Source organism: Apium graveolens, chromosome 4 (assembly GCF_009905375.1).
Source record: "Apium graveolens cultivar Ventura chromosome 4, ASM990537v1, whole genome shotgun sequence".
In the NCBI taxonomy this organism is placed as follows: Eukaryota; Viridiplantae; Streptophyta; class Magnoliopsida; order Apiales; family Apiaceae; genus Apium; species Apium graveolens.
This window is the reverse complement of record NC_133650.1, coordinates 18,132,187-18,204,275: the sequence shown is the minus strand read 5'-3', so window position 1 is coordinate 18,204,275 and position 72,089 is coordinate 18,132,187. Positions and strand designations below refer to the sequence as shown.

The 72,089-nt window shown below is 37.1% G+C and overlaps 2 protein-coding genes across 2 annotated transcripts; one reads left to right on the top strand and one right to left on the bottom strand.

Moving 5' to 3' along the window:
• Positions 1–18,199: 18,199 nt before the first annotated feature.
• LOC141717857 (uncharacterized) lies at positions 18,200–21,753 on the bottom strand. The gene is made up of 4 exons (XM_074520072.1): positions 21,501–21,753; positions 19,882–20,505; positions 19,263–19,438; positions 18,200–19,043 (listed from the first exon to the last, which is right to left on the bottom strand). Exons 1-4 carry the CDS (start codon positions 21,512–21,514, stop codon positions 18,445–18,447), a joined length of 1,413 nt encoding a protein of 470 aa, XP_074376173.1. The 5' UTR covers positions 21,515–21,753; the 3' UTR covers positions 18,200–18,444.
• A 21,866-nt stretch (positions 21,754–43,619) lies between these two features.
• On the top strand, positions 43,620–54,820 carry LOC141718380 (uncharacterized). The gene is made up of 3 exons (XM_074520762.1): positions 43,620–43,671; positions 53,808–54,190; positions 54,272–54,820. Exons 1-3 carry the CDS (start codon positions 43,620–43,622, stop codon positions 54,818–54,820), a joined length of 984 nt encoding a protein of 327 aa, XP_074376863.1.
• The last annotated feature ends 17,269 nt before the right edge of the window (positions 54,821–72,089 follow it).

Sequence of the window (72,089 nt, the reverse complement as noted above, 5' to 3'; positions counted from 1 at the left end):
CACCCCCCCCCCTATGTGTTATTCATTTCCTAACAAGTGGTATCAGAGCAAAATCTGAAAGTAAATAGATTTAAGATCTTGGAAGAATGAATACACAGAAAATCAATAGCATCAAAATTCCTACCTTTGACAAAGCTAACTACATTCTTTGGAAAAAGAAAATGATGATGTTCATCAGGATGGCCAATCCACTCTACATTCAGATCCTCAAGAATGGACCATTCATTCCTATGGTTAGAGTTGAGGAATCTACAGATGGAGACATGGTTATCCCAGCTCATTTTGCTCCAAAAGATCCTTCTGAGTATTCTGACCCTGAAAAGGAGAAAGTCTCCATGGATAGTAGCTTGCAATTAATATTGATTGATTCACTTGACAATGTGATGTACAACAACATTGTCAACTGTGACACTACCAAGTAAATATGGGAAAAGATTGAGATACTCTGTGAAGGAACTGAAGAAGTTAGGTCAAACCAAAGAAGAATACTGATTTCACGGTATGAGGGTTTTATGGAAAAGCCAAAGGAAAGTATTACTGATGTGTTTGAAAGATTTAAGAAGCTGATAAATGACTTGCAGCTTCATGAAAGATATTATGAAGCTGAAGAAGTGAACCTGAATTTCTTGCTTACTCTCCCTGGTCATTTGGAACAGAAGATCTCAGCAATCAGGGAAGGGAGAGACATGAGCAGAATAACTCTGGAAGTTCTATTTGGAATTCTCAAAATATATGAAGTAGAGATGATTCAAAGGCAATCATTGAGATATGGTCAGGGACATGTTGTGGATGGTTCAAGTGCCTTAATTGTAAATGAAAGCCAAACATCCAATGGTGAACCAAGATCTCAAACTCCAATTGCCTCAACAAGTGAGCAAAGAACAAATGTTTCACAGGAGCAACTCATTCTAGAAGTGGAAAAGGATGAGTTCTATACTCTTGAAGAACTGGATGATCTAGATCAGTCAATGGCCTAATTAGCTAGGAAATTCTCTAATATTAGAGTAAAGAAGCCAAGATACTTCAAGAATAAAGGACAGTCCTTCAACAAAGACAACAGCTGGAAGGAAAAAGGGAAGTACAATTTTGACAGCAAGAATGGCTACAAAACTGGATCTGTTGATAGATCTAATGTAAGATGCTTCAATTGTGATGAACAAGGCCACTTTACTACAGAATGCAGGAAACCCAAGAAAGCAAAGAAAGACAAGGCTTATCTTGAACTTGAAGCAAAGTATGAAGTTCTTCTAAGGAAAAAACAAAGTAAAGCTTATATTGCAGAGGGTAAAAGTTGGGATGACTCTGAAAATGATGAAGATGAAGAATTTGGAAATTATGCACTCATGACCCAGAAGTAAGGAGAATCATCCTCATCTAAATCACAGACACCAACTCTTACCACTATTGATTTAAATATGAATCAATACAAGGAAACTGTTGAAAAGATGAGCAGAGAAATGTTTCACATTCACACAAGCATGGTTGCTGCTAATGAAGAAGTTAGCAGATTAACAAAGATAAATGAGAAGCTTGAAAGTGAGAAGCAAGAAACTGAATTATTGTTCGTGGAGCTTGAAGCTTTAAAAGAAGAAAATGCTTATCTAAAGAACAAGCTCAAGTGTGCAAATGAAATTGAAGCAGTGCTCAGGGAGAAGCTGGAAAAGAATGAAGTGAAGATAAAATCTTTCAAGAATGCATCTGAATTAGTCGGACAGTATCATGAGAAGAATAATCCATGTGCAAACATTGATATTGGGCTTGACTATGATGCCATGAATGAGAAAAAGAAGACAGTAGGTGACAAAGGGAAAGCAAAGAAAACTGAGAATGCTCCAACCTTTTGAAAGAGGTTAATGCACCTATATTCAAAGCAAGTGAAGTCAACTTCAATGAAGAAAAATTGATTATCAAGCAAGAAGTTGCTGATGAAGATAAAAAGAAGAAAACTGAAGAATCAGTTTAGTCTTCCAATATTGAAGAGAAGCTCATGAACAAACTAAGTCCAAAGACTCCTGTTAAAGAAACCAAAACTGAAGATGCAAGAAAGAAAAGGAGAAATAGAAATGGGAAAATAGGGATAAACAAAAGCAATAATTTTGCTTATGTTGCAAATGCTCCTAGAAAGAAGTGTGAAAAATGTGGCTCTACAAATCATCTAACTCACCTTTGTAAAAAGGTTGTTAGCAAGCCAACTGAAGGAACTTGCAAATACAATGAGGCAAATTCAAATGATCCCTATTCATTCTGTGACAAGTTTGATTGCATTCTTTGCAACTTGAAAGTAATGAAGAGTTGTCAAAAACTGAGAGTGGACCTTAAAAAAACAAGAAACAAGTCCACATCAGAAGGAAAACGTGCACAACAGTCACTGAATTCTCTCTCTTCTAAAACAACTCATTTTACTTCTGCTGAACAAGTTACTATGAAGAAACTACCCAACATTGTTTGGGTTTCCAAACACACTTAAGACTCATTGTGTGCATGGCATAGTGTAGAGAGTCATCTGGAGCATAGACAGTAGATGTTCCAGGCATATGACAGGTGATAAGGCCCTTATATCACAGTTTGAGGAGAAAGCTGGCCCATTGGTGACCTTTGGAGACAACACCAAAGGATTCACAATGGGATATGGCAAGTTTGTTTCTGAAAATATTGTCATTGATGATTTAGCACTAGTAGCTGGTCTTGAGGTGAATCTTCTCAGTGTTAGTTAATTTGCAGATAGAGGCTTCAAAGTCTTATTTAATAAAGAAGAATGCACTTTTTTTTGCAAGAGAACTGGTGAAGTTGCTCTGAAAGGAGCAAGGAAAGGAAACTTGTTTGTTGAAGATTTTGACTCAATAAATAAGAATGGTGTTTGTTGCTTCTATACCAAGGTATTAGAAGAAATAAACAAGCTCTGGCATAAGAATCTGTCTCACTTGATTTTCAAGGAAATTCACACTTTTTAAAAAAAGAGTTGGTAAGAGACATGCCTAAGATGGAGCTTGCTCAAGTTGAAGTTTGTGAAGTCTGTTAGAATAAGAAAATTAAGAAACTACTCAACAAGAGAATCATGAAAATGGAAGCTCATGTCATACACCTGAGTTTAATCGCACAACCTCAGGGGGAGAAAGAGAATCCTCAGATACTGGAAGGAAGCTCAACTTGGGATTATGGTATCCCAGAGGAATCAGTTTTGAAGCTGTTGGTTACATAAATGCATATTTTGCTGGATGAAGGGTTGAAAGTAAGAGTACCAGTGGAAGCTGTAAATTTTTCTTATATTGATATAGCTAGAGCTCATTTTCGCACCAACAGAAAAATAATTAGCTGACATTTTTACTAAGCCTTTGGATGAAGCAACCTTCACTAGACTTGTAGGTGAAATTGGAATGCTTAATTCTTCATCCTAAGGCAAGAACTCAGCTAATGTTTTGCAGCAGATTAATCTCCAGTAAATCAATAGTAATTTGATTTTATTGGAAGTTAACTGAAATATGAATTATAAATATTTTAGAAATCTCTGCATATTTGTATTTCAAATTCAAATTCAACTTGGAATTTTTCAAATTCTAAGTAAACTGCTCAGTTGTTAATTTACATTCTTAATATGTAAAATTAACACAATGCATAATTACATAAACCAAAGTATATAGAGAACTGATTTCTCGATAAGTATAAATTGACTTCTCGATAAGTCATTTTAGGACTTCTCGAGTGAGTCCTCGATAAGTCAAGTTAATGACTTCTCGAGTTGTAACACCCCCAGATCCGGGGTCGGGGATCCGGGTCGTCAAGGTCTTTCTTTTCATAAATATCACTTAACTTAATTAAAAATAAATAACCTCATGCCATGACCCCACAATAACACACACCACAACACGTTATAGTCTCAGAGATGAAATTGAAATAAGTACAAGTCCTTGAATTCATAAATTAAAAGTTATTACAACCCAAAATGATTACTTGATAAGTTTACAGTTAGTTGCCATTATCCAACACAAGTTATAATTATACATAATTGATTCACATAAGTAGAATGCCTAGCCTACAGATAGATCTACCTCTGCAGCTATGGCAGCTATGACATCAACGGGAAGACGCGGGACGCTTCCCACGCTCTTGCGCTGGGTCTGCTTGAGTCTGACCATCCTTCCTAACTGTTGTTGTGTGATGAAAAAATGAAGCAAGAGTGAGCATTACAGCTCGCAAGATAATATATAGTTTAATTAATAATGCAAGTATCTGAATAGATAACTTACTAAAAATCTTTATCAAGTGTAAGATAGTTACTTACTGGATATAAGCTTAAAGGAAGATGATGTTACCAAATACATCAATATACTTATATAATTTTAGAAAACTACTTGAACTACCACTGTTCAAAGTATGATAATTTTTCAAGGGTTCATCACATTGATGAGATTACAACATAAGATTTGAATAGATTCAATCTTTGAAATATTGATTAAAAGAAATGAAGTTACGAGGTACTTCATTAAGTCCCGATATATATATACCTATATATATCTCTCATACATTCCCTAAAAACCTCTGTCATGAAAAGTATAAACAGAGTTGTAATATCCAATGAATTTGGAAAGAAGAGAATTTTGGCATAAACCCGATATCTTGCTGATCAGGCAAAGATACCAATAAGTAACATTTTCTACTGTAGATGGATGAATTCCTCGCCGGTCATCACCATGGCCGCATTAGGACCTCGCGCTAGACCGTTACCCGGCCACTCACGCATGGATGGACTGTCACCCAGCCTCTTACACCTTCATAGACCGTACCCCGGCCTGTCGCTTATGCTGACTCAATTAGATGGACTTACTTCTCGAACATTGGGCAAGTAAACAAATTGTTTTCTCAAAACAACAACCTCATTGCGAATATAAAATACACCACAAAGCCAAATCCCTTAGATTTTTGAGTGAGTATTCAAGTCCCCTTCGAAAGGAAGATCTTAAATTTGAAAACGAGTTTTGGGATCCGCTCTAACTTTTAAAATCATCTTGAAGACTCGAAAACATTTTAAAGAATGTTTAGAGTAATGATGATTTAATAAAATAAATCAGTCCCGATATATTAGAAAATATCTGAATATTATTATTTAAATAATATTCCCATAACGATATTTATAAAAATAATTGAAGTAGAAGTTTTAAAACTCATACTTGAAAGGAATAATAAATAACAAGAGATATACTTATACGAAAGTACGATTTTTATTTAAATAATTAAAAATAAGTTTGATTATTATTCAAAACCATCGAATATACCTTATTCGATTAATAGTTATAGAAAACTATATAATATATACTCGGGAACCTCGCCTCCCGGTTTTAGGAATATGTTCAACTCTGGGTCCCCTATACTAAGGGTATACGCAAATACTGCATATCTCTGGCATAGGTATTATGCAGTTTATAAACAATTAAATCGATAACAAGATATCAAGATTACGAAACAGGCATGCATATATATATCATATCAACATGCTCCAATATATCACAAGACTTTTCTAATAATAATCATGCACTTATCACAAGATAATGCATATATATATATATATATATCACAACAACAGTTATACGGGTAGAAAACTTGCCTGAGCGACTGAGGGTGGTAAAATGCCTGGGGCGAGTCTGGTAACCTATAAACAATATATAAGTTGGAATTAAACCACGGTCGCTTAAGAAACTAGACTTTAACCAATTGGACCCTAACGTTCGCTTTTGCGCTTCACGATTCACATAAGTCGCTCGAGTACCCTCGGCTCCACCATTTTTATAAAATTAACCGTTTAACTTTTTAAGGCAACTCTTTCGTGAATACTCTACCAACTGACCAATTAATCTTACATAATTGTTTCATACTCCAATTAGTCATTTAAGGACCTTAACCAAGGTTTCAAAGTAAGGCGACGGGTAATGGTTCGCTCGTGAAATGCCATTACTTAAAACGGTCATTTCTTCTAAACCGTACATCGGATCTAAGCGAACCACATACAAAAACGAAGATTATGACATGATCTAGCTAAACATGGCAAAGTTACAGATTGGTAAGTGAGCTTTCTGTCCCGAACACTAAGTACAACAGTTAAATAAAAATGGGCATTACGACGGCTATGTTTACGAGTTTTCCCAAATTTTAAAATTACTCCAATCAATCACCAAACAACCCACAATCACCAATACATCAAAACCTCAACTTAATAATGCTATAACAACCAATATTCTCCAGATTTTTCAACTCATCCAATCATAAAAAAGACCCATTAACCAATATTAAAGATTTATTAGCTATAAACAAGATTCAATCACCAAATCCCTCCAAACTCAAATCAAGCTACTAATAGTCATAAGTCAAGCTTCTCATCCACAAAAAAAACCATTAAACTTAGTAATAATCAAAGTAAAGTCTAGGGTTTGAAGTTTATACCTTCTTGAAGCTTCCTAACACACCACAAGAGCTTTGAATGCCTAAAAGAACCTTGATCCTTGCTTGTATAACCTTAAACTTTCATAAAAATCAAGAAAACTAAAGTTATTTCTTGAAAGTTACTATTCATCATCATCTTTGATGAATTGTTGAAGCTATCTAGGAAAGGATTTTGGAGATTAAACTCCTAGGATCACTATATCTAATTACCAAGAAGCTAAGGAAATTACCTTGTGAATTCTAATGGAGAGGAACTTGGACCTTGCTTTTTCTTTCTTCCTTTTTTCTTACATGGCCGAGAGTTTGATGAAGAAGAAGAAGTGGGGAGAGCTGTTTTGCTTGGTTGTTTGATGAATAATTAAGTTTACCAAGCTAAATATCTAGCTTCCTATATGCTAAACATGTGGTGTTTAGTTGGCCACCAAGGCAACTACAAGCTACAATTGTGTGGCTTATAATTGATGCTACCACTCACTTTTATTAATTATAATTTCATGCCTCTAGTCCTCTTACTTTTCATTTTTAACCTTTTACAAAAGATGCTCTCAAATTATTCATTCGTCGCTCAATCTTGTTGATCGTTTGAGGGATCATATCCGGGATCTTATTACTTGGGCTTCCCTAACCCTTTCTTTATATTTTATATTCCTTTAATGATCATCTCTCATAATCCTTGAATTGAAATCCTTTTAATAACGTTACCTTATACTTAATTCTCTCGGTATCCAGTGGATTTTCGGGAAAAATCAAAGTGTTCGAAATTGAATTCTGACGATCTTTACATACACTCATATACTCTATGAAGTACTAATAAGATCTCCGAATATCAAAAAAAGAACTCCTACATAGGGTGGCATGGAAATTTCCTTAATCAGCATAATCAGCAAAATCACTATTCATAAAGATTACAAAAAGTTCAACAAGAAATTTGGGGTTATTACACGAGTGACTTCTCGATAGGCTTAAAAATGACTTATCGATAAGTCCTTGTAGAGTTCTCTAGTAGTGTTTATTCACAGAGTTATCTACAAGTACAATTTTTGACTTATCAATAACTCAAAACTGAGATAATTTAAATTAATAAATTATTTCGGGAAAATACTTTTGAAAATTTATTCTAATTTTATTTTAAATTTATTCAAATAAAAGTTAGAATTAATTCAGTCCACCTTTTTGGACAAACTGGGTATTTATTTGACATCTCGATAAGTCAATTTTGAGTTCTCTAACAGAGTAATTTAAAATGACTTCTCGATTTGTACTTCTTTTCGTAAAATGACTTCTCGATAGACAAACTCCAAACGTCTCTTTTTGAGTTCTCGACAAGTCATTTACTTTTACTATAAACACCCAGACTTCTCGATACATACACATACTTATAACTTCGAGATCTAAATTGACCTAGCCTTTCTAACAAAAACCCATTTCTCTCTCGTTTCTACTCCTTTCTCAAAAATTATTCTTACCCATTCTCTCTTACTAAACTACAATGGCACAAAGCACTATTAGAGCAACTATCCCAGAGAAAGGAACAAACTTTTTGGCTTTTACTGATGCTAACCAAGCCCCTGACAGTTTCAAGGGGTTTGTGAAATTTCTGTCTGAATCATACATTGCAGGAGCCTTGACTGCTACTCCAGTGTTATACCTGGATGTGTTACATGCCTTTTGGACTACAGCTGTGGTGAGGACTGGGATGCATGATGATGTTGTATCATTGGTAGTGACTTGCTCAGTTGGAGGTCAACAAATTGAGTTTAATGAGCAGGATGTGAACCGAGCTTTGGGACTGCCTACTGCAAATCTGGTGGAAGTGCCAACTCTTGATGAGCTGATTGAGTTTCTGGACTTCATCAACTATGGTGGAAGAACCAATTTATCAAGTCTAAACAGAACTAATCTAAGGAAGGAGTGGTCATTCATCTTTGACTCAGTAGTGAGAGCTTTTACATGCAGAAAGACATGATATGACAAAATTTTAAGTGTGGTGCAAAAGTTGGTGTATTCAATTGCCCATAATAAACAATTGAATGTTAGTCCGCTGATCCTGGAAGAACTTGCAACCAGGCTAACCATGCCCCTGTCAGCTAGAGGTAAGGAAATTTTCTTCCCTAGATTTATTATGTCCACTTTAAATAATAAAGTAGCAGACATTCACCTACTGAATGGTATAGATAGTACTAAACTAGGCAATTGTAAGCAAGTGTCCAAAATAATATTTGACTCACTTACTACAAAGAATAAGGTCAATGTAAGTCTGAAAATCACTCCATTTATGTTGGAGAGGTTTATGACTTATCTTTATTATATGTCTGACATGAGATCTAATGCACAATCTAGTACAGCTATGATTCCTGAACCTGTGGAAGTACAAACACAGGATCACTAATAGGGATCTTCCCAAGTTGCAATCAGTCTTTCACAACCTTTAGAAGCTAGGGAACCAACTACCTCATCTTCTCAAAAGGGTGAGATCAATTAAAAGAAGAGAAAGGGGATAAATCTAGTTGTGATAACTGAGAGTGGTGAGGAGAGAGCTGAAAGAGAAACACCTCTTGTCAAAAGATTTAAAAGGAGTAAACTGAAAGAGATATGTCCTAAGTCCAATCATGTATGAGGATTTAGGAATAACTTTTTATGTAATCTGTTTTGATTTCATTGATAATAATAAAAGACTTGTTTTGTTTTTATTACGGGCTCTATCTATTTAAGTGTTTAAATAAGATATACCATAGTTTAGAGTAAAGCTTTTATGGATTATGATGAGATAATAATAGTGAGACCTAAAAGATGATAACTCTAAACTTAAATAGTTCCTGGTCATAGGATTACTAACTGGTAATTAATAATCCGCAAAGATCGGTACATACTATGCTTGCTTCATTATGAAGGATGTCTGTTCTCATAGATATTTGTGTGGTGACACTATAGCTAGTATGTAGGTGCTTATTATAGAATAAGTTCACTGAACATGACTCGCACAGCTGAACAACTGATGAAGTTCACTCACGTGTCAGCAGTTGTTCACTAAGTGATAGTTGTACAAGTATCCTTAGACTTGAGGTCATCATAGTCATCATGTGTACACTGAACTATGTTTTGGTTTAGTTCTTAGTCTCCAGGGACAATTATTAGGGCTCTACTGGGTATAGGAATTTGTACACGAAGATAGTGTATGATCAATAAAGGATCTACCCCTTCCAGTGAAGGAAGAGAATGTTCAAGGCTGATCCACTTATGCTAGTTCAGGAATCTCTGGCCAGAGTGAATGAAATTAGAAAGGAGTTTCTAATTTACATAGAACTGAGCATAGTAAATGGGAAAGCAAATGATTAAATTAGATAGGCTTGACACAAGATCCATGCCTTGTATTTAATCAGGACATTGCAGGGTAGAAGGAGTTAATTGTACGGTAACTATTCACTGAATAGGTTCTTGGTATTCTAAGCAGTGAATTCATATTATCCGGATAGTCGCGATATTCTGAGAAGTATCCCTCACGATGTAGAATAAATATGATTAATTAATTAATCATATTTAATAAATTAGAGAATTTATATAAATAATGATAAAATAGTTTTATTATTATTTATTTCTACTACCGGCTTAATATTGAACCTACAGGGTCACACCATAAAAGAGAATGATTTAATAGTGGAGGAATTAATTAATAATGGCTAATAATTATTTATTTATGAAATAAATAATTAATTGGCAAATTTAATAATTGATTAAATGAGATTTAATTGATTATAAATTAATTAAGAAAAGTTCTTAATATTATTAATTAAGAATTTAATTTTTTGGAAATTAAATCAAGAGAGAGAATTATTTCTAAAGTGTTTAGAAAAAAGATTAATAATTAAAAGGTGTTTTAATTATTAATGTGAATAATAAAGGGTTAATAATAATAATATTTTATGGGAAAATTTCAGCTGAAAATTTTGCCTATAAATATACTATTATAAACCCTATTTTTATTCAAACCCAAAATTTTTAGAAAAATCCAATTCTCTCCACCTCCTCCTCCTCCTTAGCATCGTTTTCTTGGTGGATACCGGTGGAGTGCTTCACGTTTGAGGAGCAGCTGCTAAGGATCTCCGATCGTTGCTTTTGGATCGCTATTAAAGGTTAGTAATCGATTCATATGTTTTAATCACGATTTATATGCTTTTATTTGGATTTTATATGTGTAAAAGTGTTTTGCCATGCTTCCGCTGTGATTAAAATCCAACATTGGTATCAGAGCATAGGTTGTATGCATATAGATCTGTGGTAAAAATTTCAGAATTTTATGTGCTTGTATGAATTAATTATGATTTTTACAAGTTATATTATGGATTAATTATGACTGATGAGAAATTGTTTCTCAGAATAATTTTGAATGTTGATCTGGGTTCTACCAGTGTTGTAGATCGTCTGGGTATTTTTCTTATATTTTTATGATGTATAGATTATTTATTATGAATTTTTGAAGTTGTTGTAATTAAATTCGTAATTAAATAATCATATATATATAAATTGTTAGTATGTATATATATATACATCTGCTGTTGTTTGTTGATGGCACGGAAAGAAGACAAAGAACAGGACGGCAGCACGTTGTTCGAAGAAGTGTAAGGCGTCAACGTTCGAAGCAGAAGGGAGGACCGCGCGTCTGGCGCGCGCGCGTGGGGTACACGCGCTCGTGTGCCACGCGCGGCGCGTGTCTGACACGCGCTGGTCAAGCAGTGCTGACGTCATGCTGACGTCAGCGTAGGTTTTTTGGCGCGTGGGCGGCGGTGTGACACGCGCCTGACAGCGCGTGTGCGCGTGACGGCGCGTGGGTTACCTTTTCGGGGCGCGTGAGGGCGCGTGCGAGCTCAGAATTGGGCATTTTTGGTGCCGTTGGATTCGTCTTTTCGAGACGCTTCTAATGGTATATTATATGATATTTTATGAAATTGTTTCGAACTGTTTATAGCTAACAGAAGTGTTTTAAAGCTGTTTTTTGACTGTTTTAATAGCTTTTAAATGCTTCATGTGATACATAGAGATGTATAATGCTTAGACCAATATGCTGGATGATGTAACATGCCTACCTTGACGTTTATTCATGTTTATATATGTGATATATGCTTAGTTTATCATGCGATGATAGATTTAGGTGAACTTAAATAATATAAGGTGTTTGTTAGACAATCTAGTATAGTGAAATTGTTTAATAACCTTAATAATAATATTATGAATACAATCATGAGATTCTTGTGTTTATGAAACACGTAATTGAATATGAATTTTCAATATGAGAGAAAGGATGATTCTGTCAACAATAGATTTCTATCTGTAAGAAAGGGTTATTAAGTGACGCCTCTTGACAATGCTCCACCCGATCTGGGAATCATCTGATTATTGATTATTGATTTGAAATATTTAATTTAAAAGGAAGAATCTCTTTATAATATGATTATGATTGTAACGTAATATAATCCCTCTAAAATTAAATAATATCAAGTAGTAATTGGCCAATGATACAACGGGCTTGTGTCGGTCATAGCCTTCCAACATGATAGAAAGTAGTTCTTATTTTTAAATCATTGTCGGTTTGTGCTACAGCCGAGGGCTTTGATTTCGAAATAAGAAATACCTGTCTATTACATAGAGATGTGTACATTGAATTAGAATCTAAAGGTCGGTACGTGCCACAGCCGTGGGCCGTTGGAGACTGATTCAATTGTACGGAATGTTGGGTTAGACTTGACTTAGAATATTGAGTTTGTCGTGCCACAGCCGTGACTCAAGTATTCAAGAGGCTAAAGTTTGATTAGGGAATAACATAAGATGTAATTGACAAGAGTTGTCTGCCTATTGAACATTACATGGCGGTTCGTGCCACAGCCGAGGTTGTGTGATGGAATGTAGGATCCTATTCCCACTAGCATTATGAATGCTTAATTTTTCACGTAGGGGGTTGAATAAATTAGATAAACTAGTGGGAGCCACTTATGAATAAAGACCCGATTCATATAGTGTTTTAGAAATGAAATTGAATATTTGCTAAGTGTTGTTATGTGTTTATCATTTACAGATTTACGATATACATTATGTCTTCTGCACCATCACTCAGGAGCATACTAGATGCTCACAAGTTGACTGGTCCTAATTATGCTGACTGGCTTCGAAACTTGAGAATTGTTCTCAGGGTTGAGAAGCTGAAATATGTGCTTGACTCACCTAAGCCTACTGAACCTGCTAGCGATGCACATAATGATGAACATGTTGTGTATAGTAAGTGGATAGATGATGCAAATGTTGCCCAATGCATCATGCTAGCTTCCATGAACATTGAGCTACAGAAGCAACATGAGCATATGGATGCTCACACTATCCTAATACATCTACAAGAGTTGTATGATGTGGCGGGGAGGACAGCTCGATATGAGATATCGAAGGAGATGTTCGGTTGTAGGATGTCTGAGGGAACATCTGTGAATGACCATGTACTTAAGATGATCAATTTGATTGAACGTCTTGGACAACTTGGTTTTGCCATGGATGGGGAGCTGAGCCAAGACTTGGTCTTGCAATCGCTTCCAAGTTCGTTCTCGCAGTTTGTTGTGAACTTTCACATGAATAAGTTTGATGTCAGCCTGCCTGAACTCCACAACATGTTGAAGACTGCGGAATCGAATTTTCCCCCTAAGAAGAGTTATGTTCTTCTAATTGGTGAAGGTTCCAATCGTAAGAAAAGGAAGAGGAACCCTTCCAAGAAGAAGAAAGTAGGTGAAGAAAAGCCGGTTCCACCAAAAGCTGAAGACCCCAAGAGCAAAGTTGTTTGCTTTCACTGTAACAAGGTGGGGCACTTGAAGAGGAACTGCAAGGTTTACCTTGCAGAATTGAAGAAAAAGAAGGGTAGTGAGACTACCGCTTCTGATTCAGGTATGTTTATGATAGAAGTGAATATGTCATTAAATCAAATTTCTACTTGGGTATTAGATACCGCCTGTGGTTCTCATATCTGCAATTCGTTGCAGGACTAAGGAGAAGTAGGACTCTTAAGGAAGAGGAGGTGATTCTACTGATGGGAAATGGAGCAAGAGTTGCTGCTGAAGATGTAGGATCATTTCATTTACATATGCCTACGGGCAAGACTATTGTTTTTTTTAAATAATTATTATTTTGTTCCCTCAATTGTGAGGAATATTATTCCCATGTTAGACTTGGCTGAATTTTCGTTTATTATTGAGAATAATGAATGTTTTATTCTTAGAGATAATATTCTTTATGGACGTGGTACTTTAAATAATGGTCTGTATGTATGTGACATAATTTACTTCAGATTGAACAAACTAATAAAAGAAAAGAGATGATGAAAATCTCACTTTCTTTTGGCACTGCAGACTTGGTCATATTAGTGAAAATAGACTGCGGACATTGCATAAAGAAGGGTTACTTGACCCTTTTGATTTTGAATCATATCCTACACGCGAGTCTTGTCTATTAGGTAAAATAACCAAATCTCCATTTAGTGGACATGGAGAGAGGGCTGCAGATTTGCTAGGATTGGTACACACAGATGTATGTGGACCGATGTCTACGCAAGCCATGGGTGGATTTTCGTACTCCATTACTTTCATAGATGATAGATCTAGATTCGGATATGTGTATTTGATGAAACACAAGTCTGAAGCCTTTGAAAAGTTCAAAAAGTATAAGTATGAAGTGGAGAAACAAACCAAAAAAATGGTATTATAACTCTTCAATTAGATCGAGGTGGTGAATACTTGAATGGAGAGTTTCTGGATTATCTCAAAGAAAAGTGTATAGTCTCCCAGTGGACTCCTCCATATTGGAATCTGAAAGGAGAAATTGAACTCTGTTAGACATGGTTCGGTCCATGATGAGCTATGCGAATCTTCCAGTATTCCTATGGGGTTACGCATTGGAAACCTCAGCATATTTACTGAATAAGGTACCTTCCAAATCTGTTTCTCAAACTCCATATGAGATATGGAAAGAAAGGAAACCGAGTCTTAAACACGTTAAGATTTGGGGATGTCCAGCTTATGTCAAGAAAGTTGACCCAGATAAGCTGGAATCTCGATCCGTAAAATGTAGTTTTGTGGGATATCCTAAAGAGACTTTAGGGTATTACTTTTACACCGATCATCGGGTGTTTGTCTTCAGACATGATACCTTCTTGGAAAAGGAGTTTATCCTTGAAGGAAACAGTGGGAGCAAAATTGAACTTGATGAAGTTCAAGAAGCACAAACTACTACGGTTCAAGTGGAAACACCTGTTCAGACTGAACAACCTTCTGTGGAACAACCCATTCGTAGGTCAGAGAGAGTGTATCGCCAACCTGAGAGGTATTATGGCCTTGTCATTGAGAATGGCAATGAGTTGTCAATCATTGATGAAGACGACCCTAAGACCTATAAAGAGGCTATGAGTAGTGATGACTCAGAGAAACGGCAAAGTGCCATGAAATCCGAAATGGAATCTATGTATAAGGTATACAAAAGAAAGATTAGAGCAGATGGCTAGGTGGAGACCTTTAAGGCCAGGCTTGTGGCAAAAGAATTCAAACAAAGGCAATGGATTGACTTTGATGAAACCTTTTACCTGTAGCCCTGTTAAAATCAGTTCGGATTTTGCTTGCGATTGCTGCTTACTACGACTATGAAATCTGGCAAATGGCCAGATGGTTTTCTTTCCAAGGGAAATGAAAACCTAGTGTGTAAGCTGCTGCGAACCATATGTGGTTTAAAGCAAGCTTCTCGTAGATGGAACATCCGTTTTGATGAGACAATCAAAGAGTTTGGTTTTATCAAAAACGTAGATGAACCATGTGTTTACAAAAGGGTTAGTGGGAGCGCGGTCACATTTCTTGTATTGTATTGAAAGAGAGTTGACACACATAACAACATAGCAGACCCACTCATAAAGCTACTTTCTGAAAGTCACTTTGATCGTCATAAAGACAGGATGAATATTAGATACCAGAGTGATTGGCTTTAGTACAAGTGGGAGATTGAAAAAGATATGTCCTAAGTCCAATCATGTATGAGAATTTAGGAATAACTTTTTATGTAATCTGTTTTAATTTCATTGATAATAATAAAAGACTTGTTTTGTTTTTATTACGGGCTCTATCTATTTAAGTGTTTAAATAAGATATACCATAGTTTAGAGTAAAACTTTTATGGATTATGATGAGATAATAATAGTGAGACCTAAAAGATGATAACTCTAAACTTAAATAGTTCATGGTCATAGGATTACTAACTGGTAATTAATAATCCACAAAGATCGGTACATACTATGTTTGCTTCATTATGAAGGATGTCTGTTCTCATATATATTTGTGTGGTGACACTATAGCTAGTATGTAGGTGCTTATTATAGAATAAGTTCACTGAACATGACTCGCACAGCTGAACAACTGATGGAGTTCACTCACGTGTCAGCAGTTGTTCACTAAGTGATAGTTGTACAAGTATCCTTAGACTTGAGGTCATCATAGTCATCTTGTGTACACTGAACTATACTTTGGTTTAGTTCTTAGTCTCCAGGGACAATTATTAGGGCTCTACTGGGTATAGGAATTTGTACACGAAGATAGTGTATGATCAATAAAGGATCTACCCCTTCCAGTGAAGGAAGAGAATGTTCAAGGCTGATCCACTTATGCTAGTTCAGGAATCTCTGGCCAGAGTGAATGAAATTAGAAAGGAGTTTCTAATTTACATAGAACTGAGCATAGTAAATGGGAAATCAAATGATTAAATTAGATAGACTTGACACAAGATCCATGCCTTGTATTGAATCAGGACATTGCAGGGTAGAAGGAGTTAATTGTACGGTAACTATTCACTGAATAGGTTCTTGGTATTCTAAGCAGTGAATTCGTATTATCCGGATAGTCGCGATATTCTGAGAAGTATCCCTCACGATGTAGAATAAATATGATTAATTAATTAATCATATTTAATAAATTAGAGAATTTATATAAATAATGATAAAATAGTTTTATTATTATTTATTTCTACTACCGGCTTAATATTGAACCTATAGGGTCACACCATAAAAGAGAATGATTTAATGGTGGAAGAATTAATTAATAATGGCTAATAATTATTTATTTATGAAATAAATAATTAATTGACAAATTTAATAATTAATTAAATGAGATTTAATTGATTATAAATTAATTAAGAAAAGTTCTTAATATTATTAATAAAGAATTTAATTTTTTGGAAATTAAATCAAGAGAGAGAATTATTTCTAAAGTGTTTAGAAAAAGGATTAATAATTAAAAGGTGTTTTAATTATTAATGTGAATAATAAAGGGTTAATAATAATAATATTTTATGGGAAAATTTCAGCTGAAAATTTTGCCTATAAATATACTATTATAAACCCTATTTTTATTCGAACCCAAAATTTTTAGAAAAACCCAATTCTCTCCACCTCCTCCTCCTCCTTAGCATCGTTTTCTTGGTGGATACCGGTGGAGTGCTTCACGTTTGAGGAGCAGCTGCTAAGGATCTCCGATCGTTGCTTTTGGATCGCTATTAAAGGTTAGTAATCGATTCATATGTTTTAATCACGATTTATATATTTTTATTTGGATTTTATATGTGTTAAAGTGTTTTGTCATGCTTCCGCTGCGATTTAAATCCATCATAAACAAACTGAGCTGACCACTCTACCCTCCTCTACATCCTCCCAACAGGATGCAGTTGTAATAACAACCAGGAGTGAGTTTGCACAGCCAACACAAGAAGCAATTCAAGTGTATGGTAGGAGAAACAAGGAAGGCATACACTGTGAGGACACATCACTTGAAGCTCCCTCATCTATTCAGGGGGAGCTGCCAACACTCACAGCTGAGCAACAAATTCTTATAACTAAAATTTCTTCTATTCCAACTCCACTTGAATCCAATCTCAAGTACAACAACAATCAAGTGACTTAGCTCAGGAAGCTCTGCTCACCACCCACACAATCCATCTATATGGTGAGAGGTTACATGTTGTGGTAGACCTTGATGACACCATCACAAATATGGGGATTCATCAGTTTTTACTGAAGACCCCATGGATACCTCTAATGCATCTTCATGTGCAAAACAGTCTTCACAAACTGAAAGATTTGAGAATAGTACTCCTGAGGGGGAGCTATCTAAATCCTCTCCAATTCAATTGGAGGTTCCTCATGCTGGGACAACTCCCCTCACAACCCCGCGGAGACGTCATCCCCCTCCAATTCTGTTTGCAGGATCCAATCCTACAGCTTAACCACTTACACACTCATTCCTGCACCAATCCTACAGCTTAACCACTTACACACTCATTTCTGCACAAATGGAAGCTGAGTTCGGATAGGTAAAGGAGAGGAGTCGGGCAAGAATTGGAGTTATCACTCTGATATTATTACCTACGCAGGAAGCATACTATGCGTCAAGGGGATGCAGGACCTTAATAAGATGAATACCCAGAAGAGAACTCTGTAATTAGAGGAAGAAAATAAGACGATAATTTGGTTGTGGTTTGTAATGAGAAATCTTAATTTTATAATTTTTGTTGACATATTAGCTAGTGTTCTTCTTTGTTCATTGATTTTCTTTAAGCAAACATATTATTAATAAATTCTTGTTTGCTTCTGATCATCAACTGATTTTATATTGCTCCTGGTATGATTATGATGTCGATTGAGGGGAAAAAAAAAGGCAAGACACATATGTTGCAGTATACAATTACGTGAATGCAGATGGCTTCATCATTACTAAATAAAATTCTTATTCATTATATTAATACATTTATTATCAAAATACACATGTATATCATTATATTAATACATTTATTATCAAAATACACATGTATATAGGTAATGTTTAAAATTCTAACTAAAACAATTTTATGATCATGAAGTCAAGGTTAGTTGATACTTATGGACTAGTAGGCACTGCACTGGAAAGTAATCTAGACACTGGAATCATCTCTGTACCTGCCGTGGAATAAAGCTGGTTAAATCATCTCTGCCTCTTTCAGAGTGGCTAACCTAGCAGTCTCTCGGTCTCTCTTAAAGAACCAATACAAGGGCGTGTAGAACATGCAGCATAAGCCGAAAGGAACTGCCATCATTGAAAAGAGGCCTTTTGACAATGCAATGGCCTCTGGTATAGACCCTGTTTTGGGGTTAACAGACTTTGGATTGTAACCATATACCTGCTCTGCAAGAATTCCAACAATAGGAGCAGCAAACGAAGAGAAAGATCCCTCAAAAGCTCGATCAAATGCATATATCATAGTTCGGTGCTTGGCAGGGACCACCTCAGCAAACATAGGGCCATTGGCTGCAGTAGCATTCCAGCTAATGGTAAGACCCATCATGAGTAGTGTCACAGCAAATGTGTAGTAGCTACTAACTGACTGGGGAATTACTCGAAGAAGGAACCAGGTAAATGGGATGCCCATAAATGCACTGAACTGCGCACACATTATGCGTCCTGAATGAGGGTAGATTTGAGTCATCCGATCTGCTATTACACCACCCAAGAAAGATCCAATGGCACATCCACCTGCAAAAAGACTGAGGAGGGTTGCCGCGCTGTTGTGGTCAAAACCTGCATTATCAGCCATTCTGTGAGCTGGTTGACATGAAATAAGCTATATCTACGTAACAACAATCCTGAAACTTGTTCCCCATCCTTGAACATAAATGTAAATGTATTATGCCCAACAGTACAAGCCTTTGAATATTAATCATTCTATGTCTTAACTAATATTGCCTAGTTCATTCACCCCTGACATGTAAAAATGTAGTAATATGAATAAATGCGCACCAATTAGTTGAAACCACAATGTGAAAAACACCATTGATGTCCAAGGCAGCGATCCAACTAGACCTTGCAAAACAATAATTTGAAACGTGTGCACTTTAAGGACAGCTTTCGTTGCTCTCCAGGATTCTAACCATACTGATGTTGAGGTAGCAATCCCCTTTTCTACCAAAGCTTCTCTAAAAAATGGAAGAGGCCAAGAAAGCTAGTATTAGTAAAAGCTCAATTATTCTTAGTTCAGGGTTACTTTTTTAAAAGCACAAGTAAACACATATTATAATTACAGTACACGGACAAAAAAGCTACTCCCTCTGTCCCAAAAAGTTTGATCTTTTGACTATTTCACGTATTTCAACGTATCCAGAAGATGTACTTGTAAATTTTTTTTTTTCAATTTTTTTTTGTTTTGTATAAAAAATATTATTCTTGTATTTTTATACAAAATTTTAAAAATATAAAAATAATATTTCAAAAAAATATATATATATAAAAATAATATTTACAAGAGCCTCTTACGAGTGCATTGAAATGAGTGAAAAAAGTTAAATGATCGTCTTTTTTGGGATGAAGGGAGTATTGAGTATCAACCAACATCATTTTTTCCAAATAATTTTTGCCTCACCTATTAGAACCTGGTCCAGAGGTACTGTCAGTGCTCATTATTCTTCTTGGATCAACAACAAATGAATAAACAAGGAATCCAATAAAAGCGCTCAAAGTTGACATCATAATGAAGGCACAACGCCATCCTGGAACACCCCAGAATTCATGTCCAGCCATTACAGTGGCAAGAACACCACCTCCTATGCCACCTACTGTGCCAACAAAATGCAGAAGACCAAATCCGGTACCTCTCACACCATCGGCATAACTGTCGGCTATGAAAGATTGGAGTGAGGGTATCACAATTGCGAGTCCAAAGCCATTTACAGCACGCCAGAAGACGATTTGCCCAAAATAATGACTTACTCCCACTGCAGCTGTTGCCGATGCCCAGCAAAGAGTCCCAATGGCAAGAACTACTGGACGATCATAGTTTAATGCCAATATACCGGCCATTGGTGAAGCAAGGCCTCGAGCAAAGTTCCGTATAAATGTCAGATATCCTAAATCAGATGGCCCAGCACCAAAAGTCTCACTAACTTCCTTGTAAACAGATGGAAGGAGATTCTCATCGGAACGCTCCATTATGGCCGCAAGGTTGATGATAATTAGAGAAAGGGAAATCCCGAAAAACCTTCTCGTTCTGTTACAAGTCGATATCAAAATACAATCTTGTGTATATATTTTTTAACAAGCACTAAAATTACCAAGTCATGACATATCCCATTTTCGCAACATGGTACTTCGCTAATAACATATATGATATGACCTGCCAACAAAAGCCGACACTAGTTGCAATTCACATACTTAAACCACTATTAAAGTTGAAAAAAGAAGCCAGGTTACCAACACGGACACTGCCTGAAGCATTGGCCTAAATAGCAGTGGAATTAAATTAGATAACGTTTCGTCTTTCTTCAACACTGTAATCACAAAATGGTCCTAACAAATTTTATCTCAATTTCCTATAATCTTAGAAAGCTTTCAAAAGTCTAACATATAAATTTGTTCTACTGTGAGAATTATAAAAACCACGAAAACCTATAATAGAACATTCAATTGGGCATCTCAACTTTAATAATTGTAATAACAAAATCTTGTTTGTTATAAATTTAGTTAATCTCATCCTAGGCAGTAGTAACAATAACCCGAGAATCCAAGATATGTCATGATACATATTAGAGGCCTCATAAATTTGGACACTGGTATTACTGCCTTTAAGCTCCATTTGTGGTGATATATGAGTAGCAAGTTTTAGTTAGTGATCAATAATGTATCACTGAACAGGAGTTCTCATGTATCATACCAGTGGCGGATCCGGGGCCTGATTTCTGTGGGGCACGTATTCCCGCCGACCCCTACATGAATCCGCCCTTGTATCATACGACGATTATTATTAGTTAGTTAAATTATTGGGGCAAGGTTCAATTTTTGTAAATGAGATATCAAGGTTCCGCGTACAGAAATACATAAATTATGATTTAATGTGGTGAAAGCCTACTAAGATATAAACTGAACTTCATAAAACGTAACACTGTATAATACTGAGTAATCAGAAATGTAGTTAAAAGAAGAAAACAAGAGTAAATGAAGTAAAAATAGATAAATGAACTGACATTGCAACACTAAGAAACTTACTTGAAGTTGGACATTTCGAAGAAGAGGTCTGTAAAGTTGAGCTTTTTTACTCCTTGTAACCATCCATTGAAAAACTCTTAGTAGTATGGGTCGGAGTTTGGATCTAAGACACTACTAGTCTACTACCCAGTTGACGCCATTTTATCGTCTTTTACAAGTTTTGGTTGGATCTCATTGTTAAACGTGTACATGGAGTTCGGACTTTTTCAACTCTTTAGCAGGGCGTGAAAGTCTTTCTCAAACCGATAATAAACTTTGCAAATCATTTATTCTCTTATTAAAAAACATGACTTAGGGGTGTAGTCGGTATTGAACCGGAATTTTGATTATGATTTTACGTGAATTCAAGATAAAATATAGTAGAATATCGTAAAATTGATGAAGAGTCTCTAGGATTTAAAAATAATCCTTTAAAATCTCATGAATTATGATTGGATTTCAAAAATCATGAAACATGTGAATACTATCAGATTTTAATGGATTTTAAATAATCTCAGTTAAATACCATCATATTTTTAAACATAATTTAAAATCCTGATCGAATACAACAGATTTTGTAACATAATTTAAAATCCTAGTTGAATATCATAAAATTCTGATACATTTTTTAAAATCCCAGTTGAATACCTAGATTTAATAAATTAAAAAAACTTTTAAAATCTCAGTTAAATAGGATCATTGTCTGCAAATTTTTTACATTAAATCAGTGTTGAGATTTAAATATTAATGTTTAACTTCTTTATCAATTAAAAAAAATCTTTAAATACATAATTGTTATAGTATTATATTAAATCCATTATATTAAATCAATTATATTAAAAAAAATCTTTAAATACTTAATGTTTAACTTCTTTATCAATTTTTTAAAATAAGTTAATGATTTGGATTTATGTAGTGAATCCATTATATTAAATCATCGTACGTGATATTTGGTTTCGTTTTAAGATTTTTAGTTTTTTTTAATAAAATTATAAAAAGTGGTAGCGTATTAAAAGTGTTATTTTTTTAAATACTTAATTGTTATTGTATTTTTTGTCAAATTTAAAACATTTCATTAATAAATTGAAATAGGCTCAATCGGGACAAATTCCTAACTGATCATATAATCAGGTTGAAAAATAATTACACGAGCTAACTAATTAGCCGTTTTATTTCCGAATTTCTTAACTAACTGAATACAAATATTCTGAAAATTAAAAATGAAGATAATAGTTTCTTGATCAATCAATCCAACATTTCCCTGAAAACAGCTTCACAATTGACCCTCACATTAATTTCATGGATTATGCAATGTTCGGAGGACTCAATTGACCTCATATTATAAACAAATATTTGTTGTGAGAGGTAAACATGCGATTCTCACCACCGTTCCAGACGTACCTCATCTATCTAACTATCAGATACCGACTATAAACATGTCGAAAGTGTTCTGCCGGATACCAGTTATAAACATGTCGAAAGTGTTGTTGATGTGAGATATTCGGATCTTCCAATACACCATAAAATTCATTTTCAACACAATAAGCACATCGCATAAAGCGCGACACAATGCATAAAGCGATACAATCAAACACACAGATAATAACTAAAACAAAACCAAAAAAAACAAAATTCAAAGATCTCGAAATGGTACCTGTTGATGGAGGAATTTGGGAGCAACAAAGTTTGAGGTTCGTAGCCGGAAACAAGATATGTGATGGCGGTTCTTTGTCGGAAACGTGAACAGTAATCGGTAGATCCGATGAACAGTATTCGTCGGAAAAGATGAACAGTGTTTGCTGATGGTGATTATTGGGGGCTGAGATTACTTAGGGTTAGTGGTGGCTCCTTTGCGCTCTCGCTTCTTACCCCTTACAATTTGCCTACGTACCCCTATTTATAGGGGATCAAGCCCACGTAGTTCTTGGGGAACAAGAAACCTAATGGGCTTAGATTTCTTATCCCGAGGCCCAGTAGGAAACCCGCTGGAAACCGTCTTCTACTAGCTTTAGGAATGTCCGCCGATGAGGCCCAACCATCAAGGCCCAAGGCTCGTCCGCGGCTTCGAGACTTCACGGATGAGGCATCTCCCTGGCCAAGGATAACCCTCCGCTAGCAGCTGTTTCTCTAGTCCGCGGACGCAGGTATAGCCGTGGTTCACCCCAAATGTTGGACGCATCCTTGTCCCCCGATAAGGAGCCCCTACCAGATTACAGGACAAGTGATCCCAAGCTTTTGGGCGCAAAGTGCAGGATACAATAGAGTACCTGCATCAAATAGGTTAGTAATAATAATCTCCATCTTCCTTGAATCTTCCAAAGAGTTCGTCCAAGTAGCATGTCAGAGTTGCATTTTGTACCAAGTAGAAGTTAAGGGCGCGCCCTTACATTCCTGTATGTTGGCGCCGCCCTGTGTCATCAGCCTTTGATCTTTTCCTATATCATTCTACATCATAGGGTGCGCCCTAAATTATTCGTCGTTAGGGCTTGCTCTAATTCTGTCCAAGCCAAAGTGTAGGTCTACCAAAGCAATCATGTCCGAATAATCTGTCCAAGGAGCCTTCCTTGCCTAGGGCGCGCCCTAAGGCTCACCACAGAACAGATTTCAATTAAGGAATTCCTCTCCTTCTTTTTAATAATTGGGCGCGCCTCCTCTTACCATGTGTGAGGGCGCGCCTTTGAGGATAATAGCCACAACCATTAATCAACTACTCAATTAATGGGGCGCGTTCTTAGGGCGCGCCGTCTTCTTTATGGAAAGTCAACCTTATTATTTCCTAGATTTTAGGCGTTTCTCCTTCGATTTTGCCTATCTTATCAATCTCAATCTGAATATCGTTTATACCAATTTTTGGGCATAACAACTACCCCCCCAAATTCCATATGTCATTGAAAATGGGATTGGAATTTTTCTCCTTATCCTTATTAAAATCTGTATAAACATATTTTCCAACATTTATTTTACTAGGCGCGCCAAATAGGCAGAGGACTTTATATACTCAATGTTCTTATTTTCCATGCTTTTTAAATTGTTGTCAACTTTATAAGGCGCGCCTTCAGGAGGGCGCGTCCTAAAATTTGAATGGATTCGAAACGGTTTCCCTTATTCTTCGGGAATCGTGATTGACATGACAGATTTGACAGCTGTCCTTTTTACCTATAAATAGGAGTCACTGTCAGTCATTTTCATTTTTACTTTTACTCTCCCTTTTCTTTTTATTTTCTCTTTCTTCACCAAAAACTTCAACTCCAGCGGTGACCTTTTGCTCAGAATCTTCTCTTTCGGCTATCATTTCCTCAGTTTTTTCCGATCATCCTCTTCTCCATTCGAAAAGGTATGTAAAACTTCTTTCTTTTCTGAATTCCATCACATAAATCACATTGCATGCTACTTTGTCTCTTCAACTTCTTTAAATGTTCTTGAAGATATACATAAATGGTGTATGTATCTGTGTATGTATATATGTAATTTCAAATTTTTACTGACTTAGATCCAAAATTATTGAGTTTAACCTTTAAACTGTTGTTTTTGAGAATTCTAATCGTTAGTACCCTTATGCCTTAAAGACCATCACTTATGACTATCTGTGCCTTTAAAATCCACCAGCAACTTAGGACGCGCCTTATCTTTAGCTTATAATCTATAAACGACCATAATAAGGCGCGCATGTTTATAGTAAAACCCATCCTTATGAATAAACTATGATTTTCTTTATGGCGCGCCTTCTCATGAGAGGGCTTGTTTTAGAAGGGAGTTGACATGGATCCTAGGAAATATTCTTCTCATACACCTCCCCTTATCTTCTTTGCCTCCTTTATACTTTTGTATTGCGTTCTTTCGCATGGGGCGCGCCCTCAAAATTTCTTTTGGTTTTCTTGACAGCTGGAAGACGAGGGCGCGTCCTCTCCTTTTCACCCTTTCAAGAATTTCCTCACAAATTTGGGGATCTATTCGCCTCCAAATACTTACTTCGATCCTCAACCCCCAAACGCCCACCATACTCCTGAATTTCTGAACCGGGTGGCGCGCCTTCTTCAAGATTCCAAAAAGGGGAATTTGATGGCAGATTCCTCAGATAGTTCTTATACGGACAACATTCCTTTATCCCGCAAACAGGGGAAGCAGAAGCTGGTCCAAAAGGACAGATCCCCAGCCCCAGATAGGACATAACTGGATGACAATGATTGGTTTGAAAGTTTGAATGCCGATAGGTATAGGGGTGTTGAGAGGGGTGTCAACGTAGGTGCAGGACCTTCTAAGGTATCCTACAGGGCTGTATCCCCAAGCCCATCTCCCCAACAAACAGAGGGCGCGCCTACTTCTTCTGTTCCCAAGGGCGCGCCTACTTCTTCTGTTCCCGAGGGCGCGCCTGAGTAAATGCGTCACCTCTACGTGATGAAGAAAATTTCTTTGATGAAGACTCCTTCAAATTTTCTACCTCCCCTGAACCTTCTCCAATCCCCTTCCAACACTGGGAAGTTTCTGACAGTGAATTAGATTTTGATTGGGATGAATTTGAACCATGTAATGAAGCTGTGAAGAAACGTTTCAGGAAGGAACATGGGAAGTTTTTCTGTGTGGGCCTATCTTCAGCTTGTTCAGATGAGCAACTAGGATGGCTCATGGAGTTTTATGATATGGAAGGCATATGGGCGCGCCCTTTGAGCATGATGCGGCCCCATATCTTTAATTATGGGAGGAATTTTAAGATTCCTAGAAAGGTAACCAGCCTAAAGCTGGTATCTTTGGGTATAGGCGCGCCCTTACACCCCTATCTTAGGGAAGTGATAGAACTTTATGACGTGGCTCCACTCCAACTTTCTCCCAACGGCTACAAGTTTATTCTGGCCCTGTTCATTCTCTATACGGACCTAGGCTTCCCTCAACCTTCCATGGCTGAAGTTGCTTATTTCTTTAACCTAAGAAAATCTGACCACGGGTACTATTACTTGGTTGTAGACAAGCAACACAACAAGAAAGGTTTCTCCTCTGGCAAGCTTAGTCATGAAAAAGGCTGGAAGGAAAACTTCTTCTATTTATATGACGTTCCCAGGATAAGGATAAGATTCAACAAGTCACCAAGTAAGGGCGCGCCCTTTACTTCTTTCCTTGTATTATTTTTATGTTGTTTCTTCCTTTTCATATCTTTATACTTTTTCAGACAGACCAGTGGCCAAACACCTTAAGGGCGAGCCCAAAAAATGAGCTGAAGCCCTACTCAGAGTGGCTGCTGAAAGGTGGAATCTAAAGACCTTAGTTACCCGGACTAACCTGATGCGAGTCGGAATCCTTTCTGACCAAGTAGGGACAAAGTGTAAATATGTAAAGTTTAGGAAAGGCGCCCCTATTTCCCGTATAATCGACCTAGATAGCGAGGAAGCGGCTGAAGAAGAAGAAGAAGCAGATGACAGCTCTTTTCAAGGCCAAGATCCTTCAGGTTCAACAACCTGTATATCCTAAAGGCGCGCCTTTCTATCATTGGCGCGTCATATTTCTTTTCTGTTAACCTTTGGCATACTGGATATAAATTTCTGTTTATGTAATTAATCTTTCCCCCTCTCAGGGCGCGCCCTTTTATTCTAGGCGTAGCATTTTATACATGTTTATCAATGTTGTCTTTATCAATTGCTTTTATTTATTGCCCCGTTCAACATACTTAACTGTCACGCTCAATTGACATGTTCTATATTTTATGCAGAAATGGCTCCTCCAAGAATTCCCAAGTCTTTTGGGGGGCGCCCTAGTGACAAATCCAAGCCTAAACTGAAAGAAGATGCTCCTGCAGCACCGACATCCGTCCCCAGTCTAACTCTTATTCCTCAAACAACTCCTGTCTTAAAAAGGTCCGTGATCGACCTTACAGATAAGCAGGGCACGCCTAAGAGGCATAGAGCAGAGGGCGCGCCTTCTGGCTCATCTGCTGCGTTGAACGCTCTTGGCCTCATGGGTTCCCTTCATGTTTCAGATGAATAAGTGGAACAATGGCAAGCTATAGATTTGGGAGATGCTGCTCGTGCTTCTATAAAAGCATCTTGCCAATTGTTCATCCACTCCACTCGAGTGGTGGACAAGTTACTTGAGGAGGGGGCGCCCCTAGAGAGGGTGCAGGGTGACAACAACATTCTGAGGAACACCCTCAAAGACAAAGACTTTCTGCATGCCAAGGATATTAAAGCTAAGGACTCCGAGATTTCTTTTCTCAAGGATGAGGTGGCCAATCTTACTTCTCAGTTGGAGATTGCCAACAAAAAGGCTACCTCTCTTCATACTGAGCTTGGTGGAGCCAACCTGAGGATTGAGTACCTCGAGGAGCAACAGAAAACAGGCTGGCCTGATGAAAAGAGGGAAATGGATGATGAAGCATTTGCCAATGGCTTCCACTTCTATAGGGTTGGTTTTGTGGCCAATGACCCTGATTACACTTTCGAGAAGTTTGGGGAGGAGACAGTTGTCGAGATGGTGGAGTTTAAGAAAGAGCATGCTTCTGAAATCAAGGCGAGGAGAATAGAACTTGGGTTGGAGGAGGAAGAAGTCGAGGGCGCGCCACAAGAGGAAATCCCCAAGGACGCGCCTGAAGCTGGTACCACTGTTCCTCTTCAAACCATTCCTCCAACAGATCAACCTCAAGGCGCGCCTTGATTTATGTCTTTCCTTTATTTGTACTTAAGTTTCAAATACTTCTGAGGAGCCAGCCCTCTTTTGATGTTGTGCAAAGTTGTATAACTTATCTTTCTGCTACCCTTTTACTTTTTGCATGTATGGCTCGATATTAATTTTATTCTTCCCTATATGCATAAAAATTTGGTAAGGCATTTTGATTTTTTTCTTGGCCATTTATAAAAACATGACTCATATTTTCACGATGGCGCACCCTTATATCATCACAAACCTTGTCAGTACATTATGACTGATGTTGCTACAAGGCGCGCCCTTTGTTACAGAGCTTATTTATTTAGCACATTCGTGGGTGTTTTATGTGATCTCGAAGTTGTTATCGTCCCTTTTATCGTAGCACTTAAATATGAGGGCGCGCCATTGTACAAATAACACGTACTTTTTCTTATCAGTAATGCCTTCGTGACTTTTTATTTACTTATCAGTTCAAGGGCGCACCTTAATTTGATTAACTTTTGCTTTAGCTAATTTTGATGTCCATGTACATTTATTCCTTTCACCCTTGAATATTATGTTTATCTTGATTATGAAGCAGAAATTATTAGACAGGGCGCGCCTCAACATAGGGCGCGCCTCTGATGTTTTTCAAATGAAAAATGTTATGTCAAGCAAATAAAGCAATTTGAAGTAACTTTTCCCTTTTATTGATAATGCGCTCTAGTGTACAAATTATACCAGTCCTATGGCTACTATGCTCTATGGGGAAATTATTTGAAAATTTTTCCTTCCTTCTGCTAGTTCCAAGGTCTGCAGTCACATGTACTACCCCCTAGGCTAGGAGGAATTTATTTGCTACTAGCCTAATACATAAGAATCAAAATAAGAAAACAAGGGGGACACAGCCACACCCTACTGATAATACTTCCGTAAATGTTCCGTTTTCCATGCTCGAGGAATAAGTTTACCATCTAGATCTTCTAAGCGATAGGTTCCCTTCCAGGGTATAGACTTAACTTTGTACGGTCCTTCCCAATTAGCGCCAAGCACCCCTTGCTGAGCTATCTTAGTGTTAGGCATAACCTTTCGCAACACAAGATCTCCAACCTTGAACGGTACGGATTTTACCCTTTTATTGAAATACCTTGCGACCCTCTGCTGATATGCAGCAAGCTTCAATTGAGCGTTCGTTCGGGCGTCGTCTAACAGATCCAAGTGGAGCCTCTGGTTAACTTCTGCATCTTCCTCGACAAACACATCTCTCCGTAGGGATCCCGCTCCTACCTCCACGGGAACCATGGCCTCATACCCATAAGTCAGCAGAAAGGGGGTTTCTCCTGTGGTCGATCTAGGGGTCGTATTGTAAGACCAAAGGACCATGGGCATCTCTTCTGGCCAATCTCCTTTTTTCTCTTCTAATTTTGCCTTCAAGGTGTGTTTTATGATTTTGTTTATGGCTTCTGTCTGACCATTACTCTGCGGATGATAAACCGCGACGAAGTCTTTTTTAATCATTAAGTCCTCGCAGAGCTTCCTTAACTCTTTACTATCAAACTGCTTTCCATTGTCTGAGATGAGTTTGTAGGGGATACCGAACCGCATACTATGTAATTGAACACAAAATCCCTTATCTTCTTTATCGTGATCGTGGCTAGTGGCATAGCCTCTGCCTATTTGGTGAAGTAGTCCACCGCCACCATGGCGTATTTCATACCCCCCTTCGCTTTGGGCAACTCTCCAATGAGATCGATTCCCCACATGGCAAAAGGCCAGGGACTCACCAACGAAGTAATGGTAGATGCCGGGGTGTTGGAATAGTTGGCAAATCGCTGGCAACGATCACAAGCCCGGACAAAATTGAAAGCATCTTCTTTCATAGTCGGCCAGTAATATCCTTGTCTGAGCACTTTTAATGCCAAGGAACCACCCCCCGAGTGATTGCCACAAATCCCTTCGTGCACCTCTCTGAAAAAAAAAAAATTCTTCCATATCCACACAACGTAACAGTGGCTGGTTAAATCCTCTCTTGTATAGTACCCCGTCATATTTGACATACTTTGCGGCCTGGTAACGAAGGCGTCGAGCCTATAGTTTGTCTTCTGGTACAGCTCTTGTTTGAATATGATTATGAATGGGGGTCATCCAACTTTCTTGTGGGATTTCTTGCATCTGAAACACCTCCACCTCTGGAATACTTGGGATTTCTTGGATTCCCAAAGGAATTTGTCCAAGTTGAACGCTGTCCATCTGTGACCCCATCTTGGCCAAAGCATCCGCGTTACTATTTTCTTCTCACGGAACGCTTTCTAGCCTGACATTTGAAAAATTTTGAGTAGGTGTTGCGCACATCTCATATATAGCTCTGTTCGTGGTCCCGGGCTTGGAAACCTCCGTTGACCTGGTTCACAACTAATTCGGAATCGCTCCAAACTATCAGATTCACGGCCCCTACCTCCAGAGCTAATTTCAGACCGTTGATCAAGGCTTCATACTCAGCATCATTGTTAGTAGCATAGAACTTGAAATGGATAGCACTCATCAAACGGTGTCCCTCCGGAGTGATCAAGACAATTCCTGCACCTGATCCATTGTTGTTCACGGCCCCGTCCACATGTAATATCCACCAAGGGTGTGGGAGTTCCTGCCTCTTTTCATCCTGGTGACTTCCTTGCGAGGTTGGTTCTGCCAACACTATGGCCTTATCATCGACTTCTGTATCAAACTCAAGTATGAAATCAGCCAGCGCTTGTCCCTTGACTACCGTGCGAGGAAAATATTCCAAATAGAATGTCCCAACTCCACTGCCCATTTTAACATTCTCCCTGACGATTCAGGTTTATGTAGAATATGCCGAAGCGGGTAAGCGGTGCGAACTTCTAGTCAGTGAGCCTGAAAGTATGGTCTTAGCTTTCGTGCTGCAAGAATAAGTGCGTACACTAGTTTCTCCATGTTGTTATATCTGGTTTCTGCATCCAACAACCTTTTGCTCACATAGTATACGGGCCACTGGTGGCTTGCTTCTTCCTTTACCAATAACGCGCTGACGGAATATTCTGACACTGCCAAATAAAGAATCAATGTCTCTTCGTCTTCTGGTTTGGCCAACATCGGAGGATTTCCCAACTGCTCTTTGATTTTCAGAAAAGCTTCTTCACACTCAGGAGTCCACAAGAAATCCTTCCCCCTTCCTTTGATTGCCTTGAAGAATTCTTTGCACCTATCCGATGATTTTGAGATAAATCGATTCAGGGCCGCAATCCTTCCCATCAGGCTCTGTACTTGTTTGACGCTGGTGGGAGATTTCATGTCTAGCAGAGCTTTCATTTTTGTCGGGTTAGCCTCAATCCCCCGGTGGTTGACCATGAATCCCAAGAATTTTCCCGACTTCACGCCGAACACACACTTCTGCGGGTTTAGTTTCATCTTATATTTTCTCAGAATATGGAACATTTCAGCTAAGTCGGCGATGTGGTCTTCCGCCTTTTTCGATTTTACGAGCATGTCATCCACATACACTTCTATTGTTTTCCCAATCTGCTTCTTGAACATTTTGTTTACCAATCTTTGATAAGTGGCGCCGGCGTTGATCAGACCAAATGGCATTCTGATATAGCAGTAGAGCCCTCTATCAGTGATAAAAGAGGTGTGCTCCTGGTCCGGCACATACATAAGGATTTGGTTATACCCGGAGTATGCGTCCATGAAGTTGAGCAAGGCATGTCCTGCCGTGGCGTCGACCAACTGATCAATTCTTGGTAGGGGAAAACTATCTTTCGGGCACGCCTTATTTAGATCGGTGAAATCCACGCATGTTCGCCATTTGCCGTTGGGCTTTTTTACCAACACCAGGTTTGCTAGCCATTCTGGGTAGAAGGATTCCCGGATTAGTCCGACATCCAAGAGCCTATCTACTTCCTCTGCTAGGGCTATAGCTCTCTCTCCGCTTATGGCCCTTCATTTTTATCGAACCCCCTTATGCTTCGGGTCGATATTCAATCAGTGGCACATTATCTCTGGATCAATTCCTACCATATCAGAATGGCTTCATGCAAATACATCAAGGTTCGCCAACAGAAATATTGAAAGACCTTCCTTCAACCTTGGCCTATTCTCAAAACCTTACTCGGATCTTTTTCATCGACAGGGATTTCGATCGTATCTTCTGCTGGCCCCATCTTTTCCGTCGGCATTGGTATCCGGGGATCCAGGTCAGGCGAATCACGAATTTCATTATCATGTAGAGAAGGTGCATCCTCTTTAGGAGGAGCGTTGACTTCGTTAGAAGGCGCACCTTGCATGGCAGGGGCATCAACTTCTTTAGTATGTTTTGCGGGTAAGGGTGCTCCTTCAGGGGGAAGGGCATCATCTAGTTCGAGGCTTTGCAAGACATCGAATCTCCCTTCTAACCGTTCCCCATGGAAATCTGTTCGGACTATGGTATCCATCGCCTCCTCTTCTTCCAACATCTCAATTCTGATCGCGTCTTCCAAGTATAACATTGTTGGGGCCAACCCGGAGGGATGCTCATCTTCTTGCTCAACATAATAGTGGACTCGGATTTCCTCGATTGGTTGCTCAATGCTTTTTCCTTGATCTACATCCAGAGTATCTTCGGCATGGGAGTCTTTTCTAAAGCCTTTCATAGCTTACCTGTAGCACTCCCGAGAGTCATACTGGGAACCCTATTTACTTCCCACCCCATTTGGCGTTGGAAATTTGATAGTTAGGTGGTGGATTGGAGTGAAAACTTTCATCTCCCGCAGAAAAGGTCGTCCCAACAACACGTTGTGGGATGATTCCTGATTCAGGACCTTAAATTCAAGCATCTTTGTTACCGATAATGGGCTTTCCCCCAAAGTACATGGCAGCCGAATCGATCCCATGACTCTAACTCCTGCACCTGAAAAACCATAGACCCACGAGTCTTCCCCCGACATATCCTGATCAGGTAGTCCTATCTTTTTGAAGGTGCTGTAATAGAGGATGTTTGCCGAGCTTCCATTATCCACGAAGGCTCTATGGACATTTTTGGTTCCGATTTGGATGGAAATAACCAGCGCATCATTGTGGGGATGATGTACCCATCGGGCATCTGCTTCTCTAAAGGTGATATCCATAGACTCACCCTTAAATACTTTGGGCGGCCGAGTTTCCACCCTATGAATGTCCATGAGAGGCCTGAACTGGGCTTCCCTAGCGTATCTTGCCAAGGCTCGGTTGCTGCATTCCATCCCGGGATCTCCCCCGTAGATTGTTCGGATACTGCCATCCCTAACAAATTTACTTTCCTCCAGGGTATCATTGTTCGACCCGGGCGGGGCTCGTCTTTCTTCCTTCCTTGTTCTGTCATCCTTGTGCTTCCTTACTTCCTTGACTACCCATTCTCCGAGGTATCCTTCCTTGATAAGCGCTTCGATTTCATCTTTTAAATATCGGCACTCGTTCGTGTTATGTCTAGATGATTCATGGTATTCGCAATATTTTTTCTTGTCTTTGCTTTGCCATGATGATAAAGCTTCAGTTTTTCTAAATAGCCCTTTATTTTTGTTTACTTCGTAGATATGCTCGATAAAGGTGTGTACCGGCTTGTCCTGTAGTCATAGTTTGAGGGAGGACTCCATCCCCTCCTTGTGCTTGTTGTATTCACCCGGTCTGGGCTTCGACTGCTTCTTCGGTACCTTGGGCTTGGAGACCTATCCCTCTTCCTTTCTTTGCTTCTCTGACTTGACTGTGAAGTCGGTTGCACTTCTGCCAGAGATTGTTCTATAGCTTTAAAAGATCCTGCTAAAGCGAAGACATCTGCTAGAGTAGCCGGGTCTTTCCCTTGCAAGTGCTTCCAAAAGTCCGAGCCAACCCTTAATCCTGCGATCAAGAAGCTTTTCAGGGCTTCGTCTGATGCTCCCCTCACGCTAGTGGATTCAGCGTTGAACCTTTTGAAGTATGATGTCAAGCTTTCATTTTCCCTTTGCCTAACATTGGCAAGAGTGGTGATAGAGGGCGCGTATCTCACCGCGGCTTGGAACTTGGTTAAGAACAGAGTCTTCATCTGATCCCATGAGGTGATTACCCCTGGCCCGAGCTTTTGAAACCACTGCTGGGCACTTTCTCTAAAGGTTGCCGCCAAGAGATGGCATCGAGCCAAGTCCGGGACTTGGTACACATCCATTTCTATATTAAAATGACCTAGGAATTCCACCGGATCTGAGTTTTCATGGAAGCGGAGATCGCTAGTAGTGTTACGATACCCGACCGGCAACTGTGCCTCTCTTACTGTCACCGAAAATGGGGAAGGGATTTCAGCTGTGGTCGTCACCCTGCCTTCCAGGTGGTTAAGTAGCCTTTTTAAATCTCCCACATTGAAAGTTCCCACGCCCGGAATGGTCTGCATTTGAAGCTGCGGACCTTGGGGCTGTAATGGAGGTACCTCCACTTGATTTCCTCCGGGAAGGGCTTGCTGCTGGTTCGTATTCTGGGCGTCTTCGGGTATCACAATTACTTCAGGATTTCGTCATTGATTTCTCCCTTGATTCTCTTCTCCACCTTGGCCGCGGCCCCGAGCCATACCGCGATCATAGTTTTCCATGTCCCTATGATTATCATGCTCCGCATAGTCATAGTTGCCTGCTTGGTTATTCCAGCGGGGATCAAGACGGCTGCGGTAGTTATGGCGACGGTAGCCCTCTAAGTATCTACCTCGGCCTCCACCTCTTCCCCTCCATTGAGGCTTTCTCCAACGATCGTTTCCGTACCCACGACCATATCGATCCAGCGATCTGCGGGGAGGAGCTCTCTCATGATCGCGGTGCCGCTCCCGATCTTTCTGGGAATTTGGGGGCACATGCGTTGGATCGCGGTGCCGCTCCCGATTTTCCTGGGAATCCAAGGGCACACGCGTTGTATCATGGGGCGTCACTTCTCCGCGATCAGCTTCTTTCTGCCATTCAAGCAACAATATTCTTAAATCATCATCACCCAAGCGGATCCCCAGGTGATCTTTCAAAGCTGCGAAGCCCCGCTGCTGATTCTCTGGCATCGACTCCGCCTGTCGGCGTTCTTCGAGACTACGTCCAGACCGGTGCGGATGGGTGGCTCCCCGGGTATCTGCCCGCATAATTTCCCGACCATCAGCATCTTCTTCCACTAGTTCGATGATTGGGGACGTGTCATTGGGATAGTCCAGGCGCCGAGGGGTTATCGGCACACGCCCCCTTGTTGGATTTTTAAACGCAGCGGGGCATGGCAAAACACTTTTACACACACAAAATCCAAATAAAAGCATATAAATCGTGAATAAAAATTCGAGGGATCGAATCTAACCTTTAAAAATAATTCGGAGACAACGATCAGAGATCCTTAGCAGTTACTCCTCAAGTGTGAAGCACTCCACCGGTATCCACCAAGAAAACGACTTTTAGGAGGAGGAGGAGGTGGAGAGAATTTGGTTTTCTAAAACTTTTGGGTTTCTGGGGTTAGAATAAAATAGGGTCTATAATAGTGTATTTATAGGCAAAATTTTCAGCTGAAATTTTCCCATAATATTATTATTATTATCCCATTTATTATTCTCATTAATAATTAAAACACCTTTTAATTATTAATCCTTTTTCTAAACACTTTAGAATTAATTCTCTCTCTTGATTTAATTTCCAAAAATTAAATCCTTAATTAATAATATTAAGAACTTTTTTTAATTAATTTATAATCAATTAAATCTCATTTAATCAATTATTAAATTTTCCAATTAATTATTTATTTCACAAATAAATAATTATTAGCCATTATTAATTAATTCCTCCACCATAAAATCATTCTCTTTTATGGTGTGACCCTGTAGGTTCAATATTAAGCCGGTAGTAGAAATAAATAATAATAAAATTATTTTATCATTATTTATATAAATTCTCTAATTTATTAAATATGATTAATTAATTAATCACATTTATTCTACATCGTGAGTGATGCTTCTCAACATATCGCGACTATCCGGATAATATGAATTCACTGCTTAGAATACCAAGAACCTGTCAGTGAATAGTTACCGTACAATAAACTTCTTCTACCCTACAATGTCCCGATTAAATACAAGGCATGGATCTCGTGTCAAGCCTATCTAATTTAATCACTTGTTTACCATTTATTATGCGTAGTTCTATACAAATTAGAAACTCCTTTCTAATTTCATTCACTCTGGCCAGAGATTCCTGAACTAGCATAATTGGATCAGCCTTGAACATTCGCTTCCTTCACTGGAAGGGGTAGATCCTTTATTGATCATACACTATCTTCATGTACAAATTCCTATACCCAGTAGAGCCCTAATAATTGTCCCTGGAGACTAAGAACTAAACCAAAGCATAGTTCAGTGTACACAAGATGACTATGATGACCTCAAGTCTAAGGATACTTGTACAACTATCACTAAGCGAACAACTGTTGATACGTGAGTGAACTCCATCAGTTGTTCAGCTGTGCGAGTCATGTTCAGTGAACTTATTCTATAATAAGCACCTACATACTAGCTATAGTGTCACCACACAAATGTCTATGAGAACAAACATCCTTCATAATGAAGCAAGCATAGTATGTACCGATCTTTGCGGATTATTAATTACCAGTTAGTAATCCTATGACCAGGAACTATTTAAGTTTAGAGTTATCATCTTTTTAGGTCTCACTATTATGATCTCATCATAATCCATAAAAGGCTTTACTCTAAACTATGGTATATCTTATTTAAACACTTAAATAGATAAAGCCCGTAATAAAAACAAAACAAGTCTTTATTAATATCAATGAAATCAAAACAGATTACATAAAAGTTATTCCTAAATCCTAATACACGATTGGACTTAGGACATATTCCTTTCAATCTCCCACTTGTACTAAAGCCAATCACTCCGGCATCTAATACCCATCTTGACGATCAAAGTGACTTTCATAAAGTAGTTTGTGAGTGGGTCTGCTATGTTGTTATGTGTGTCAACTCTAATTCAATACAATATAAGAAATGTTATCGCGCTCCCACTAACCCTTTTGTAGACGCATGGTTCATCTACGTTTTTGATAAAATCAAACTCTTTGATTATCTCATCAAAACGAATGTTCCATCTTTCGAGAAGCTTGCTTTAAACCACATTAATCGCAAGCAAAATCCGAACTGATTTTAACAGGGCTACATGTAAAAAGTTTCATCAAAGTCAATCCATTGCCTTTGTTTGAATCCTTTTCCCAAAAGCCTGGTCTTATAGGTCTCCACCTGGCCATCTGCTATAATCTATCTTTTGTATACCATATACATAGATTCCATTCTGGATTTCATGGCACTATGCCATTTCTCTGAGTCAACACTACTCATAGCCTCATTATAGGTCACAGGGTCGTCATCATCAAATGATTGACAACTCATTGTCATTCTCAATGACAAGGCCATATTACCTCTCAGGTTGGCGAGACACTCTCCCTGACCTATGAATGTGCTGTTCCACAAAAGGTTGTTCAGTCAGAACAGGTGTTTCCACTCGATCTGTAGTAGTTTGTGCTTCTTGAACTTTATTAAGTTCAATTTTGCTCCCACTGTTTCCTTCAAGGATAAACTCCTTTCCAAGAAGGTAGCATGTCTGGAGACAAACACCCGATGATCGGTGCAAAAGTAATACCCTAAAGTCTCTTTAGGATATCCCACAAAACTACATCTTACGGATCGATATACCAGCTTATCTAGGTCAACTTTCTTGACATAAGCTGGACATCCCCAAATCTTAACGTGTTTAAGACTCGGTTTCCTTTCTTTCCATATCTCATACGGAGTTTGAGGAACAAATTTGGAAGGCACCTTATTCAGTAAATATGCTGAGGTTTCCAATGCATAACCCCATAGGAATACTGGAAGATTTGCATAGCTCATCATGGACCAAACTATGTCTAACAAAGTTCGATTTCTCCTTTCAGATACCAATCTGGAGGAGTCCACTGGGAGACTATACCATTTACTTTGAGATAATCTAGAAACTCTCCGTTAAAGTATTCACCACCTCGATCTAATCGAAGAGTTATAATACTATGTTTGGTTGTTTCTCCACTTCATACTTATATTCTTTGAACTTTTTAAAGGCCTCAGACTTGTGTTTCATCAAACACATATCTGAATCCAGATCTATCATCTATGAAAGTAATGAAGTATGAAAATCCACCCATGGCTTGCGTAGACATTGGTCCACATACATCTGTGTGTACCATTCCTAGCAAATTTGCAGCCCTCTCTCCATGTCCATTAAATGGAGACTGCAGTGCCACTATAAAGTGAGATTTTCATCATCCCTTTTCTTTTATTAGTTTGTTCAATCTGAAGTAAATTATGTCACATATATACAGACCATTATTTAAAGTACCACGTCCATAAAGAATATTATCTCTAAGAATAGAACATTCATTATTCTCAATAATAAATGAAAAATCCACCCAAGTCTAACATGGGAATAATATTCCTCACAATCGAGGGAACAAAATAACAATTATTTCAAACAATAGTCTTGCCCGTAGGCCTATGTAAATGAAATGATTCTACATCTTCAGCAGCAACTCTTGCTCCAGTTCCATCAGTAGAATCACCTCCTCTTCCTCAAGAGTCCTACTTCTCCTTGGTCCTTGCAACAAATTGCAGATTTGAGAACCACAGGCGGTATCTAATACCCAAGTAGAAATGACATATTCACTTCTATCATGAACATACCTGAATCAGAAGCGGTAGTCTCACTACCCTTCTTCTTCAATTCTGCAAGGTAAACCTTGCAGTTCCTCTTCCAGTGCCCCACCTTGTTACAGTGAAAGCAAACAACTTTGCTCTTGGGGTCTTCAGCTTTTGGTGGAACCGGCGTTTTCTCACCTACTTTCTTCTTCTTGGAAGAGTTCCTTTTCCTTTTCTTAGGATTGGAACCTTCACCAATTAGAAGAACAGAACTCTTCTTAGGGGGAAAATTCGATTCCGCAGTCTTCAACATGTTGTGGAGTTCAGGCAGGCTGACATCCAACTTATTCATGTGAAAGTTCACAACAAACTGCGAGAACGAACTCGGAAGCGATTGCAAGACCAAGTCTTGGCTCAGCTCCCCATCCATGGCAAAACCAAGTTGTCCAAGATGTTCAATCAAATTGATCATCTTAAGTACATGGTCATTCACAGATGATCCCTCAGACATCCTACAACCGAACAGCTCCTTCGATATCTCATATCGAGCTGTCCTCCCCGCCACATCATACAACTCTTGTAGATGCATGAGGATAGTGTGAGCATCCATATGCTCATGTTGCTTCTGTAGCTCAATGTTCATGGAAGCTAGCATGATGCATTGAGCAACATTTGCATCATCTATCCACTTACGATACACAACATGTTCATCATTATGCGCATCGCTAGCAGGTTCAGTAGGCTTAGGTGAGTCAATCACGTATTCCAGCTTCTCAATCCTGAGAACAATTCTCAAGTTTCGAAGCCAGTCAGCATAATTAGGACCAGTCAATTTGTGAGCATCTAGTATGCTCCTGAGTGATAGCGCAGAAGACATAATGTATATTGTAAATCTGTAAATGATTAAACACATAACAACACTTAGCAAATATTTGATTTCATTTTAAAACACTATATGAATCGGGTCTTTATTCATAAGTGGCTCCCACTAGTTTATCTAATTTATTCAACCCTCTACGTGAAAAAATTAAGCATTCATAATGCTAGTGGGAATAGGGATCCTACATTCCATTACACGACCCGGCTGTGGCACGAAACGCCATGTAATGTTCAATAGGCAGACAACTCTTGTCAATTACATCTTATGTTATTCCCTAATCAAACTTTAGCCTCTTGAATAATTGAGTCACGGCTGTGGCACGGCAAACTCAATATTCTAAGTCAAGTCAAACCCAACATTCCGTACAAATGAATCAGTCCCCAAAAGCCCACGGCTGTGGCACGTAACGACCTTTAGATTCTTATTCAATGTACACATCTCTATGTAATAGATAAGTATTTCTTATTTCGAAATCAAAGCCCTCGGCTGTGGCACGAAACGACAATGATTCAAAAATAAGAACTACTTTCTATCATGTTGGAAGGCTATGACCGACACAAGCCCGTTGTATCATTGGCCAATTACTACATGATATTATTTAATTTTAGAGGGATTATATTACGTCACAATCATAATCATATTATAAAGAGATTCTTCCTTTTAAATTAAATATTTCAAATCAATAATCAATAATCAGATGATTCCCAGATCGGGTGGAGCATTGTCAAGAGGCGTCACTTAATAACCCTTTCTTACAGATAGAAATCTGTTGTTGACAGAATCATCCTTTCTCTCATATCGAAAATTCATATTCAATTACGTGTTTCACAAACACAAGAATCTCATGATTGTATTCATAATATTATTCTTAAGGTTATGAAACAATTTCACTATACTAGGTTGTCTAACAAACGCCTTATGTTTATTTAAGTTCACCTAAATCTATCATCGCATGATAAACTAAGCATATATCACATATATAAATATGAATAAACATCAAGGTAGGCATGTTACATCATCTAGCACATTCGTCTAAGCAATATACATCTCTATGTATCACATGAAGTATTTAAAAGCAATTTAAACAGTTAAAAATAGCTTAAAAACACTTTTGTTAGCTATAAACAGTTCGAAACAATTTCATAAAATATCATATAATATACCATTAGAAGCGTCTCGAAAAGACGAATCCAACGGCACCAAAATCGCCCTAATCTGACCTCGCACGCGCCCTCACGCGCCGAAAGAAGTTTCCCCACGCGCCGACACGCGCACACGCGCTGTCAGGCGCGTGTCTGAACTCCGCTACGCGCACCCACGCGCTTCACGCGCCTGAAACCCTGATGCTGATGTCACCAGCGCGTGTCTTCCACGCGTCGCGCGTGGCACGCCAGCGCGTGAGCCCCACGCGCGCGTGGTCGACGCGCGGTCCTCCCTTGTGCGTGAACTGTCGCCTTTTTTTTTCTTTTCCGCACGGAATTCCGTGCCGCTTACCTGACATTTATGTCTGTTGAATGCACGTAAAAGACAGAGACAAGGACAGACACACAGAAGTAGTACAGCAGCAGAAGTAATTCATATATATATATAAGATTTATTTAATTACGAATTTTAATTTTAAGAACTTCAAAAATTCATAATAAAAAATTTATACATCCTAAAATTATGGAAAAAATACCCAGACGATCTACAACACTTGTAGAACCCAGATTAACATTCAAAATTATTCTGAGAAACGATTTCTCATCAGACAAAATTAATCCATAATATAACTTGTAAAAATCATAATTAATTCATACAAGCATATAAAATTCTGAAATTTTTACCACAGATCTATATGAATACAACCTATGCTCTGATACCATTGTTGGATTTTTAAACGCAGCGGGGCATGGAAAAACACTTTTATACACACAAAATCCAAATAAAAGCATATAAATCGTGAATAAAAATTCGAGGGATCAAATCTAACCTTTAAAAATAATTCGGAGACAACGATCAGAGATCCTTAGCAGTTGCTCCTCAAGTGTGAAGCACTCCACCGGTATCCACCAAGAAAACGACTTTTAGGAGGAGGAGGAGGTGGAGAGAATTTGGTTTTCTAAAACTTTTGGGTTTCTGGGGTTAGAATAAAATAGGGTCTATAATAGTGTATTTATAGGCAAAATTTTCAGCTGAAATTTTCCCATAAATATTATTATTATCCCATTTATTATTCTCATTAATAATTAAAACACCTTTTAATTATTAATTCTTTTTCTAAACACTTTAGAATTAATTCTCTCTCTTGATTTAATTTCCAAAAATTAAATCCTTAATTAATAATATTAAGAACTTTTCTTAATTAATTTATAATCAATTAAATCTCATTTAATCAATTATTAAATTTGCCAATTATTTATTTATTTCACAAATAAATAATTATTAGCCATTATTAATTAATTCCTCCACCATAAAATCATTCTCTTTTATGGTGTGACCCTGTAGGTTCAATATTAAGCCGGTAGTAGAAATAAATAATAATAAAACTATTTTATCATTATTTATATAAATTCTCTAATTTATTAAATATGATTAATTAATTAATCACATTTATTCTACATCGTGAGTGATGCTTCTCAACATATCGCGACTATCCGGATAATATGAATTCACTGCTTAGAATACCAAGAACCTGTCAGTGAATAGTTACCGTACAATAAACTCCTTCTAACCTACAATGTCCCGATTAAATACAAGGCATGGATCTCGTGTCAAGCCTATCTAATTTAATCACTTACTTACCATTTATTATGCGTAGTTCTATGCAAATTAGAAACTCCTTTCTAATTTCATTCACTCTGGCCAGAGATTCCTGAACTAGCATAATTGGATCAGCCTTGAACATTCGCTTCCTTCACTGGAAGGGGTAGATCCTTTATTGATCATACATTATCTTCGTATACAAATTCCTATACCCAGTAGAGCCCTAATAATTGTCCCTGGAGACTAAGAACTAAACCAAAGCATAGTTCAGTGTACACAAGATGACTATGATGACCTCAAGTGTAAGGATACTTGTACAACTATCACTAAGCGAACAACTGCTGACACGTGAGTGAACTCCATCAGTTGTTCAGCTGTGCGAGTCATGTTTAGTGAACTTATTCTATAATAAGCACCTACATACTAGCTATAGTGTCACCACACAAATGTCTATGAGAACAGACATCCTTCATAATGAAGCAAGCATAGTATGTACCGATCTTTGCGGATTATTAATTACCAGTTAGTAATCCTATGAACATGAACTATTTAAGTTTAGAGTTATCATCTTTTTAGGTCTCACTATTATGATCTCATCATAATCCATAAAAGGCTTTACTCTAAACTATGGTATATCTTATTTAAACACTTAAATAGATAAAGCCCGTAATAAAAACAAAACAAGTCTTTATTAATATCAATAAAATCAAAACAGATTAGATAAAAGTTATTCCTAAATCCTAATACACGATTGGACTTAGGACATATTCCTTTCACCCCTTCGGTGCGGCCATGGCCGGCTGATGCATCCCTATCAGTCACGGGTGCTTTTTCAGGTGCATGAGTCTCACGGCCGCGGTGAAGACCCCTCCTGGCCTTGCGTCGCTCTACCGTGCTCAACCTTGAATCAAAGCCGTTCAAAGCATCGCCCATGCGTTACAGTTGTTCCAGTAAGTCGGCGTTGCTAATGAGCACATGCGGCTGTCCCCCGACGTCCGGTGTGGGGCGATCAGTCATTGGCGGAACATAGGGTTCGTATTCATAGCCGTGATCATAATCTTCTTCAGAACTTCCGTCATAAAAACTTTCATCACGATATTGAGACATCTTTCCTCCCAGATGCAGATCAGGTTCAGCCCCTCCTTCTAGTGCCAATTTGTTGATGGAGGAATTTGGGAGCAACAAAGTTTGAGGTTCGTAGCCGGAAATAAGATCTGTGATGGCGGTTCTTTGTCGGAAATGTGAACAGTTACCGGTGGATCCTATGAACAGTATTCGTCGAAAAAGATGAACAGTGTTTGGTGATGGTGATTATTGGGGGCTGAGATTGCTTAGGGTTAGTGGTGGCTCCTTTGCGCTCTCGCTTCTTACCCCTTACAATTTGCCTACGTACCCCTATTTATAGGGGATCAAGCCCACGTAGTTCTTGGGGAACAAGAAACCTAATGGGCTTAGATTTCTTATCCCGAGGCCCAGTAGGAAACCCGCTGGAAACCGTCTTCTACTAGCTTTAGGATTGTCCGCCGATGAGGCCCAACCACCAAGGCCCAAGGCTCGTCCGCGGCTTCGAGACTTCACGGATGAGGCATCTCCCTTGCCAAGAATAACCCTCCGCGAGCAGCAGTTTCTCTAGTCCGCGGACGCAGGTATAGTCGTGGTTCACCCCAAATGTTGGACGCATCCTTGTCCCCCGATAAGGAGCCCCTACCAGATTACAGGACAGGTGATCCCAAGCTTTTGGGCGCAAAGTGCAGGATACTCCGAAGTCTCCCAACGAGGACACCCGTTGACTACAGAGACAGAGCTCCCAAAGCACACACCAGATTTCACCCCGCATCCCCAATGAGGACACCCATTGACTACAGGAGGAGGCCTTCAGTCCAGGCATACCCCTGGAGGTCTCTGACCATGGACACCGCCTTTCCTGTAGATATGCTACAAGAAGGAGTTCTTCAATAGATTACCTGCATCAAATAGGTTAGTAATAATACTCTCCATCTTCCTTGAATCTTCCAAAGAGTTCATCAAAGTAGCATGTCAGAGTTGCATTTTATACCAAGTAGAATTAAGGGCGCGCCCTTACATTCCTGTATGTTGGCGGCGCCCTGTGTCATCAGCCTTTGATCTTTTCCTATATCATTCTACATCATAGGGCGCGCCCTAAATTATTCATCGTTAGGGCTTGCTCTAATTCTGTCCAAGCCAAAGTGTAGGTCTACCAAAGCAATCATGTCCGAATAATCTGTCCAAGGAGCCTTCCTTGCCTAGGGCGCACCCTAAGGCTCACCACATAACAGATTTCAATTAAGGAATTCCTTTCCTCCTTTTCAATAATTGGGCGCGCCTCCTCTTACCATATATGAGGGCGCGCCTTTGAGGATAATAGCCACAACCGTTAATCAACTACTCAATTAATGGGGCGCGTTCTTATGGCGCGTCATCTTCTTTATGGAAAGTCAACCTTATCATTTCCTAGATTTCAGGCGTTTCTCCTTCGATTTTGCCTATCTTATCAATCTCAATCTGAATATCGTTTATACCAATTTTTGGGCATAACAGTACCAAATTATAATACGTTGTTAGACCAGAGATTTTGCATCCAAAAACTGAATTTTATTATAAAAGTCGAGTTTACTTTAGTAGATCTGAAATTAAATTTAAGAAATAAAATGAATGTTTTGAATTTCGTGGAACAAAACTCGATTTTATTGAAGAAGAAACAAATAAAATAAGAGAGAAAGAATTGAAATGAAAAAAAACGGATGGAGATGAAAATGAATAGAATGCGTGGAAGATTTGAGGATACGATCAATTCAGTATATAGCTGATAAAGAACCAACATATAACAGGCTAATAAATCAACATATTGAAAGTTGTAAGATAAGCATGCAAATAATAAATGAAAAATTAGATATTATAGCTATGTTACGAACAACGTTAGAAGAAAGAGATGAAAAAATTTGGAGACTAGAGGAAGAAAAACTTTTATTAAAACGAGAAAAATTTATTAAAGAAACTAATTTAGAAATCGAAATAAAAGACTTAAAAGAAGTATTAACTGAACAATATAGATTAATAGACGATTTAAGACAAAAAATTAAAAAATGAATTGGACAGATCCAAATGCAATAACTAGAAATAATAGAAAACTAAAGCAATTAATAAAAAATCAAGAAAAATTAGAAATAGATCTGGAAAAATTACTATAAAGAAAAAATAAAATAACATGGATAAGAGAGAATAACGAAGAAATTATGAGAATTTACCAACAACTTGGAAATATGATAATAACATTTAGAAATGATAAACTAAGAATACAAGGACTTAAAAGAATAATTTTAACAAATAATATAACTGGATAAAATATAGATGGATAAAAATGTCATTAGAAGAAATAAGTGAAAAACAAGATATATATTATCAAATGGATGAATACGAAGGAGGAACATCACAAACCCTAAGTTTTAAACCAGATATATATAATCAAATTCAAAGTGAAACAGAAGAATTAACAATAAAAAAGATATTCAAGACATCATATTTTGAAAGAAATAAGGAAGTTAGGTATATAGCCCAAAAACATGAGAATATAATAGATATAGATACAATAAATGGAAAAACAAGAATAAATTTAATAACGGATGGATTAATAAAAAGAGAATTATCCAAATTAAAACAAAAGGAAGCAAATAAACTAAAAAATATATATTTTGGAGCAATAGAATTTACAATAAAAGCATATTTTCAGAAAAATATCGATACTCCTATACAGATATATGTATTGGATGATAGAATAATAGGAAATATACAAGATTCATTAATAGCGGTAATAAAAGGAAACTTGATATATCAGAAATTAAAATTTATAATACAACCCGATTTCAGTATATCACTAAGGGATGAAAATAAAGAAAGATCTTTAACATTATACTATAAGTTAGATGGAATAAAAATGCAAAAAGGAAGTAAAGTTATTGGTATAGAAACCAAAATGGTTTATGTTATGACTGGAAACCATCACGTAAAGAAACAAACGGAATTAGGAATAATAGTACCAAAGTTATATAATGATATATTAGAAAAAATGAACATAAAGAAGAATCTCAAATAACAATCCCAGAAGAAATTACAATAGATTTTAGTAATAGACAAATGATTCCAAGGCAGAGAATTAAACCAATATTAGAAGGATCTAGATTAAGTTTTAGAAAAGAACAAAATCCTTTAAGATTAATTAGATCAATGAGTATGACGAGTAGAAAGATAGATTTAATAAAGATAGATACTGATAGTTTGAAAATAAAAATAATAATATTTGACGAAACAATAACAAGAGACTGTATAGCAGAAATTAATACAGGAGCTACCAAAAGTTTTATTCATATAAGCAAGGTAAATGAAGAAAATTGTAAATGGATAGAACCTCAGACTTACAGATATGCAGAAAATGATAGAGAAATATTTATTACTAAATGTACTAATTTAAATTTTAAAATATTAGACTTGGAATATAATATAAATATAGGAGTAATAGAATATGATAGTTCGAGTGAATTATTATTAGGGAGCGACTTCTTAAAAATGATAAATTATAAAATTAATAATAATGGAATAAAAATAGTAGATCAAGGAAAAGAAAGATTTATAGATAAACTATGAATATACAAGAAAAATTAAGGAAAAAGAAAGAAAAGTTAAAGAAGATACAGAGTATGTTAGAAAGCGAAATAGATTCACAAATAAAATACTTAGAATGTAAGGAAAGACAAACACAGTTAGAAAATGATATTAAGAAATTAGAAGAACAGAGTAAAAATACTAGTAAATATTGGATAGATGTTGGAAATGGTTGGAAGAAGCGAATCAACAAATAATAAAATGTCAGACTCAGAATTTATAAAAAATTTATGGGAAGAAATAATAGTTAAGGAAAAACTAAATGCAATAATGAGACTGATAGAAAAACAAGATAATCAAGAAAATTTGAGACAAATAATAAGAGAAGAGTTAACAAGCTTATGGAATAATTCTGAAATACCTACTTTAAAAATGATACTAGACAAGTTAATAAAATTAGAAGAAGGAAAACAAGAAATTATACCAGAAAAAGAAATTACAAATAAGTCAGAACTAAAAGTCATAAATGCATGGAGAAGAGTTAATGAGCCAATGATGATAGATATAAGTAAAATGAAACCTAATATATCTGAACCAATAGGAAAAGTATTAGATAATTTGGGACAACTTAGTAAAAAAGGAAAGTTCTAATGGAAACTAAAGAACAAAAAGAATATAATGTGATAACATTTTTAAAGAATCATGGAAAAGAAATTTTAAAAAGAGAAAAATATAAGTATGAACCATTAAAAAAGGAAACAACTAGTGAAACTAAAGCTGAGTTTAAGATTGATACAACTGTGATAGAATATTTAAAGTCAAAATTAGAACAACAAAAGGAAGAAGTAGAAGAAATAAGAACGGAGAATAAAAAACTACGATTAAATACTAATGAAGAATGGTTAGAAAAATATAAAAAATATAAAAATAAATATAAAGAAACTAAAAAGGAACTAAAAGAGGTAAAAAGAGATTTAAGACAAACAAAAAAGGAATTAAATGAAAAAACAGAAGAAAATAAAAAAGAAATAGAAATATTGAAAAAGCAATTAAATAAGTTAAAAGGAAAAAAAAAGGATACAAGTGAAGTTTCTAGTACTGTGTCTACAAATAATAATACAAGTACTAGTGAATCGGAACAAGATAATTTAGGAAAAACGGTGAATATAATATAAGAATATAACAGTAGTTATGAGGAAAAATCTGAAATAGAAATAGAAAATAAAAATATAATAGAAGTTTTAGAAAGAATGAAAAATGTAAATGCAGTAATAAAACAAGAATCTAATAGTGACCAAGAAGATAAAGATAATTATACTGATATAAAAACTGAAGGAATAAAAAATGAGGAGATGGATAACTACCCAGAAGAAGAAGTAACCGACCATAATATGGAAGTTATAACAAGATATAGGAACACGATACCAGAACACATACCAATAGGACAACATAATGAATTTAAAGAATTCATAGGATCAATGTCACAAGGCGTAAACTTAAATGGATACTTTTTAGACTTAGATAATGTATATGAAGAACAAGAAATTAGTAGGAGAATTACTGATTGGAATTTAGGAATGTATATAGCATTAATGAACTCCACTCATACAGATGAGTTAGAATATACTTATAACTTGATCTCAAAAACGTTAATTGGAAAGGTAGCATATTGGATAGAATCCATAGAATATCAGTTAAAAACTGAAGTACTAAGGTATGCAATGGATTGGAAATCAATGTTACAAATATTTGATATGATATTAAAAAGAAAATTCTTAGGAGAACCTTGGATAGTAGCTAGAGACCAAGTTCTAATAGAAAGAAAAATAGAAATAATAATGAATCTAAATAACATGAAATGCTGTAAAATTAACAAGTTACCATAATATACTATAAGTTTTACTAAATTCTTTTATGAAGCTAGATTCTTACCCGAAGAAGGACATATATATCAACAATTATATTATGATCATTTACCAGAACCTTATAATACTGAGATAACTAAGGAATATAATAAGTTAGAACCTCGTGAGAACACTCTGGGTGAAAGAATAAGAGTACTAAGAGGATATCTAATGAGAAAATGTGAAGAATATAGGGTACAACAGAAGGTTAAAAAGGATAAAAAACTAGGATTAAGAGAAATATGTGGATTCACTGAAAGAAGACTAGTATTTGGATGTGAAGATAAAAAATCCTATAGGAACTATAAGAAGAGGTATAATAATAAAAAATCATATGATAAGTACAGAAGCAAACAAAATAAAAATAATTATCCTTATAAATACAACAGATATAAGAGAAAAAGATTTAGGAAATTTAGAAATACACCAGAAAATAGGAGAAGATATAAAAATAAGAGAAAGTTTAGAAGAAAACCTTTTAAAAAGAAAGATATAAGTGAATGTAAATGTTGGAATTGTAATGAAAAAGGACGTTATGCTAATAAATGTCCTAAACTGAAAGAAAAGAAAGTAAAATATATAAATACATCACAATTCATAATGGAAATAGAACAAATTAAAGAAGATGATAATAGATGGTATGAATATGAAGAGTTTTATATTAGTGAAACTGATAATGAAATAAACTTTATAAATTATGAATCATATAGTGAAAGCAATTGGGAGGAATGGTAGCAATATATATAGAAGCAGATGTAGAATATAAAAAAATATAAATTCCTAAAATAAAAAATATTTATAGATAGTGGAGCAGATCTATGTCTAGTAAAAAAGGAAGTTTTAGCTTCATATAGATGGGAAAAATCTAATGCACATAGAACTAGGGTATTAGGATTTAATGAACAAAAGAAAGAATTAGATGTAATAGCAAAAAACATGAGAATAAAGCTAAATAAAACATTTTTCAGTCTACCTATTGTATATCAGAATAAGATGAAGCAATCTATATTATTAGGAAATAACTTCTTAGATTATTTTAAAACACATATAGTAACTTCAAATACCCTATCATTACAAACTCCGTGTAATAAGTGGATAGTATTAAAAAGAATTATGCCAATAAGTACTATAAATACTATAAGAATAAACAATCTAAGAATAGAAAGAAATAATAATCTACAAGAATTAACTGAAAAATATAATAATTTATTAAAGTCCAACTTCGGAGAAAATCCTATGAGTTTATGGGATAAGGAAAAGATATATGCTGAAATAAAATTATTAAACCCTAATGATATAATAAGATCTAAACCTATAAGGTATAGCCCTTCAGACCAAAAAGAATTAGATAATCAAACCAATGAATTATTAAAACTAAAATTAATACAAGAAAGTAAAAGTCCACGTAGCAACCCGGCTTTTCTTGTAAGAAAACTGTTATGGATTAAAACTACTATATATAATTGCTGTATTTAATACTAAGGAACGTGAGCTTCGAGGCTCGATTTGACTGCTCTTGTGTTTCGTGACTCAATCTGCCTTAACAAGATGCCTACGTACCTTGCTGATTGCCAAGGATCAAGTCAAAAAACGTAGTTCTGATGGGTGGGGGTGAGACCCCTTATATAGATGTGGGAGTCCTTGAATTGGACTTGGTATAGGAGACTTGGTGGATAAGCCTCTGAATTAGGATAGACTTAGGAGTCCTAGGAAGTAGGAAGCTGATTCCTTATCCTTTTAGGTTCCCTTGAGGCTAATCTCTAAGGACTTATATCCTCATCGGGACTCTTTTCAACATCTGATTTCTCCCTTATTAATTAATTACGAAATTAATTAATAATCAGGGCTTTTTGGCCTTTTTTTATTCCACCAGGCCTGATCTGGTTCGTCAGGCTTAACCTTTCTGGTCTGAATATCATACATCTTCTTATTGGGCCTAGCAGCCCATTAATTATAAAACCAGGACTTATTTATCCCTATCATTTGCCCCTCAACTTTTGGGAAACATTGATTAGGTTTCGCAGAAGTTAAATCTATTCGTTCCCTTACAGGGTTTCGTTTTTGCGTAAAGTGTGGAGCGACCTACACATTTACAACGAATCTTCCTTTTATTCAGAAATTATCTTAATTTCCAGGAATTTTTCCCTAATTTTCTGGGATTTATCCTTAATTTTCTGGATTTTTCCCTTAATTTCTGGGATTTATCCTAATTTTTCTGGATTTATTCCTTATTTCTGAGAATATTAACATTTTTCAGAAAATATTTAAGGAATTTCCTTATTTTTCTGGATTTTTCCCTTAATTTCTGGGATTTATCCTTAATTTTCTGGATTTTTCCCTTAATTTCTGGGTTTTATCCTAATTTTCTGGATTTTTCCCTTAATTTCTGGGATTTATCCAATTTTTCTGGATTTTTCCCTTAATTTCTGGGATTTATCCTAATTTTTCTGGATTTATTCCTTATTTCTGAGAATTTTTCAGAAAATATTTAAGGAATTTCCTTATTTTTCTGGATTTTTCCCTTAATTTCTGGGTTTTATCCTAATTTTCCTGGATTTATTCCTTATTTCTGAAAATATTAACATTTTTCAGAAAATATTTAAGGAATTTCCTTATTTTTCTGGATTTTTCCCTTAATTTCTGGGATTTATCCTTAATTTTCTGGATTTTTCCCTTAATTTCTGGGTTTTATCCTAATTTTCTGGATTTTTCCCTTAATTTCTGGGATTTATCCAATTTTTCTGGATTTTTCCCTTAATTTCTGGGATTTATCCTAATTTTTCTTTTCTTTTCTTTTCTTTTCTTTTTTTTTTTTTTTTTTTTAATATAAAATTCGACCAGGAATCCATTCGGCCAGGATCCTGGTCGAATTACCCTTCAGTGTGCCTTGGTCGACTGAATTTCGAGCAGGGTCTATTCGATCAGGAATCCTGGTCGATTTTCGGCCAGGATTTTCACCCCTTCCCCCTTTTTCTTTTTTTTTTTCTTTTTTTTTTTTTTTTATTTAGCAGAAAATTTTCGACTAGGAATTTTTCGAGCAGAAAATTTTCGACTAGGAATTTTTCGAGCAGAAAATTTTCGACTAGGAATTTTTCGAGCAGAAAATTTTCGACTAGGAATTTTTCGAGTAGAAAATTTTCGACTAGGAATTTTGTTGTTCTTTCGGTCAGGAGTCCTGCTTTTTGACCGAATTAACCTTCATTTGTTGCCCAGGTCGATGCAAATTCGGGCAGGGCTCATTCGATCAGGAATCCTGGTCGAATTTCGGCCAGGATTTTCACCCCTTCCTTTTTTTTTTTTTTTTTACAATTTTCGACCAGAAAATTTTCGACCAGAAATTTTGTTCCTTTCGGTCAGGAGTCCTGCTTTTTGACCGAATTAACCTTCATTTGTTGCCCAGGTCGAAGCAATTTCGACCTCCTGTATTTCGACCAGGATTTCCACATGATTCCTGGTCGAATTGGGTCATATTCCTGATCTTTTTATCCATTTCTCCCTGGACTTTATTTTTGGGCCACCTTCACTTAGCTGAGCCTTCATTCTTTTGGCCCATTATGACTGGATTTTGGGTTATGGGCTGTTAACCTTAAATATCTGGGCCCTTTTCTGGGCTTTTTAAACACTTGGGCCCTTAGCTGGGCTTTATTTTTTCAAGGTTTTTTTTTTAGAATTGGGCCTCATTTCTAAGCCCAAATTCCAAACTCTTCTAATATCTTTCTGGATTCTTCCAAAATCTTGAAAAAACTCAAGTTTTTCTTTTGATTTTTTTTACTAGAATTCTCTTGAATTTTCCAGGAACTTCCAGAACCTTCCAACTTTTGGGCCCAAATGGGCTTTTTAAGGTCCATTACCCATTTATTTCTCCTATATATAGGTGGGATGAGAGTGTGATTCTTCACACCTCTCATTTCATTTCTCTTCACCTACAACTTTCTAATCTTCTCCTCTCTCAAATCCACTCCTTCTTCCTCCCAAGTCTTTTCCAGTCTTTACTAGATGGCCGACAAGAGTTCCGAGAGGGCGGCCAAGATAGCCTCGGCTTCAAAACGAGGTAAGGATATCGAGATCCGCTCTTCATATATGTCTTTAATTGATATGATTAATACTAGGGGGGATGAATATCCTTCCACTGCACATCTCGACTCCTTTAATCACTGTAATACTTGGCATAACATAGATTTCAATAAACTAAATGCTCGTTATAACGTCCCTCCTCCCTTTAGACTAGTTCCAGTCTCTGGTGGTGACCGTACTTGCCACTGGAGGCCTGATACTCTCTTCATCTACACCGACGCCCTTAATGCTGGGCTCAGGTTCCCTTTTCATCCTTTTATCCCTCATCTTTTGGCTGACTTACAAATTAACCCGTGTCAGCTTCCTCCAAACGCCTGGAGGAATATTCTATGTTTTATGGTTTGTTTTCTTAGGGAGGGCTTTCCTCTTTCTGTAGCCGTTTTTAGGAAAGTCTTTCAATGTTACAATAGTTCTTCCAATATTTGTGGCTGGGTTTATGTCAAACAAAGGCCCAAAAGCAAACATATCTTTAACAGCGCCTCTATTCCGGATAATAATCCAAATTGGAGGAATAGTTTCGTCGGGTTACGTTGGGAGAATGGCGATTGGGGCACGCTCTTTCGATCTTCCTTCGGGAAGGTCAGTGATGGTAGCCTCAAATCCATTCACTTAACTCCTGAAGAAACTATCATTTATAATGGGCTCACTCAGGATGATGGCACCACCACCAGCTGGACTCTTTTAGAAGAGTTTTCCCTGATTCATGTGGGACTATCCTCTGTTTCTCAACAGGGTATTTCTCTTCCCTTCTCAATTTTTCTTTATTTCACGCATTATTAACATCACTTATTTTGTCTTTTGCTTTGTTTCAGCTGCTAAGGAGATTAACGAGGACAATGTCCCCTTGGTCGAGGAAACAGCTAGGATGAAGAAAGCTCGGTTAGCAGGCCTAGACACCAGAGGAAAGGCGACAGAGCCTATCTTCTTGAGAAAGCACAAGGAGCCTATGGGGGAGGCTTCAACTGAAGGAGCTGAGGGCCATAATGCTCCTATCACTGCTGCTGCCCCTGCTGCTGCTGCTACAGGCGCCTTTCAGCCTCTCTGGGGATTCCGCCGAGGGGATACCGTGGTTGGTTCCACGAAGCATGCTTGGGATTGGTCCTACCATAGCGTGACCCCAAAGGACTTTACTGATGTGGTGGCCACCCCTGACCTTGAGAGGATTAAGCTCATGGGAGCCCAGTCTCTGGCTTCGGTATGCCTTCTCTTTTTTAAACTTATTTCTCGTTCTTGTAGCACTTTCTTGCCTTATACTTTGTTAATTGTTTTGTTTCAGTCTAACGCCTACTTTCAAGGCGCTGTGAGGCAAGCCGAATCATGGAAGCGGGCTTCTGATAAGGCCGATAATGCCCTCAGGAGGCAGCAGAAGAAGTATGCTACCCTGGAGAAGAAGCTCAAGCGCAAGGAGGAAGAACTCGGAGAGTCTAACGCCGAGCTGGTGGTACTTCGGGCGGAGAAGGATAAAGCTATAGACAATTATCTGGACTCGGAGGAGTTTGCCCAATCCATGAGGATTAGGGATGATTCAGTCTTTCCCGAGTTTTTTAGGACTGGCTGGGACACGGCCCTTGGGACCGTGAACGAGGCTTGTCCTGATATTAACCCGGCGGACTACATCTGCCCTGACGATGAGGCTTTGCTACAGAGGTTTCGTACCCGAGTAGTTGTCTCGGATCATGTTCCTCAGGATCCACTTCTTCCTCCTCCCGAGTCTTTTTCCAGACCTGCTGAGGATGACAGCTCTTCCTCCTCCGAGACGACGGAGACATCTAGCGAGAGCGGAGAAGATGATGATATGGACGCCGAGGGCACCTCAGCTCCTTAGAGCTTTTTCAGCCCTGCGTGGCTTTTTTTATTTTCGAGACTTTATTTATCAAACTTTTGTAACATCTATCAGATCTATCTCATTTATCACCTTTTATGCTTTGCATCCATGCATTTGATTTTTATTTGTTAGGCCACAATCATACTTTGAAGAACTTATGAATTTCATAAAATTGTCTGGGATTCGTCCCTTACACAAGTCTTAATAAATTTCGTAATAAAACTAAAACATATAAATCCTAAGCAAGCAAAGCTTCAAGGTGCTTTTCAACCTACTCGCCATCCTGACGAGTGAGAATCGTACTTCGACCATCTTACACGTAGTAAACCTTCAGGTTTTGTGCGTGCCAGGTTCTCGGGACTTCAAAACCATCCATAGTCTCCAGCTTGTAGGTTCCTCTACCCTGAACGCTCTTGACTCTATACGGCCCTTCCCAATTTGGGGCAAGCTTTCCTTTCTGTCCGACACCAGAAGCCTCTATTTTTCTCAAGACTAGGTCACCTTGTTTGAAAAACCTCTCTTTAACCCTTAGGTTGTAGTAGAATGAAGCCTTTTTCTGATATTCTACTATCTTTGCGTGTGCTTTATCTCGTACTTCATCGATTAAATCCAGGGCTAACTTCTGCCCTTCCTCATTTTCTTTTTCATCAAAAGCCTGAATCCTTGGAGAAGAATGTGATATCTCCACGGGAACTACTGCTTCCGCCCCATATGCCAACATGAAAGGAGTTGCATCTGTCGTGACTCTACAGGTAGTCCTATAAGCCCATAATATGGGAAGTATCTCATCTACCCAATTATTTCTCGACTTTTCGATCCTCTTCTTTAGTCCATCCAGGATTATCCGATTTGCTACTTCCGCTTGCCCATTGGCTTGCGGGTGAGCCACAGAGGTGAATCGTAACTCAATTTCATTTTCTTCACAATACTTCTTGAATTCCTCATTGTTGAATTGCGTTCCATTGTCAGTGACGAGGATACGGGGAATTCCATATCGGCACATAATGTTTTCCCACAGGAATTGTGCAACCTGCTTAGTTGTGATTTTGGCCAAAGGTTTGGCTTCGATCCACTTGGTGAAATAATCAATGGCTACAATCAGAAACTTCCTTTGTGCTGTGGCCATAGGAAAAGGCCCTAGAATATCCATCCCCCACATAGCAAAGGGAATAGGTGAGTTGATAGAGGTCAGCATCTCGGGGGGTTGTCTGGCGACTGGTGCATGCTTCTGACAACGATCACACTTCTTTACATATTCTTTGGCATCAGCCATCATTTCTGGCCAATAGAAGCCTAAACGAGTTATCTTATGAGCCAAGGCCCTGCCCCCCAAGTGTTGCCCACAAATGCCTTCATGCACTTCCTCAAGAGCCAAGCGTGCCTCATCGGGCCTGAGACACCTCAAGTAAGGAACCACGAAAGATCTTTTATATAGAATCCCATCTATCAAAGAGTACCTTAGTGCTCGAACAGTTAACTTCCGTGCCTCAATTGTATCGCTTGGCAACCAACCGGTCTGAATGTGAGCCTTGATGGGATCAATCCATGACGTCCCCAAGCCTACGGGAGCCACAAGTTTAACATCTATGCTTCGTGTCTTCAAAACACGGAAGTACACACTTCCTGAACTTTCTTCAATCTCAGATGAAGCAAACTTTGATAGCGCATCTGCTTTAGCATTTTCTTCCCTTGGAATGTGTTCAACATGGCATTCATTAAATTGGGTCATCACAGCCCTTACTAGGCGAACATACTTTGCCATCGTATCATCCCTTGCTTCAAATTCTCCCTTTACCTGGGATATGATCAACTTCGAGTCTCCACGGACCTTTAAGTTTTTGACCCTAAGTGTCCCAGCTAGACCAAGGCCAGCAATCAGGGCTTCATACTCTGCCTCATTGTTTGTGGTTGGGAAGTCTAGCTTCATGGCATACTCAATTAAGAATCCATCAGGGCTTTGCAAAACCAACCCTGCTCCACTGGAATTTGTTTTTGATGCTCCATCAAAATAGAGAACCCAATATTCTTTCTCCTTGTCCCCATTGTCGACTCCCTTGTCTTGAGGTGTGGTATCTTCCTGCCCCCCGACTTCTTGGTTGGGTATGGTACATTCCACCACGAAGTCAGCTAGTGCCTGGGCTTTTATGGCCATACGTGGCTTATACTTGAGATCGAACTCTCCCAACTCTATTGCCCACTTAATTAGTCTCCCACTTGCCTTGGGACTGTGAATGATATTTCTCAGTGGCTGATTTGTTAGCACTTCAATTTGGTGAGCTTGAAAATAAGGACGCAGCTTTCTTGAAGCCATCACCAAGGCTAAAGCGAATTTCTCAATGGCTGAATAATTCAACTCAGCACCACGCAAAATTTTTGCTGACATAGTATACGGGTTTCTGGACTTTCAGTTCCTCCTTAACCAATACCGCGCTCAAGGCGCTTTCCGAAACAGCCAAGTACAAGAATAAAACTTCACCCAGAACTGGCTTGGCCAACAACGGGGCCTGGCCCATATACTTCTTTAACTCTTCAAATGCCTTCTGATTTTCCTCACTCCATACAAAGTCTTTAATGTTCTTTAATGACTTGAAGAATGACAAGCACTTGTCTCCTGACTTGGAGATGAATCGTCCTAGCGCAGCAACCCTTCCTGTGAGTTTCTGAACATCCTTGACAGTTTTTGGGGGTTCCATGTCCAGGATTGCCTTTATTTTATCGGGGTTAGCCTCAATTCCCCTCTTTGAGACCATCAATCCCAAGAATTTTCCAGATCCTACTCCGAAAGCACACTTCGTGGGATTCAACATCATCTTGTGGTACCTCAGGACCTCAAAAGCTTCCCTCAAATGGATTATATGATCAATCTTTACTAGACTCTTGACTAGCATGTCATCAACATAGACTTCCATAGTCTTCCCAATAAGATCCTTAAAAATTTTATTCACCAACCTTTGATAGGTGGCTCCTGCATTCTTGAGACCAAACGCCATAACAAGATAACAATAAACACCAAAGTCAGTGATAAATGATACCTTTGGAATGTCATCCTTATGCATTTTGATCTGGTTGTATCCGCTAAATCCATCCATGAAACTCAGCATCTCATGTCCAGCGGTAGCATCAATCAAAGTATCAATTCTAGGCAGCGGAAAACAGTCTTTGGGACATGCATCATTCAGATCGGTGAAGTCTATACACATCCTCCACTTTCCATTAGCCTTCTTCACCATTACAGGGTTTGCTAACCACTCCGGAAATTGAATCTCCTCAATGAAACCAGCCTCTAAGAGCTTTTCCACTTCCTGCTTTATAGCCTCTTGTCTTTCCGGGGCAAAATTTCTTTTCTTTTGTTTCACTGTCTTCCGGCTTGGATCCACGTTTAACTTGTGGGTAATTAACCCCGGGTCTATGCCTGGCATATCAGCTGCTGACCATGCAAACACATCACTATTTTCTTGCAAAAATTTCACTAACTTCCCTCTAAGGGGCTCCTCTAATGTAGCTCCAATGAAAGTCATCCTCTCAGGATTCTTGGGATCTAAAGGAACCGAATCCAATTCTTCTGCTGGCCTTCCTCTATTCTCATCATTTTCTCGAACATCCATATCTTCAATAGGAAGAACCTGCCCCCCGACTCCATCTGCCCTCAAAGAGGCCACATAACAGCTTCTAGCCATTTTTTGATCTCCCCTCTCTTCTCCAATCCCGTTTCGGGTGGGAAACTTCATGACTGAATGGTAGGAAGAGGGGACTGCCTTGAAGGCATGTATCCCTGTTCTCCCCATTATAGCATTATAAGTTGAACTAGCCTTTACCACCACAAAATCCAGCATCTGCGTTGCTTGCCTTGGCTCCGTACCTATGGTGGTTGGTAATTTAATTATCCCTTCCACAGGACATTCTACTCCAGCAAATCCATATATCGGCATGTCGGTTGGTGTCAACTGGGAGTCGTTATATCCCATCCTTAGAAAGGTGTCGTGGAGCAAGATATCCACAGAAGCACCATTATCCACAAGGACCCTCTTAACCGGGCTATTTCCTATTATCGGCGTTATGACCAGCGGGTCGTCATGGGGAAACTTCACACCCTCTAGGTCGGAATCATCAAAAGCCAGTGTTACTTCTGTCCTGGCCCTCTTCGGAGCTTCTCCAACAATATGCATAACCTCTCTAGTATATGCCTTTCTGGAATTTTTGGACAATCCAGCAGCAGTTGGACCTCCAAAGATCGTGTTTATCACAGGCCCTCGAGGTCTCGGCCCTCCATAAATGGTGTTTATAACTGGTCCTCTAGGTTGGGGATTCCGCCCCTGATCATCTTGGTCTCTCCTACGATCTTCAAAGTTCTTCCTTCCATTATTGTTTCTGTCTCCTCCATCTCCAGTATACTTGTTCAGCCTTCCTTTTCGAATCAAAAACTCAATTTCATCTTTCAACTGCCTACACTCATCGGTGTCATGACCAACATCTTTGTGAAACCTGCAATACTTGCCCTTATCTAGCTTGGCGGGATCAGCCTTCAAGGGCTTAGGCCAGCGAATATCTCTGTCTTTCTCAATCTCCATCAAAATCTGACTTCTGGGGGCATTCAGCTTAGCGTATTCAGTGAACTTTTGCCCAGGTCCTCCCTTCTTGGGGGTTGAATCAGGGTTTTGTTCAGTTCTAGGATACTTATCCTTAGCGATGTACTCCAAATCAGTTTTTCGTTTCTTGCCTCCAGTGGGCTCATTACTTACTACGGTCTTCCTCATACTCTCTTCAACCTTGATATACTTCCCTGCCCTCTCTTGGAGCTGCAACATGCTCTCAGGGGGTCGTTTGGCCAAAGACATCTTGAAAAACTCATCCCTAGTTCCTTGTTGCAGCGCTATCATGGCTACCTTATCATCAAGGTCTGGGAGTTTTAAAGCCTCCTTTGTAAAACGATTTAGGTAATCTCTTAAGGATTCTTTAGCTCCCTGCACAAGACTCATAAGAGATGCTGAACTTTTCTCATGGACTCTTCCACTGATGAATTGCTTAATAAAAGCCTGACTTAATTCTCTGAATGATCCAATAGAATTTGGGGGTAGGCGACTGTACCATCTTTGAGCCATACCCGACAGGGTTTGAGGGAAGGCCCGACATTTTATAGCATCATTCACGGGTTGCAGCAGCAGTGCATTAGAGAATGTCCTAACATGATTAGCGGGGTCTCCCGTGCCATCATAGGCTTTGATAGTGGGCATCTTAAATTTTCTTGAGATATGGGCATTCATTATCTCTTCTGTGAAGGGTGGAGTTGGATCATCAGGATCTCCAAGGGGAAGGAGATTGCTTGGATCAGTTCTTGGGACAGCAGCCCTTCTTCTTACCGGACCATCCAGGTCTATGATGGGAGGAGGATTTCTCCCCCTAGGAGATATGTGGGTTCTGGTGGCTTGGTGAGCCTCCAAGTCCCGTCTCAGCCTTTGGATTTCAGCCTCATGAGCCCTGATCTTTTCCTGCACTTCTTGGGGATTCGCCCCTGGGGTGCTTTGGGGGCGTTGCCTTCCATCGGCTATTGGCTCTTTTCCAGGACGCCTCCTTCTCGGGGCCACTTCATCATCCGAAGATTCGGAGTCTCTCTCAGTGTATGGACCAGAAAATTCCCGATCCTCAGGGATAGGATCCAAACCTCGTATATAGGGGGGCGACCGCCCTCGTGCTTCGCTTCGCCCAGCATATCCACTTCCTCCAACCTCAGGGTGAAGGGGCATCCCATAAGGGGGGTTAGTAGTAACAATAGTTGAGTATTCATACCCGACGGGTCGAGAATTCACAGGTATATGTATTTGTTGAACTTGAGGATTCGTACCTTGAACAGTCGGGGGAGTTGTCCCTTGTGGCTGAGGATGAGTTGCCCCTGTCTGGGCTTCCCCCTGAGTAGATGCATAAGTTGAATGGGGAGGAACCTCCACGGTTGATGAAATCACCTGGGTTGTCCCTGATGGTGTTCCCTCCTCCAGAGTGCTGGTTGTTCTCCGTGTTCTCGCCATGGTTGTTGTTGCGTATTTCCCACAGACGGCGCCAAATGTTATGGATTAAAACTACTATATATAATTGCTGTATTTAATACTAAGGAACGTGAGCTTCGAGGCTCGATTTGACTGCTCTTGTGTTTCGTGACTCAATCTGCCTTAACAAGATGCCTACGTACCTTGCTGATTGCCAAGGATCAAGTCAAAAAACGTAGTTCTGATGGGTGGGGGTGAGACCCCTTATATAGATGTGGGAGTCCTTGAATTGGACTTGGTATAGGAGACTTGGTGGATAAGCCTCTGAATTAGGATAGACTTAGGAGTCCTAGGAAGTAGGAAGCTGATTCCTTATCCTTTTAGGTTCCCTTGAGGCTAATCTCTAAGGACTTATATCCTCATCGGGACTCTTTTCAACATCTGATTTCTCCCTTATTAATTAATTACGAAATTAATTAATAATCAGGGCTTTTTGGCCTTTTTTTATTCCACCAGGCCTGATCTGGTTCGTCAGGCTTAACCTTTCTGGTCTGAATATCATACATCTTCTTATTGGGCCTAGCAGCCCATTAATTATAAAACCAGGACTTATTTATCCCTATCAAAAACATAATGAACAGAAAAGGGGAAAAACTCGTATGATAATAGACTATAGAGAATTAAATAAGTAAACTATATTTGATGGATATTTCTTACCATATAAAAGAAATCTTATAAATAGACTAGGAAATAAGAAATGGTTTAGTAAATTCGATTGTAAAAGTGAATTTTGGCAAATAAAATTAACCAAAAAATCAAGGCCTTTAACAGCCTTTAGTGCTCCGCAAGGACATTATGAATGGACAGTATTACCCTTTGGATTAAAAAATGCGCCACAAATATTTCAACGAAGAATGGACCAAATCTTTAGAAAATTTAAAGATTTCTGCATAGTATATGTAGACGATATATTAATATATAGTGAAACTCTAGAAGAACATATAAAACATTTAGAGCAATTTATAAAAACAATAAACCAGCATGGAATATTATTGTCTGAAAAGAAATCTGAAATCTTTAAGAATAAGATAGAATATTTAGGATACAAAATAGATAAAGAAGGTATACAATTACAAGATCATATAGTAACAAAGATTGTAAATTTTAAGGATAAATTAGAAAATAAAAAAGAGGTACAACAGTTTTTAGGAATAGTAAATTATGCCTCAGATCATATTAAAGACTTACCTAAATTAAGAAAATCATTACAGGAACTAACAAAAAATAAACCTTTTGAATGGACAAAAGAACATGAAAACTGTATAAAAATTCTTAAGGAAAAAGTGAAAGATTTACCAAAACATAGAATACCCATAGAAACAGATCATTTAGAATTATATACTGATGCTAGCGATATAGGATGAGGAGCAGTCCTAATAGCATATGAGAAGGATGACATAGATAAAGAAAAGCCACATATATGTGGATATGCAAGAGGAACTTGGAAACCTAATGAATCAAACTACCACATAAATGAAAAAGAACTATTAGCTGTAAAATATGGGATTAAGAAGTTTCATTATCATTTGTTACCTGTTAAATTTGTAGTAAGAACAGATAATACTCAAGTAAAAGCCTTTATTACTAATAAAATAGAATTATTACCAGAATTAAATAAAAGAAGAAAATGGCAATCTTTTTTCTGTTGTTATGATTTTGTAATAAAAAATATATCAGGAACAAAAAATGTGTTAGTTGACTATCTTAGCAAAGAAAATAAACAATGAAAATAGAATATACAGGAAGACAAACTCAACCATGGAAAATAATATCGGGATCTTTAATAATATGGACTACTACTTCAGAAGCTGTAGAATTCATAAAAAGTTTTGCTCTCGAAGGATTAGATGAATATAATACAGAAAAACTAGAAGAAGCATATAAAGGATTTCTAGAAATAGAAAAACACACTGGTTATTATTTCACTCCTAATAGAAGGTATATTGATGAATTATTAATATCAATTATTAGAAAATTAAATGCCATTGAATGTCATGCATTTTGTTTTTGTAAAGGGAAAATTTAATTGTTTGTTGTTCTTAGCAGGATAACAAAAGATGGAAAATTTTGAGAAATATATCACTGATGTCACTGCTTATATATCAACCAATAATGAGAAAATCACCAAACTCCAAAAGGAAATAGAAACCTTGGTTCAGGAGAACCAATATTTTCTGAAACAAATTATGGAAGCTGTAAAAGACAAAACAACTCTACAAGCTCTAGTTGCAATCCCTACAATAAAACCTATGACATTTTCATCAAAGCTTGCAACCATGCCATCACCTTCAACCAACATATCAACTACTCTGTCAAATTTATCAATGAGTGATAAGCTGAAACACTCACATGAGATAGTGAAAACATATGCGCAAATGATGAAATATTATGATTATAAATCTAACCCTGATATTTGCAGACTCACAAAATCTACAAAATATCCCAGATATATTTGTTGTGAAAATGCAAAACCTGACATAGTCTATAACCTGTTTATACATGGTTTTGTTGATAAGATCTTAACAAATGAAACCATGTATTGTATATCAAAGCTACCAAGTATAATTGTCAAATCCATGGAAGCTATGGTACGGGAAATGGGAGCAGGCTCATACGGAATACAAGTTTTTGATGCATCAACTGATCTAGTTGAAAAACCCATAATAATATGTCAACTATTTAAATTGGGAAGGAATATGGCAGATATTGTGGGAGAAACCAAAAGCTTGAAATTGCCAAATCCCTGTGATATTAACAAATTCCAGGAATGGTTATGTGAAAAACAAGCCATTGGACTAGCTACCCTCAAGTCCAAAATACAAGATATATTACGAGCTCGGAAGGTTATAATCATTTCTGAAAGCCATGGTGGAGGTTTCACCGAAAGTATAATAACCTTATATTATGATAATAATATACAAAATTCAGGTACTATGGCATTAGAGATAATGCTTGATAAAATAGAAAACCTGAAATATAATCATGCAAAACATACTACTGAATATTATCAAAGAATAACAGGTCCTAGAAAGAGACCTATTATCAGTCTAAAAGATGATGATAAAGGGAATTCTGATCCCTTTGCATGATACAAAAATGGTGTGATACACCAAAACACTGTAAATTGAATGGTGAAAACCAAAAAATATAAAAGAGTTATATTACCAGGAGATAGAAGATTCCCTTCAGCAACAAAATATCAAGGCAAAATGACAAAAATGGAGAAAGAAGAAAAGAAAAAGCAGATTCCCTGGAAAAGATGACAGATCCTGCAAGATATCATGGCAGACACAGAAGATAAAGATGAAGAAAATATGAAGAGACGACAAAAGAAGAAATGACAGACAAAGAAATGGCAGACAAAGAAAATAAAAGATTCCTGGAAAAAACCTGCAAAAGAGAATTATTAGTAATTATGTAAAAGAAACCGGTTATCCCGGTAATCTGTAACCATATAGAAGGACTACTATAAATAAGTCCATGCATGAAATATAAAGGATATCTGAAAATTTCTGAAGTTCAATTCTCTCTTTGAATATGTTTGGCTAAACTTCTTCACTCTCTATAATCTATACTAAGAATATATCATAATAATGGAAAAGATTATTTTATATGTATTATACACAATCAGGATTGTTTCAGAAAAATAATACCTTGAAGAATAGCAATATGGAAGAGACCGTGTGAGGACTCCTGCATTTAGCCAAGAATATCCAAATGAGCTTGGAGAGCGTTAAGGATAATAGGGGAAGGGTGAATTGAGACTTCCGGTGACCAGAAAGCTATTGTAAGAGGTAAAAATTCTGATTTAAATCTTATTGTGTATGATAGCATTATAAAATAATGTTCTCTAAGATTATAATGTTTAATTAGTATGATGTTATAGGGATGATTTCATTTAAAATAATGAATTCGTTTTTGTCTACTGCTTACTATATGCGAAGAATAACCATATTAATCGATACGAATATGTACGCGCCTTCCCTCTTTAGGGTTGTGAGATAGAAAAACGATCCAGAAATTGGTTTCCCCATCGATTTCCCCATAAATTGGAGTATAAATGGGGGCTCGGGTTAGGTTCAGTAGTCGACTCTCGTGAGAAGGAAAAAGAGATGTATACAGCATTTTTAACCTTCAAATAAATTAATTTGTTAAATTGTCATTATTTTGTTCATCGTGTTTTTATTGATTGTTCGCTCATATATAAAATAGTGTGCTTGCATTAATATATTACTACTCTTTATTGATTACTAGTTTATAGCCCGTGCTTTGCACACGGGGATCTTAAAAATTATTTAATAAAATAAATAAATAAATTTATATTCAAATTGAATAATCTGATTATGAAAGATTAAATTATCCATATAATAAGTGTATTGCATCTAAATATTATGATAAATTTATTTAAGAACTTTCGTTACATATGTTATTTTTATATTATATATTTTATAAGATTATTTCTATAAATAGATCTGTTAAAATTTAAACTTTACTTCAAATTTGTATTAAAAACTTACGATAAGTGGTTTTCAAAAAAAAAACTTACCATAAGTAACACAATTCATATTTAAAATTGTATTGCAAAGTTTTTATAATTAAAATGGGTTATAATAAGTACATGAATATTTTATAAATCTAATATGGATACCAAACCTAAAAATGGATAGTCCACTGAGTCAAATTCAAGTTAAAAATTATATCCGAGCCAAAATATAAATAACAAAACTTAAAAAAAGGTTATTCAGCAATTTATAATATATAGATTAGGTCATATATAAAATAATGCCCTTGCATTAATATTCTATTACTCAAAAATGAAACGCGAACCCGATAGTGTAAACATAAATGTAGAATTTATTATATCAATATTTTTTTATAAAATATTGGGGCTCTCTTTTCTCTTGTTTCGGATAAATAACCGGATCTAAATCTTGACTAATTTGCTAATGCGATCTGCAAAAAACTATTTGCACGTGCTTATTCGTAAATCGCAAGTATATTACGTATGTAGCAGACGACGTACATTTGCCAATGTGCTTTTGCAATATAATGGAGTTATGGGCCTAGGCAAACAGTTTGTAAAGAAGTTTTATAGTAGTTCGGCCCACTACACACATACAAATGGGCTTCCAAATTTTTGGTTGTGTAACTTGTACCAACCAAAACTCCCAGCCTTATTTTTGGCAAAATGATTTCTTGTTTCCATTTTTCTAAATTAATTTAATATTACATTGGTTTATTTATTTACGCGTGAACTCGAAATTTCACTTTATAAAAAAAGGAAATTAGATATACCACGTAGGTCAAATGTGGCTAATAATTTCAAAATCCGTGTTCGTTGAATTTGTACCGAAAATAGAGATGAAAGTGTATATGGTGAAGAGTATCACACGGAGTACTGGGGACACTTTTTGTCTAATTTGCATTATAAAATTAATAAATTAATTCATATATTCTACGTGCGACGAGGCGTAGGACCATTATTAATTAAACAATTAGATAAGCTGTCAAATTGTTTATTTATTCAAGACAGTGATATAATTATTAAAAATTTATAGATATAGAAAGCTCGTGTGTAGTGTCGTTCATAACGCGACCCACCAGCCACCCCACACGTGCGCTTTATAAATGAATATCACCAACATTTTGAGCGGGAAATCACGTTATTTTTGGTGGCAAATTAAAATATTTGTTGTCCATTTTTTATTCCGACATAATAAAAGATTTCCTCTGTATACAAAATATTTATTAATTAAAATCAGCTAAATTATAAAAATTAATTATTACTAGAAAACTCTTAAAATATTGACCGTCCTTTTATTCTGTTTAAAATAATTTAATTCAGTTCTAACTACGAACTAAAAATATCTCTTTCATAATTTTAAGAAACTGAAAAGTTATTCCAACTGAACTAGATATAATTTCTAATAATATAAATTTAATAATTGAATCAGTTTAGCTAAAATGGTGTTAGTTTAGTTACAAAGTTGATAAATTCGAATTGAATGAATATGATCTTTTTTGTTAAGTAGCATTTTAGTTTGGTTAATTGTCTTTAAGTAGCATTTTAGTCTTGTTATTTTCCAAAAATAATAACCTTTTGATTATTTTTGCAATTTTACTATATACTGGATGTAAAAATACGGTGCAATCAAAATTAATCAGATATGCAACTACTTATATCGAGTTCTTTTGGTTAAATTTAAAAAATTACATGAAATTGTATAAACTCGTCGAGATTGTATTTAGTTACTATGAGTTGTAGAAAATCATATTTTTGTAAAAAAAGTAAATCTTTTTTTTGCAAATAAAATTTTATTTTGCAAATTTTTTAAGTGTGGCATTATTTTATTTAAAAAAAAATTGAAATTGACTATTTTTCAAAAGAGCTCTTATAGTTTTGTAAATTTTTTGACAAAATTAACTAAGTTATTACAATGATTAAAGGCCGGAGAGGAGTGGTCCCCCAAGTTTGTAAACATGACAAGAAGGCAAGCGAAGCACGTAACAGGTACTTGTAATACACGTAAGCAAGCTGGTGGGTCCCAAACAAGACAAACGGGCACGCGTAGTCGCACGTGTAAAGACATGCTGTTGTCTTCTTCAGTCCAAATCAGCGTAAATTACACACGTGCCAGCCTGGCTCCTCAGCTGTATTTCTTGCTCCCTCCCCTTTTTTTCATTCTTTCTTCTCAAAAGAAAAGGAGTCATAATTTTTTTTTCATTTTTCATCAATCATTGAATTTGAAATTTTCTTATTACATGGCCGATTGGCTAGTAACGCTCCAGGTCGTAAGGGACAAACCAATCACCAATATATGTTATATGTAAAAGATAAAAATAACAAAAACGAAAAAGAAATAGGAAATTAGTTGAATTAACAGATTTTAGATTCTAATCAAATTTGAGACAAAAGTGAAGGATAAATGAAGTTCCGTTTCTCTAGTGCGTACTAAATTTAAAAATGAAATTTTAAGAATCCGGTGACCTTTATTCTTTTCCCGTACATTGAAATCGTCAAAAGAAAATTAAAATTTGATACAATTTTGTGTTCACGCACACCGCACGTCATAAGAACTAGTAATAATTATTGAAGTACTATTCTGCAGAGCCAATAAACAGCTTTGATTTATATTATTTGATTGATTGATTAAGAAATAGAAATATTGTTAATTTGAAAAAGATATTTAAGAACACTTAAAATTAAATTAAACCAACATTTTTAAATTAATCGAAAATTTCACCAAAAAAGGGGAAATTGCTCAACACTATCATGTGTGTGTATAGCTTCATTTCCTTAACAATCGGCGGGGGCAAGGAGGAGGCTTGAAAGTTGAAGCTGTACTAACTAGTTAAGTTCACACTTCACAAACGATTTCATTTTACACCAGCTTTGAGTGGACAAGATAGAAGTGGGGCCGATCGAGTTCCGTTGCACGTGTTAGGTACCGTGTGGGCCTAACACTTCTCTGCGATTGGGATTAAGATTTTTTAATCTAACGGCCACCGATTTATTCACTCATCATGTTCCGACAAAACACATTTAATTAACTAAACACGCACACACAGATGTTCGAACTCCTTTATACGTGTTACGATTTGAACCCCAATATTAAAATGTCAAAGCGCATCGCATCGCATCGCGCGATTTATTTAAAACTCAAACTGTAACCGCTGCGCAATATATTAAAAATGACATTTTACAGTATGATATGAGACAATTTGTGCGGTTTGATGATCGCCCTAGTTCCCGAGCATATGCCTGATTATATTAGTATTATTATTATTATCTTCATCGTTATATATTTTTTTATTTTTAGTATAAAATAGATAAATTGACAATCTTTGTAATATTCCGTAATTTTTAAAATTAGATTAATAATAGAATAATAGAAAAAAAAATTAAAATTAGATGAGGACTAAGATTTAAAATTGAATTAAATTTTTGGGCCTAAAATTTGGATTAGAATTGGAGTATATTGACTTTTGGACTTCCGTTTTTATCTGCGCGTTTGTAATAAACACCTTTGTAATAGAATTTCGGTTTAATAATTTGTTTGGTATTAGTTTTGGTTTAGAATTAACAGCCTGCACTCCGGACTAATTTTAATTCTTTTTTCTAGTATTCTATTATTAATCTAATTCAAAAAATTACGGGATATTACATACTACCCTCCTTAAAAAGAATTTGGTCCCCAAATTCACATCAAACCTATACGTCTAGGCCCTGTAATATCTTATAGTTCAAACTTAAACTATGGTCCATATGAACGCATCATAGGGAATGTACTAGTCCCATACCTAATACACTCCGAAAGACAGCCTGCTCTTGATACCAACTGTAACAGCCCGCACTTCCAGACTATTAATTCTAAATCGAAACTAATACAAAATACACTTTTAATCCAAAAGTCTATTACAAAGATTACGATTACAAAAGCGCAGCTAAAATTAAAAGGCCAAAGGTCAATCTACTCCCATTCTAGGATCCTCGAACACCAATGCTATTCAACTCGAACTCTTAGGCGAAACCTGAAATTGTAAGAATGAGCTATACAGCCCAGCAAGAGACCAATCGATCCAACTAGTTGGCCAAGTAACATGAACACGTATAACAAAATATGATAATCTATATGATACGGTACACGAAACAAACACTTTCAATACATATTTTTATTCTTATTCGATACACATACCACATAAACAACAATAATTCAAAATCAATAACTCATGCCACGACCACTACAACCCGGTGATAACGGTCCTAAATTTTCTGAAAACTGTCACTACAATCCGGTGACTACGGTCCGAAATTCTTATTCGATATTTTCACAAACCATGACATAAATCAGAGATCTCAAATTATCGTCTGGACATCACATATATACATCGATACATATACTGTAAAAATCATACTTTCAAATATATAATCAATTAGCCCAAAATTTGATAATCAAATATAAACACACAACACACAATTTTGAAAATACTAGCAATATCGATCGAAAACTTACCTCTAAAACTGACCAGATCTAAATATAGCCTTTTTAGCCCTCTAAACGACGTTTTCTTGAAAAATACGAAACACGAAAGCTGTAGAGAACGAAAAGACCTTTTCGAAAAATTCAGGATCACTGAATTCTGACTTACGATGAATTTTCTACGAATTTTACAAGATTGCTGATTTTTGCTGAGAAGAGCCCTACAAATTTTTATATTAAAAACGGGGAAGACGAATATGATGTATTTGTAATGCTACAAAACCCTATGTCTTAACCTACAAGTTATCCATATTATAATCTGATCTAAATTTTAGGCCCAAAAATCTAATTCAATTTTAAATCCTAGTCCTCATCTAATTTTAATTCTTTTTTCTATTATTCTATTATTAATCTAATTCTAAAAATTACGGGATATTACAATCTTAATGTGATTAATTTTATATAGGACATCTCACTTGATATATATAATTTATTTGAATATAAATTAAATAAATTGATAGTTGCATGTTATTTAATTTGAATTAAGGAGTGTCACTTGATATATAAATATATATTAGATAAATTTAGATTTGATAAATAATTTTAAAATAATTAATGTTGAGAATTGTTACAAGATTTAAAAAAATGAGGAAGAGAGAATTAGTGAGATTAAGGAGAAGAGTAATAAATAAATTAATTAAATGCAGAGTGACACTAATGTAAAAAAAAAAAGCTAACCAACATGTTAATGAAAAAATAAATATTTATCAAGGTTAATTGAGATAATGTCAAAGTGTCCTGTTTTAAGAAAAAACTGACAGTTGACTTGTTGGGTTGTTCTCTCTTTTAGTATAAGCATATTTTTTTTCCATTTTATGATCCTATCTTAATTACTGTGCCAAAATTTTTAGGATGAACATCAACTTTGGTCTATATTTTATTTAATTAGTATAATAGCTCGGGCAAGACATAATCATTCTTTGGCGCTCGTGAACGTATGCCTATTGTCTTGAATATGAGATGTTAAAATGAAAAAAATTGTATCGTAATAAAGTACTTATGTACTTAATTATGTAAATTGAATGCGAGAGTCAAATCAGAAAAAATCGCAGGAGCCTGACATGAGAAGTACATCCAGTTCTAATACAAATATGGCTCCTGATCCCGTAGAAGAACCTACATAGGATAACTTGCAGGAACCTACCACAGCTGAAGCCCCTTCTTCTCAATCCTTAGAAAGTAGTAAACCAATTAGTTCATCCTCTCAAAAGGGTAGAGCCAGTAAGAAGAAGAGAAAATAAGTTACCTTGTCTGTCATACATGAGAGTGAGGAAAGCCAAAGTGAGGAGATGAGTCGTCTGGTCAAGAAACCAAGGAAGCAAAAGAAGATAGAGCTAACCACTTGAAGAGCCATCTCTGCATCTTCCCAAAAGAATGTAATTGTAAACAAATGGACTAAACAAACTCTAGTGACATTTTCTGAACAAGATGTAACTATTGAATTAAACACTCTCCCTAGTGCAATTTGTATAAAGTTTGTACCCCTCTTGAGCACTCTCAAGAGGGTGAAAGAAGAATTATGGATGGCACACACATGAGTGAGAGCACATCAATTGAAACTCCCTCTTTTACTCAGAGGGAGTTACCAACACTCACTTTTGAAATATCAAATCTAATTTCTAAAATTCCTTCTTCATATAACGAAGAGCTTGAATTTACCTCTCAAGCTCTACCAAAATCAAGTGACACGGTTCTTGAAACTGTGATCATCGCTCAGAACCCACATATGGATGGTGAGAGGCAACATGCTGAGGTAGAAATTGATGACACCATCACAAACATAGGGGTTTCATCAGTTCTTACTGAAGATCATGTGATTACAGACACAATGCACCTTCATATACACAACAGTCTTCACAGATTGCCAGGTTTGAGGGTAGTTCTCTTGAGGGGGAGCTACTCAAATTCTCTCCAATTCAATTGGAGGTTTCTCATGCAGGAAAAACTCCCCTCATAACCCTAGATGAAATTACTTTGACAATTGATGCTAGGAGTCCAACTGCCAATGATCCACTTACTGAGGAGGCAAGTACAATAGCACATTCAAGCGCCGGTTTTTTGCAAGAAAAACAAGGGTTTGAGGCCATGGTACATGATATTAACCTGACCAACTCCCCTCCAATTCAAATGGAGGATCACTCTCAAGGTAATTAACAAACTATCACAACCACAATTCCCACTGTGAGTCAA

Coding starts and splice junctions, on each gene's coding strand:
- LOC141718380 (XM_074520762.1), top strand. CDS start 43,620: ATGGCGGTTCTTTGTCGGAAATGTGAACAGTTACCGGTGGATCCTATG. Junction 43,672..53,807: donor ACCGGTGGATCCTATGAACA/GTATTCGTCGAA, acceptor GCTTTGTTTCAG/CTGCTAAGGAGATTAACGAG. Junction 54,191..54,271: donor GAGCCCAGTCTCTGGCTTCG/GTATGCCTTCTC, acceptor GTTTTGTTTCAG/TCTAACGCCTACTTTCAAGG.
- LOC141717857 (XM_074520072.1), bottom strand. Junction 19,439..19,881: donor TCTGGACCAGGTTCTAATAG/GTGAGGCAAAAA, acceptor TCCATTTTTTAG/AGAAGCTTTGGTAGAAAAGG. Junction 19,044..19,262: donor ATTGTGGTTTCAACTAATTG/GTGCGCATTTAT, acceptor CTGATAATGCAG/GTTTTGACCACAACAGCGCG.